Source organism: Balaenoptera acutorostrata, chromosome 1 (assembly GCF_949987535.1).
Source record: "Balaenoptera acutorostrata chromosome 1, mBalAcu1.1, whole genome shotgun sequence".
In the NCBI taxonomy this organism is placed as follows: Eukaryota; Metazoa; Chordata; class Mammalia; order Artiodactyla; family Balaenopteridae; genus Balaenoptera; species Balaenoptera acutorostrata.
In genome coordinates, this window is record NC_080064.1 from 76,607,257 (window position 1) to 76,679,345 (window position 72,089).

Here is a 72,089-nt window from a genome sequence, read left to right on the forward strand (position 1 = left end):
GGACTTACTTAGAGAGATACACATTCCATAGAATGCAGTCCATCTCAAAAAGGCAAGAATGACCTTGGGAGAAATAAATACACTCTACCAACAGAGTATGGGCCATCTCAGAAGGCGAGAGGCCCCGAAATATGAGGTGGTTAGTTTTTATGGGCTGGGTAATTTCATAGGCTAATGAGTGGAGGATTATTCCAACTATTTTGGAGAAGGGATGGAGATTTCTAGGAACTGGGCCACCGCCCACTTTTTGGCCTTTTATGGTTGGCCTCAGAACTGTCATGGCACTGATGGGTGTGTCATTTAACTAATGTATTACAATGAGCGTATAAATTTAATGCGATCCGGTCAAATCCAGGAGCTTTTTTCTGGTAGAATTTCCAAGCTGATCCTAAATTTTATATTTAAATGCAAAGGACCAAAAATAGCCAAAATAATCTTGAAGAAAAACAAATCTGGAGTGCTTACATTACCAGATATCAAGACTTACAAACCAGCAGTAACTAAGACAATATGGTACTGAGGTAAGCCTGGTCATAGAGACCAATAGAACAGAATAGAGTCCAGAAATAGGCCTGCACACTTGCAGTCACCCCATTCACAACAAAAGCACAACTGCAATTCAGTGGGGGGAAATGATGGTCCTTTCAATAAATGATCTGCATGTATTGCTTTCCAGAGAGGAAAACAAAACAAAAATCTTGAATTTTACCTCACAATATACACACAAAAATAATTTGAGATAGATCACAAACCTAATTGTGAAAGATAAGACAATAAAACTCTAGAATAGAATATTGTACAACATCTTCACGAACTTGGGAAAGCTGTCTTAAATATGACCCCAAAAACATTACCCATAAAATAAAAAATTAAATTGAATTCCATTAAAATTAAGAACCTCTGTTCATCCAAGAGACCCATTAAGGCAAGCCACCTACTGGGAAAAGATATTTGCAATACATACATCCAATAAAGAACTCAATACCCAGAACATATAAAGAATTCCTTTAGATCAACAAGGAAAATACTAACCTGATTAAAAATTGGACAAAAAGACTTGGACAGGCACTTCATAACAGAGGATATCCAAATGACCAGTAATTATATGAAAAGATGTATAACAAAATTGGTCATCAGGGAAAATGCAGATTAAAATCACAGTACTATATGATTATACCCCACCCAGAGTGGATAAAATTATAAAGAGCAGCAGTACCCTGTACTGGTAGAAATGTGGGTCAATACAACAATTTTGAAAAGTATTTGGCCGATCGACTATGGCTAGACATACATATACCCTGTGACCCAGCAATTCCACTCTTGGTATGTACCCAACTGAAGTCAATGCTTACGTCTATGGCAGTGTTATTTAAAATAGCCCCAAACAGGAAATAATCCAAATGTTCATCAAAAGCAGTAAGTAAATTGTGGTATATTTTTACAAAGAAATACAATGGAAAAAGAACATATTACTGCTACACACAACAACATGGCTGAATTTCATGCAGAAAATGTTATGTGAAAGTAGCCAAACACAAGAGGGCATACTTATATTTCTGTTTATATAAAGTACACAAACAGGTAAAATTAATCAGCGTGGCGATGGAGGTCAGTATCGCAATTACCATTTGGAGGTTTTTGACTAGAAGGGAACACAACAAAGACTTCTGGGATGTTGGAAATACAAACTTTGGTGAAAGTTTGTCTCTCAGGGTGTTAACTCCCTGCACCTCTGGTTTGTGTCATTTGGCCCATCTGCACTGCCTCTGACAAAGTCAGATCCCAGGTGCCGTGGGGTGATGCTTTATGTGAGCCAAAGCCTCTGTGAATCTGTTTAGGCTGAACTTGGGCACCAGAGAGAGTGGGGATGCCACCACACCCTGTCCAGTGGAGGCCGTGCTAAACTCCGCCCTCTCCCCGGGGAAGCAAAGCGCCAGTGGTGTTAGGAGATGAGGCAACCGAGGCAGCAGCAAGGACTCTCCATTGAGGGAGCAGCCAAGGCCCAGCCAGCAGGGAAGACCATGCAAAATATGAGGAGGCACCTCAACTGGATCTGTCCTACCGGTGACCCCTGTCATAGGCACCTGCACCAGCCACAGCCCGGCAAGGGCAAGGCAACTAAAGGCTCAGACCCCTCAGTAAGGAAAGGTTGGGTTATACCAACAGGCAAAAAAAAAAACAAAAAACAAAAAAAACAACACAGATCAGTCAAAATGCTGGCTAAAAATGAGGGAAATTGGTGATGAAGGAAGGAGATAATACATATCTATAATGGCCTTGAGACCAGCTATAGCAGCATTGTGATTTATTTCAATAACTCTGTCGCTTTGGGTATTTTAGGAGATTGCAATTGGCCAGCACTTCAAAGGAGATTCTGTGAATGATTCTATGAGAGGGCTTGTACCCTCTCTCAGGGAAAAAGTAAGACAGCTTGTGCCCCTGCCCCCAATTCCAGCCTTAACTTATAATATTGGAGCTAGATAGGATGAAAGGAGGTGAGTGGATCTGAGCAGTTCAAGAAGTAAATTGTACCGGACTCATCTTATTGAAGCTCCTTAGGGTTGTTTGGCCCCACCTGTCCACCTGACCCAATGGGCACTTGCTCCTCCTCAGTCACTACCTACTCCTTGTAGGCCCAAGTGGTTATACTGCCAGAGGTCAACAGGCACCACCTGGCATCTTTGGCTCTTTATACACCACAGGGCATAGGATTTTCTTTCCAAGCAGCTGCTGAATGGGCTGGGTGACACAGCCAGAAAGGTGATCACCTGCAGGAGATCACCTGTAGGAGATGAGAAGGAGCCAAACACTTTTCCTTCCTCCTATAGCCCATTAGGAGACATCCCAGAAAGCAGGGCAGGTGCACCTGCAGGGTGGCCTGCTGGGTCTGTTTACTATTCCAGAGCCAGTTTAGTAAGCGCCTTTCATTGCTTCCCAGGCTTCCCTGAATCATTTCCCCTTTTTCTCACTCTCACTGTTCTGGGATTAAGCTTGCAAATCATTTTCACATAAGCTTGTCTTAGGCTCTCTTTTCCAGGGAACCCAGGAGAGACACATATAGTGGTGGGGGGGGTATGAGATATTTTAAAATGTAAAATTTTTTATGACATATGTATAATAAATGCATACATTTATTCAATAAGAATTGACTAAATTATTTTTATATAAAAGTATATTTAGATTATCTGGACAACTACTTTATCATTGAGTACTTCCACTCTATTCCAACGCTTCACTTTTGATTGATTAAAGACTACATACTTAAGCAATAAGTACTAATTATTAGCAACAAGTACCAATTTAATTTTTATGAGTGAGTGTCAAAGACAGAGAAGATGAAATTGATGCTTACCACTGTGTGAAGATCAAATGAAGTTATGGGATGAAGGGATATTTCAAGTAATTTGAATATAGGACCAGTTTGAATTGGTAGACCAATTTGAGTTTTCATGTGAGATTTGGCAAACTTAAAAGAATCTATGCAGTAGCTGGCAGTCCACAATTCGTATTCTGAGAGACATTTAATTTCAGTAAAATAATTGAATGCTAATTTGAATTTAACTGGGCAGTAGAAGCTATGGAATAGTGAAATAGAGGTTTGATGAGGAAACTTGAGGGAGTTTCCCTTGCACAGTGAGATATAAATTTTATCTTTTCATTATAGAATATTCAATAATATCTAATGTGGCTTGCTAATGTTTTGGTGCAAGTAGATTGTCTAAGGGAGTAACGAGAGGTGCTGAGGTTACATAAAGATCGAAGACAATAAAAATAAATACCACCATGAGGGATAACTGGATACACAGTTTATACTTAATGAATGCGTACGGAATACTCAGAACAGTCAGGCCTCCACTGGGCAGGCAGGGGTTAGAGGGTGGGGTTGGGTGGGTCGGTGTCCCTGGCTGGACAAACATTTGTAAGAAGTAAACATCTTTCAATGGCAAAGCTGCTTATCAGCTGTGAGTCCTTCCTGGGAACCAGATGTGACTCCCCGCCCTTGTTCCCAGGAAATGGCAAAGGTGAAGGCAAGGCTAATATTCCTTCCAAAACAAAATATTTAAAAGTACACAAAATTTGAGATGAAATTGTAGTTATCATAATGATAGCTATAGCTATCATTCGTCATAGTGGTGGCAAATCCAATAGTGAAACAATTTGGGGTCAAGGGGTTAAAATCCTGTGATAAACCACCTCTGATAACTTGGAAAAATGTGCGTTTATGTATCCATATATATAGGGGTAAGGAAAGATGCCTCCATAACTAACATTTTCCAAAGAGAGAACTCAAAGGGAGATGTACAGCAATGGGGTCATTTAAGAATTCGGTTTTCATCTTGGTCCTTCACCTTCTGGAAGGGGCCCTGAGTGATTCACTCATTCAGCTGAACAATAATGGCTATGAAGGCATTGTCATTGCAGTTGACCCTAATGTGCCAGAAGATGAAACACTCATTCAACAAATAAAGGTAAGTCCTAAATGGTAATTATCCATGCTTTTTGGAAAAATTAAGCATAATATTGTGATAGAGGAAACGTGAGTTCTCTAATTCCAGCTGCGTGACACTGGCAAGTTTTTTTTTATACCTGTGTCTTCATTTCTTCAGCTATAAGATGGAAATAATAACACAACCATTATGATTCTTCTGAGAGATGAGATAATAAATGCAATGCACATAATTCAGAGCTTGATATATTGTTGGCACTTAATAAATGATTTCATTGAAAATTATTTAGTTCTGCAACCAAGGCAGAGCCAACTACACTTGGCAGATATTGTGAGATGCGCAGAGGGTAATTCCTTTGCCTGATTTTACCACTGGCTCATATCAGAGTCTCCTTTCATCCTCCTAATTGTAACCTGCTTCTCTGCAATTATAATATAGGAGTCCAAGATGCAAATCTCTGACTTAAGAACAAGCCTGACCCTTACAGTGTGAGGAAACCCTGCATTTTCCCAGCCCCGGTGCAAAGTGTCCTCTCGGGGCTGCTGAGCAGCCTCATTTCACTTGTTGCTTTCTCTGTAGGGGAAGGAAAAACTAGGGAAGAGGACTCTTCCCATCCAGGCAGAGGCATCTAACTGTTGTAAGATAGAGGGATTAGAGAGGTTTTGTACAACAGCAAACAGCAAAGAATAAGAGGGAAATGTCTTATAAAAGACCACCCTGGAAAGCGGCTGTAGCACACCCAGAGGTGGTACTGCATAATGAACAGAAGTACTGGTTTATAAAATGGGGATAATAATAAGTATCTTCCTCACAGGGCTTTGTGAGGATTAACAATGCATGCATAAAAGGGAAGCTAGGTGAAAGGTATATGGGAACTCTGTACATTTTTTGCATGTTATCTGTTAAGTCTAAAATTACCTCAAAAACTTAGATAGAAAGGGCTCATCATTCCTTACCAAGCCAAAGGGACTGAGACTTGTTTCTGGGCAAAGTTCCTGAGTGTGAGCTCAGAAGTTAATAGTGCAAGGGCCCCCAAGGGTCTCCTCGAAAGGTTCCTTGCTCTAAACAGAAGTAAACCCAGAAAGATGGAGTTTGGGGAGAGAACCGTCTCTACCACCAAGAGGAGTTTGGGGCTGGAGAAGTACAGCAGTTGAGGGAGAGAGGAAGTTCACCTGCTTAAACCAGAAGACCATCAGATATTACTGCAATCAGTGAAAGGGAAATTCATGCCTTCTGAAATTTCTTAACAATCAGAAAACTTGAGTGAGTCTTTGATTGCTTCTAAACTTAGGAATGGCATCAGAAAAAATAGCCACTTGGAGCAAGAGAGAGACCAGGAAAGTGTTGGAGGAAAATGTGACCAGTATGTTTCTGTCTCCAGCTGGACAGTCAGTGGTGCTCAGGGACATGTGGGAAGGACCACATTAGCGTCTCTAAGGACAATGGCAATTTGTATTTCTATGGTGCTTTAGAGCAAAAGCAAAAGGACTTTCACCTCACTCTCTTTGGGGGGGTTCCTCCTGAGAAATATACTTCTCCCTACAATTATTAAATCGGTTTTTTGGTATGAGCCCTAAGTGAGTTGGGTATGAGAGAGGTTGGTTTCCACGTTTCCTTGTCACAGGAGCACTTTTAAGGGCAATAGTGTGCTCAGAGTCCCTAACTGAGTAGCTAATAAAAGCGAGTCCCTATTTGATGTTCCAGACCTGCAGTCGAGGGACTTCACTGTGGGTTTTGCCACTTTCCTGGTCATCCCTCAGTCTCTGCTTTCTGGGGAGACTCTCCCCCGGGTGTCCTTGTGTGAGCAGAAGCCTCTAAGTCAGCTCTTAAATACTGTACTTGCTTCAGCAGGGCAGTCCGAGCGTCTCTCCACCTACAATACCGGCGGGTGGCGCTGCGGCAGTTCCATCCATGGAGACTACACTCTCATCAATATTGCATGAGCAGTGGGAGCACAGGTCATAAGATGAGGGAGTGAGAATCAGGGAGAAGCGCTCTCTCGCTCTCTCTCACACACACACCACACAAGAAAGATAAACAACAGGAGTCGTTTGGGGCCTCCTCAATGTATGGGAACCCAGGCATCTTCGGTCTTAGCGCTCCTGGACAGTTTGCCCCTCATTATAACCTCTTCATTCATTCATTTGTTCCTCAATCCAAGAAATATTTACAGAGCATTTACATTATGTCAGGTACCAGGAATCCAGTGGTGAACAATATACTATCCCTATCCTTAAGGAATTACCAGCCCATTCTATAAACTTCATCCTCAACATTCTTCAAACCTCAAAAGCTTAAGTGTCTTTTTGGATATGAGGTCACTTTCTCAAAATATGGAACAGATGCCAAAGCAAAGATTCATTATTAATGTTTCTGTTAAGACACAGAAGACATTTCATGCTGCTTAGTCGTCTTCCTAGGAGACACCGAAAATTTACATTTCACAAGTCAAATTGTAATATAATACTCTAACATAGGAAGTTTTATACCTACTTTTCAACTTTCTGGTGATATTGGCTCAGTATTTTTATTTTAAAAAATTATACAATGTTAAATTCTCCTAGCAATTGTTTAAAATCTGGCTTTTTTTGGGAAGGAGATGCAAATCATTTGGAGAGCTTTTATAAAACTAGCAAGGCAACCATTATTATCACCATGTGAAAGGTTGGAAACTGAAGCTCAGAGAGACAAAATAAACTCCGCAAGTTTAACCCATTAGCAAGCAACAGAGCAGGATTCACCCCTGCATCAGTACCCAAGTACTATTTCCCCATACAGTGATGAACTGTTTCTGCTCCTGAGGCCAACCTCCTAGACATCGGAGCCTAGTCACTCTGGTCTATTCCAGCAAGGACTTTCCTCCAGCAATGATCCCTTTTTTCTCTTGTATTATCAGGTTTTTTTTTTTTTTCCATTACCATATACATATAATAGTTCCCATTAAAAAAACAAACTCCCTTGCCCTGTAGTCTTCCTTCATCTACTGCTTCATTTCTCAATTCCCTTTTAATTTGTAGAAAAACTTCTTGACCCGCTGTCTGTTTTCACTGCCTCTGCTTCCTCACCTCCCGCCCTCTTGAATTCACTCATATGGAGCTGTTGTCTCCATTCCACAAAATGGTTTACTCAGGTTGCCAAATTCATTGCTCAGTTCTGAGTCCTCATCTTCCTTGATTGCTCAGCAGCATTCAACTCGGATGATCACTCTCTCCTTCCTGAAACACTCGCACCCTCTGCCTTCGGATTTCCTTCCCGTGCACCAGCTGCTCCTTCTGAGTCTCCTTTGCTGGCTCTTCCTCTTCCCACTTCTGAATACTGGGGCTCCTGGAGCTCAGTCTTCAGTCCTCTTCTTCCCTCTGTCTACACTCACTTTTGTGTTTCTCAATGATTTTCAGCCCTAATAGACCCAATTTCCCTTTCTATAATAAATATCTTGTAATACCCTTTCTATCAATACTATCTTGTCATGATGCATCTCAGGGAATCTGCAGAGGCATTTATAATTTAACACTACAGCTCTTTTGTTTTAGAGAAATAAATTTAGGCATAATTTGAAAAGAGATTATATACTTATGCCACTTCCTTATATCTAACACTTAGTGCTATACTAAAAACAAATACTATCATAATATTTAGTTAGCCCCCAAATTATTATAGGAGTCAGCAGGTGTTGAAGTTGTATTCATTTTAATTTGAGTTTCTCTCCACTACTACTTGGTGTGAGATATTGAGACTAATACTCTCTAGTTCTGTTTCTCCCTTAAAGGCTCACTGATCCTCAAAGGATCATATAAAATGAAACTAAGAGCTAATATTTGATAAGCACTTGTGCCAAGTAAACATGGTTCCAAATGCTTTCTTGACTTCATTTGATCCTCACAACAACCTTAGGAGCTGGTCACTGTAATATTTTCCATTTTATAAATGGGGAAACTGAGGCTCAGGAGGGCTCAAGGAAATTTCTTTTCTTTCTTTTTTTTTGGCCACGCCACGAGGCTTGTGGAATTCTAGTTCCCCAACCAGGGATTGAACCCAGGCCCCAGCAGTGAAAGCACCGAATCCTAACCACTGGACTGCCAGGGAACTCCCTCAAGGAAATTTCTGATGTTCCACCATAAGTGGTGCAGCTGGGATTAGTGTCTGCTTCTGGAGTCTTCACTGTCAACCATTACACTGTGACACAGAGCATGTGGTAAAAAATCTCAAAAAAGGCTAGCTATTATTATTAACAAAATAATCTCCTCTTCCAAGCTTGATAAATAGCTAGTTTTTGGAATTGTGAGATACAGATGTAAATTTGAATAATTGGTAATTTCATCTTTTTTTCTGTCATTAAATGCTCTTGTTTATGTTCCCCCTCTCCTGACCAGGATATGGTGACCGAGGCATCTCCATATCTGTTTGAAGCTACAGAAAAAAGATTCTATTTCAAAAATGTTGCCATTTTGATTCCTCAAAATTGGAACACAAAACCTGAATATGTGAAACCCAAACTTGAGACCTACAAAAATGTGAGAATATCAAGTTCTTTTTTCAAATTTGGTTTTCTTTTGTGACTCAGATTTTTTTCATCAAAATATTCTAGAATCAAATAAAATTGTTTCAAAATATGCTGGTGTGAAGTAAGGTCAGTTCATTTGCTGAAATTTTGTAATGATGAAAACTTTTTCTTAAATTTCAGGCTGATGTTCTGGTTGCTGAACCTAATCCCACAGGTAACGATGGACCCTATACTGAGCATATGGGAGGCTGTGGAGAAAAGGGTAGTAAAATTTATCTGACTCCTGGGTTCCTAGCAGGAAAAAAGTTGCTTCAATATGGATCACAAGGTATGGGTAGAGATGAAATATTCTGCTATATTTCTCATAATTTAATAATTTTATGTTGCAAATGGATAAACAATAGCATTATCTTTCTGAGTAAGAACATAAAATAGACTATTATAGTATGTTTCTTTCATGTAAAACAGATTCCAAATAGTGCATTTCTCAGTTAGAAATTTATTTTCTTCATATTCTGCATATATATGTGTGTAAATATAATATTTTAAATTTTCAGATTAGTATCAGATAATAACTCTAAAATAGTTTAATATGTAATGTTGGGTTTCTATTGCTCTGTGGGGAGACACCTGAACAAATTAAACCTCCTGCCTGCAATTCAGGTAGTGGCCACCAGATGGGAGAGATGCATAACGTTTTCAGACTTCAGTGTGCGTTCATACTATAAACGGATTGTTAAAATGATTCTGATTCAGTAGGTGTGGGGTAGGACTCAAGAATCTGCATTTTAACAAGCTCCCAGGTGATGCTGATACTGCCTGATCTTGGACCTCACTTTGAGTATCAGACAGAATATCCTTGCTGTTCAGCTCTCAAAAATATGTGACTAAAGAAAAAATCAAATTTTCCTTCACAAAATATCATTTAGCATTCCCATATGAACCAAATAGAGCAATCTTTGTAGAAAAGATTAAAAGAAACCATCAATGGAGTATATATAATATGTACTTTCCAAGTATAATCAAGTGTGATTAGTATTAACTAATTAGGTTAACTAATAACTTGTACTAGGTTTCTTTACCACTTTGAAAAGATTAGAACAAATTTGATTTTCTTCATTTAAATAGGCAAGGCAGAGAAAACAAACAAGCAAACAAAATAGCGCTGGTGCCTGCATGCCCCACCCCCAAATACCCTAGAGCACTTTTACAGACCTTATCAGAAAGAAGTGTCCAACAAACACACCTCTTTGTTGTTCTTCTACAACACCTCCATAACACGAACAGAAAATTGCCAATGTATAGCTCAATATATATGTGTTGAACTGATTTACTTAGTTGCTCCAACCCACTCCTGGGCCCACTCCAGCCATCAAGGTCACCATATACAATGTCATTCCTTTATACTCTCTCCTTTCTGTACTATGACTCCACGCCTGCTACTTCACAATCTTCCCTTACCTTTAAGAGGCCATCAGTTGTTCCCTAGCAGTGAGAACAATCTAAAATCCTTAATGTGAGATACTAGGGTTACTTAACATGCACCTCCTCACTTAACCTTCCAAATTCAGCCTACCTGGGAATTTACATTCCAGAAAAACTGAGCTGTACATAAGTCACTAACATTCATCCAAATTTAACAAATACTCACTAAGTATCTATTAAGTTCTAGACAGTATGTGCCAAGACATGACAGTGAAGAAGTCATGGTACCTGTTCTCATGGAGACAGGAGTCTGTAGTGAGAGACTGGCAAGTAAGAAGCAATGACAGGGGCTTCCCTGGTGGTGCAGTGGTTGAGAATCTGCCTGCCAATGCAGGGGACACGGGTTCGAGCCCTGGTCTGGGAAGATCCCACATGCCGCGGAGCAACTGGGTCCGTGAGCCACAATTACTGAGCCTGCACGTCTGGAGCCTGTGCTCTGCAACAAGAGAGGCCACTATAATGAGAGGCCCGCGCACCGTGATGAAGAGTGGCCCCCGCTTGCTGCAACTGGAGAAAGCCCTTGAACAGAAATGAAGACCCAACACAGCCATAAATAAATAAATAAATAAATAAAATTTAAAAAAAAAGAAGCAATGACAATATAACACGATAAACGCCATAATGGAATATAATGAAAGTGATAAGGAGGGGTACATGGACTAGTTTGAGGATGTCAGAGAAGGCTTCTAGGTGGATATAAGCCTAATTTTGAAAGACGAGTAGGAGTTATTCAGTCAGAGATAGGGAGAGAGTATTCCAAGCCGAGGAAAAATACGTAAAAATGACCAGAGATGAGCAAGAGCATGATGCGGCTCTAGAAAGTAAAAGGAGTTCAAGAATCCATTGTCATTATGGAGTTTTGGAAGAGGGTGGAGAGGAGCAAGAAATATGGCTGCAGAGAGGAATAGGGCCTGAATCATCAGGGACCTTGTACGCATGTTGAAAAGTTGGACTTAACCCTTGAGCACCATAGCAGAGTCATTGAAGACTGAAGACATGGAGGCCAGTTGAGTGAGTGTTGCAGTAGTTCAGAAGTAACTGGCAGTGAGACTGGAAAGATGAGAATAGGTCAAAGAAAAAAAAAGGCAGATGTGGAGGAGGCAGGGCTTGAGGTTTGTCCACATATGAGTCATTAGGGAGAAGGACCTATTGGGGATGCCGCCCTGGCTGCCCTATAGGTCAGCCTGTGTTGACCTCCATCATTACACTTGCACCCCTAAGGATTATAGTTATCTAAAATGATGTGTGTCATCTGCTAGACCATGAGCTACGTGAGGACAGGGCAACTGTTTTATCACTATATGAATAGCTGCCTTGCACTTACTAGGTGCCTAATTGACACTTGATAATCCAAAAAGTCATATTTTACAGAAATGTGCAATTGTCGTATCAGATTGTTCCTTCTAAAGAAATCGAAACTTTAATTAAAAAAAAAACATAGCAAAGCATAATAACATTCAGAAGAATTACTTACTCTTAATTTAAGAGGGTAATTTTACCATTCTTATTGTAATCAGGTGTTTAAAATACTTTTTCACAGGAAGGGTATTTGTCCATGAATGGGCTCATCTACGATGGGGAGTATTTAATGAGTATGATAATGACCAGAAATTCTACTTATCCAATAGAAGAAAAAAACCAGTAATGTATGTATATTTTGATTAACTTTTCACAAACTATTTTAAATTGCAAACAATTTTGTCTTGAATTGATTACTTTAAAAATGTCAGTCTTTTGTCTTATTTTCCCTCTCTCACTCTTAGTGCCGTCTTTTTCAGATTCCCATAAAACTACTACTTTTGTTCACTTTACAAGTGTCTTAATTAGTTGAATTCTCTACTCTGCAGCTACAAATCATTTGCCTCTTTGTGTGTGTGTGTACAACTAGAAGAAATCCACAGGTGCTACGTTCAGTATCTCCATCTTCCTGTATCATAATCAGTGACATAAACAAAGCTTCAGTGCCTTGAGGGTAGAATACTATCTGTGTGAACTATGTCAGTTTGAATGGGCCTGGGAGAGACTGTGGAATTTAGCTGGAAGACAGTCCAAATATTAAAACAAAACAGAAAACTTCTCCCGATTTGAATACAACCTTGTATGGTGTCAATAGGAAGCAAAATGAACACTTAGAAAGTACCTCTGCTGCTGTGATTTTATGGGTGAGTTCTTGCAATCAAGAGTTTCAGGGAACAAACTGCTTTAGTACAAACGTAAAAGGGAACTTCCCAATTTATTTTGGAGAGCTAGCATAATTCAGATACTAAAACCTGACAGATGGCATGAAAAAGAATTCTGTAGATACAGCTTTCTAAAAAGGTTTTAAATAAAAGGATAGTAAGTTACACCTGGCATAATTAAGGGAATAACAAACACACTAAGGCCAAGAAGGATGTCTTCCAGAAGTCTGAAAATGCTATGATATTAGGTAAGTAATTAATATAGTATATCAAGTAAAAAAAGAAAATTAAATGATTATTCCAACAGATTCTGAAAAGGAATTTGATAAGCTTGCACATTTACGCCTCAGTTAAAAACAACCACCTCTTTTTAAAGACTAGAGCTGGCACAACACGCCTCTTCACTTTTGCTTCCAGTTCTACTCCCCTGGTGGCTGTTTAAGGAGACACACTCAGCTTTGGTTTGGTTACTGTCTTTATTCAGCACAGTTTCCAAGGGAAGCTGCACTGGGCTCAGAGCTCAGCCTTGGCTTCCCCTTTCTCCCACAGGAGCATTACCGCTCTCCATTTTCCCCTTTCTTTATTACATTCAAACTCTGTCAGCTTGGTCCACTACCATGACATTTTCCCTCACTCTTATGTCACTTTAGGTATAAAAAGACACTAAGTGCTTCCCAGAGCCGTACACAGTCTACCTGATTGGCTTGTTCCCTCCGCACCGCAGACACCACTCCCCAGGGCCACTCCCCTGATGCAATCATATGTTGGATGGACTTCTCAAATCTCAGCCCACGGATGCCATTCAGCCCTGACATCTGCCTTTGCCACTTCTCCTGGTTAAGCTTCCAGACAGACACTGTATATCCCCTTGAGAGAAAAGCTGGTTAGTACCTATTCCTTCCTAGGGATATTCCAGAAATATCTACATATACAGCATGTTCATCCTTCCACAGATAACATTTGCAAAACCACGTCCTTACCATGTCCTCTTAACAATAAATCGTATTATAACATACAAATAGCATTTATTGCTTATCTACCAAATTTTTTAATTACTTTTAAGGCCTAGAAACAATTACAAAAATGACAGTACTGCCCACAATAGAAGGCTTCCTTAATATGATGCAGAAAACATCAATTGAAAGCCAACTGCCTACCTCATATTTAATAGGGAATCACTAGACATTCCCAGGAATAAGATAAGAGTGGGCACTGTTAGCAGTTATCCAATCTTGTTTAGAAAGTTGTAGCCAATGCAATAATATGTTGGGGAGGTTAAAAGAGGGGGGGCTACTAGAAAGGGAGAGAGAAAATTGCTTCTAGGCAGATGATATGTGGTCCACTTAGAAAGCCTGAGGGAAAAAATAGAAATTAAAATTGATAAGGGAAGTCAATAAGGCAACCAGAGATATTTGAAGAAAACTCTAAGAAATGTGAAAGTTATATTTGAAGAAAACCATAGCATAAAATCCTTCTAAAGGATTTAAAAGAAAATCAAGATTAAACGAGAGATTTTCAATTCATGGAATATGTAAATCCAACCCCGATTAATATATAGGTTTTATAAAACTCTAATCAAAAGTACTTCTATTTTTACCTCATTTTAAAGTCCCAGAGTTTATTCAGTAGATAGTACCTGAGAACATTTTCAAAAAAGAATAGGTATAAAGGAAATTTTTCTCATTGAATTTTAAATATACAATAAAGCTATGTTAATTAAAACAATGTGAACTGACAGACACTTACACAATAATTTACTATTTAATACAGCTAGAATTATAAATCTACAAGGAAAGACAATATTTCTTAAGATGTCAGGACAATTTTTAACTATGTGGGGGGAAAAATTAACAGACTCTCTTTCAATTGGATAGACTCATTAAATATAAAAAATAAAACCATAATGAAAACTAGAAGAACATTAATACATATCAAACTCCTATATGGTGAAGGTCTTTCTATACATTCAAGAATTGGAAAAAGACATAACTAAAAGAATAATAAATTTGGCTACATATAAACTAAAAATTTTGTTGCATATAAGTCAAACATAAACTAAATTAAAAAATAAGAAACAGAAAAAGATATTTGCAAAAATTAAAAAAAACAGGCTTCTAAAAACTTAGTATTATAACACATAAAGAACTTTTGAAAACCAGTGGGAAAACAATAACACCCTAATAGAAAAATAGCCACAGGAGAAGAATAATTTACAAAGGAAGAAATAAAAATGGCCAGTAAAAATGTAAAACTGTTCAGACATACTAGTAATCAAAGAGGTGCAAATTTGACAAAGATGAGAATCGTTTTTTACCTAGTAAGTGACTGTCAGTGGGATGAGTGCTCCCATAGATGGTTATTAGAGGAATAAACCAGCATAACTTTTCTGGAAAGCAATTTGGTGACACATATCAAATCTCTAAAAATGTTTTCTATTTCTTGCTCCAGTAATTTCATGTTTAACAATCCATTTTTTAAAGAATTTATTTATTTATGGCCTTATTGGGTCTTCGTTTCTGTGCGAGGGCTTTCTCTAGTTGCGGCAAGCGGGGGCCACTCTTCATCGCAGTGCGTGGGCCTCTCACTATCGTGGCCTCTCTTGTTGCGGAGCACAGGCTCCAGACGCGCAGGCTCAGCAATTGTGGCTCACGGGCCTAGTCGCTCCGCGGCATGTGGGATCTTCCCAGACCAGGGCTCGAACCCGTGTCCCCCTGCATTGGCAGGCAGATTCTCAACCACTGCGCCACCAGGGAAGCCCTAACAATCCATTTTAAAGGAAATGATAGAATGAGCTCTATCAACAGGCTTTAAAATTTTCAAACTTCTGGGTCTGATCATTTATTCTGGGAGTCAGTCATGTAGCAAACTTGGAAACAGAGTCAAAATTTTATGTGACATTTTATTTATTCATGGAAGTTTTATTTTTAGCACTGAAAAATTTTGGGGGGAACAAAATGAAGAAAATTAGGCTAAATTCTTGTTGCAGTATCAAAATATGAAATTATTAAAATCACATTTTGAAAGAATATTATGAATTATAACAATACATTACAATTTAAATGTACTAAAATACTAAGTTTTTTAAGATCAAGAAGCAAAGTTATACGTAGAATGTTATGCTGATACATAGAGAAGGAAATGCTTCAATATGCTAACAGTAGTTTATCTCTGACAGTGGGACATGATTCTTTTTTTCTTCTCTTCTTATACTTTTTTGCTATTTTCCAAATTTCCTATAGTGTTCATATATTATTTATATACTCATAAAATAAGATGTGGGTGAAAAGTACTCCATTTATAATAGTGACAAAAGTCATAAGCGTGTAAAGAAAAATCTAATATACCTATGAACACACAAGAACTATGCAAAAACTGTATGACGTAAACTAGTTAGATCAAAACAAACAAACAAAAAATGTCAGCAAAATTTTTGAGGTAAACAAAAGAGGGCTCCTGATTTTCCAGGGACAAGGGGACTAGATTAGGAAGTGCCTTAGGACTTTGGTCCTTATTAATTCTTAACAGTAGCTGTAAGCCAGCCTTAGCTCTTCTGCTGCATAGAAACACATTCTGATATCATTTTGGGAACCCCACAGATACTTTCTGGCAAACAGAAATTACTCTAATGAGAATTTAATAATTTTGCTATTTAAGGGGCTGTATTTATTTCTTGAATTATGAAAGGAAATCGTAGACAAAGCCATCTGTAGAACCTGACCACAGAGTCCAACACTTCTAAATTATATCACCTAAACATCTAACCTTAATATATTTTCAGATGTTCGGCAACTATTTCTGGTAAAAACGTACTACAGAAGTGTCAAGGAGGAAGCTGTGTCACCCAAACATGCAAATCCGACAGAGTAACAGGACTGTACGAAAAAGGATGTGAGTTCATACCTGATGAAGTTCAGACTGAGAAGGCTTCCATAATGTATTCACAAAATATTCGTTCTGTAAGTGCCTTGTTCCTTTTGTTTTTCTTTTTTTCTTGACACTTATGAATTTAGTGAGGTTTTTATCCCAGATGCTGCAAGAAAAGGTCAAATGTTAGGAAGTCATCAGAGAACAGCTGATCTCTGTGGGACAAGCCGGGAGAACAAAATTAGGGATAAAGTCCTATCTTCCTCAGACCCCTTCCTTAGGTCCATTTTTTGCTTCTCCATCATCTCCCTCCCACTAGCTTTTAGTTTGAGGGCTTAGAACTACTTCAAATATCCTTAAACGCAGACAAGCACAAGAATTAGTTAAACAAGAAATTTATCCAGGGGGAGGAGGCACTTCTTTTTATTAGTAATAAGAACATGATCAGTAGCCTTTAATTTAACTTTCAGAGATCTCTTTTTGGCCTGCATATTTGCTTTTGGTTGTTAACTAAAATTTTCTATCTTTTTAACAGTGTTGATGCCTTTAGGGAGCTTGTACATAGTTTTTTTTTTTTTTTTTTTTTTTTTTTTTAATTTTTGGCTGTGTTGGGTCTTCGTTTCTGTGCGAGGGCTTTCTCTAGTTGCAGCAAGTGGGGGCTACTCTTCATTGCGGTGCACGGGCCTCTCACTATCGCGGCCTCTACTTGTTGCGGAGCACAGGCTCCAGACGCGCAGGCTCAGCAATTGCGGCTCACGGGCCTAGTCGCTCCGCGGCATGTGGGATCCTCCCAGACCAGGGCTCGAACCCATGTCCCCTGCATTGGCAGGCAGACTCCCAACCACTGCACCACCAGGGAAGCCCCTGTACATAGTTTTAATAGCTTTAAGTAGTTTTAAAATACAGATCTTCCTCCAGCCCATTGTAAGTTGAAAATATCTCAAGTTGAAAATGCATTTACTACACGTCACCTACGAAACATCATAGCTTAGCCTGGCCTGCCTTACACATGCTCAGAACACTTACATTAGTTTTTAGTTGGGCAAAATCATCTAACACAGAGTCTATTGTATAATAAAGTGTTGAATATGTCATGTAATTTATTAAATACTGTACAGAAGTGAAAAACAGAATGGTTGTGAGTATATTGGTTATTTACCCTCATGATCCTATGGTTGACTAGAAGCTATGTTCGGCTCCCTGCCAATAGCCAGCATCACCAGAGAGTATCATACCGCATACCACTAGCGCAGGAAAAGATCAAATTTCAAAATTCGAGGTATGGTTTCTATTGAATGTGTATTGCTTTTGCACCACAATAAAGTCAAAAAATCATAAGTTGAACCATTGTAAGTTGGAGACTGCATTTCTCAATGATTTTTTAAGTGACCAACTGGTCATAAAATAAACTTGACAAATTATCTTTATTAATGTCAAACATATACATCAGCAAATTTGCACAAACTAAGATAAATGCATCAGTTAACTTACTTTAGTGGGGAGCGCCTCTTATCTTCCAGTCTCTTTCATAAAATTATGTTTTCCTTTCGGTGTAAGAGTGAAGTAACTTGCAAGAGTCTGTCTATAACAATATAGCATAAGTTTTAAAAATATGATACACCTTGGTTCACTAGGTCCATCCTTCAGTCTGGCTTTGCAGTCTATTTCCAGGATAATTCAGAAACTTCCAAGAGGGGGACCAGATTTTTTTTTTTTTAACATCTTTATTGGAGTATAATTATTTACAGTGGTGTGTTAGTTTCTGCTTTATAACAAAGTGAAAAGTGAATCAGCTATACATATACATATATCCCCATATCTCTTCCCTCTTGCATTTCCCTCCCACCCTCCCTATCCTACCCATCAAGGTGGTCACAAAGCACCGAGCTGATCTCCCTGTGCCATGCGGCTGCTTCGCATAGCTATCTGTTTTAGATTTGGTAGTATATATATGTCCATGCCACTCTCTCACTTCGTCCCAGCTTACCCATCCCCCTCCCCGTGTCCTCAAGTCCATTCTCTACATCTGCGTCTTTATTCCTGTCCTGCCCCTAGGTTCTTCAGAACCTTTTTTTTTTTTTTAGATTCCATATATATGTGTTAGCATATGGTATTTGTTTTTCTCTTTCTGACTTACTTCACTCTGTATTACAGACTCTAGGTCCATCCACCTCACTACAAATAACTCAATTTCGTTTCTTTTTATGGCTGAGTAATATTCCATTGTATATATGTGCCACATCTTCTTTATCCATTCATCTGTCGATGGACACTTAGGTTGCTTCCATGTCCTGGCTATTGTAAATAGAGCTGCAATGAACATTTTGGTACATGACTCTTTTTGAATTATGGTTTTCTCAGGGTATATGCCCAGCAGTGTGATTGCTGGGTCGTATGGTAGTTCAATTTTTAGTTTTTTAAGGAACCTCCATACTGTTCTCCATAGCAGCTGTATCAATTTACATTCCCACCAACAATGCAAGAGGGTTCCCTTTTCTCCACACCCTCTCCAGCATTTATTATTTGTAGACTTTTTGATGATGGCCATTCTGACCAGTGTGAGGTGATACCTCATTGTAGTTTTGATTTGCATTTCTCTAATAATTAGTGATGTTGAGCATTCTTTCATGTGTCTGTTGGAAATCTTCTTTGGAGAAATGTCTATTTAGGTCTTCGCCCATTTTTGGATTGGGTTGTTTCATTTTTTATTTTGAGCTGCATGAGCTGCTTGTAAATTTTGGAGATTAGTCCCTTGTCAGTTGCTTCGTTTGCAAATATTTTCTCCCATTCTGAGGGTTGTCTTTTCGTCTTGTTTATGGTTTCCTTTGCTGTGCAAAAGCTTTGAAGTTTCATTAGGTCCCATTTGTTCATTTTTGTTTTTATTTCCATTTCTCTAGGAGGTGGGTCAAAAAGGATCTTGCTGTGATTTATGTCATAGAGTGCTCTGCCTATGTTTTCCTCTAAGGGTTTTATAGTGTCTGGCTGTACATTTAGGTCTTTAATCCATTTTGAGTTTATTTTTGTGTATGGTGTCAGGGAGTATTCTAATTTCATTCTTTTACATGTAGCTGTCCAGTTTTCCCAGCACCACTTATTGAAGAGGCTGTCTTTACTCCATTGTATCTTCTTGCCTCCTTTATCAAAAATAAGGTGACCATGTGTGTGTGGGTTTATCTCTGGGCTTTCTATCCTGTTCCATGGATCTATATTTCTGTTTTTGTGCCAGTACCATACTGTCTTGATTACTGTAGCTTTGTAGTATAGTCTGAAGCCCAGGAGCCTGATTCCTCCAGCTCCGTTTTTCCTTCTCAAGATTGCTTTGGCTATTCGGGGTCTTTTGTGTTTCCATACAAATTGTAAAATTTTTTGTTCTAATTCTGTGAAAATGCCATTGATAATTTGATAGGGATTGCACTGAATCTGTAGATTGCTTTGGGTAGTAGAGTCATTTTCACAATGTTGATTCTTCCAATCTAAGAACATGGTATATCTCTCCATCTGTTTGTATCATTTTAATTTCTTTCATCAGTGTCTTATAGTTTTCTGCATACAGGTCTTTTGTCTCCTTAGGAAGGTTTATTCCTAGGTATTTTATTCTTTTTGTTGCAATGGTAAATTGGAGTGTTTCTTTAATTTCTCTTTCAGATTTTTCATCACTAGTGTATAGAAATGCAAGAGATTTCTGTGCATTAGTTTTGTGTCCTGCTACTTTACCAAATTCATTGATTAGCACTAGTAGTTTTCTGGTGGCAGTTTTAGGATTCTCTATGTATAGTATCATGTCATCCGCAAACAGTGACAGTTTTACTTCTTCTTTTCTGATTTGGATTCCTTTTATTTCTTTTTCTTCTCTGATTGCTGAGGCTAAAACTTCCAAAACTATGTTGAACAATAGTGGTGAGTGTGGGCACCCTTGTCTTGTTCCTGATCTTAGAGGAAATGGTTTCAGTTTTTCACCATTGAGAACGATGTTGGCTGTGGGTTTGTCATATATGGCCTTTATTATGTTGAGGTAAGTTCCCTCTATGCCTACTTTCTGGAGGGTTTTTACCATAAATGGGTGTTGAATTTTGTCGAAAGCTTTTTCCACATCTATTGAGATGAACAGATGGTTTTTCTCCTTCAGTTTGTTAATATGGTTTATCACATTGATTAATTTGCATATATTGAAGAATCCTTGCATTCCTGGGATAAACCCCACTTGATCATGGTGTATGATCCTTTTAATGTGCTGTTGGATTCTGTTTGCTAGTATTTTGTTGAGGATTTTTGCACCTATGTTCATCAGTGATATTGGCCTGTAGTTTTCTTCTTTTGTGACATCATTGTCTGGTTTTGGTATCAGGGTGATGGTGGCCTCGTAGAATGAGTTTGGGAGTGTTCCTTCCTCTGCTATAGTTTAGAAGAGTTTGAGAAGGATAGGTGTTAGCTCTTCTCTAAATGTTTGATAGAATTCACCTGTGAAGCCATCTGGTCCTGGACTTTTGTTTGTTGGAAGATTTTAATCACAGTCTCAATTTCAGTGCTTGTGATTGGACTGTTTATATTTCTATGTCTTCCTGGTTCAGTCTCAGAAGGTTGTGCTTTTCTAAGAATTTGTCCATTTCTTACAGGTTGTCCATTTTATTGGCATATAGTTGCTTGTAGTAATCTCTCATGATCATTTGTATTTTTGCAGTGTCAGTTGTTACTTCTCCTTTTTCATTTCTAATTCTATTAATTTGAGTCTTCTCCCTTTTTTTTTCTCGATGAGTCTGGCTAATGTTTTATCAATTTTGTTTATCTTCTCAAAGAACCAGCTTATAGTTTTACTGATCTTTGTTATCATTTATTTCATTTCTTTTTCATTTATTTCTGACATGATCTTTATGATTTCTTTCCTTCTGCTAACTTTGGGGTTTTTTTGTTCTTCTTTCTCTAATTGCTTGAGGTGTAAGGTTAGGTTGTTTATTTGAGATGTTTCTTGTTTCTTGACGTAGGAGTGTATTGCTATAAACTTCCCTCTTAGAACTGCTTTTGCTGTGTCCCACAGGTTTTGGGTTGTCGTGTTTTCATTGTCACTTGTTTCTAGCTATTTTTTGATTTCCTGTTTGATTTACTCAGTGATCTCTTGGTTATTTAGTAGTGTATTGTTTAGCCTCCATGTGTCTGTATATTTTACAGAATTTTTCCTGCAATTGATATCTAGTCTCATAGCATTGTGGCTGGAAAAGATACTTGATACGATTTCAATATTAATAAATTTGCCAAGGCTTAATTTGTGACCGAAGGTATGATCTACCCTGGAGAATATTCCATGAGCACAACAGAAAAAAGTGTATTCTGTAGTTTTTGGATGGTATATCCTATAAATATCAATTAAGTCCACCTTGTTTAATGTATCATTTAAAGATTGTGTTTCCTTATTTATTTTTATTTTGGATGATCTGTCCATTGGTGAAAGTGGGGTGTTAAAGTCCCCTACTATGATTGTGTTACTGTCAATTTCCCTTTTTATGGCTGTTAGCATTTGCCTTATGTATTGAGGTGCTCCTATGTTGGGTGCATAAATATTTACAATTGTTATATCTTCTTGGATTGATCCCTTGATCATTATGTAGTGTCTTCCTTTGTCTCTTGTGATAGTCTTTATTTTAAGGTCTGTTTTGTCTGATATGAGAAGTGCTATTCCAGCTCTCTTTTGACTTCCATTTGCATGGAATATCTTTTTCCATCCTCTCACTTTCAGTCTGTATGTGTCCCTAGGTCTGAAGTGGGTCTCTTGTAGACAGCATATATACGGGATTTGTTTTTGTATCCATTCAGCCAGTTTATGTCTTTTAGTTAGAGCATTTAATCCATTTACATTTAAGGTTGTTATCGATATGTATGTTCCTATTACCATTTTCTTAATTTCTTTGGTTTGTTATTGTAGGTCTTTCCCTTCTCTTGTGTTTCCTGCCTAAAGAAGTTCCTTTATCATTTGCTGTAATGTTGGTTTGGTGGTGCTGAATTCTCTTAGCTTTTGCTTGTCTGTAAAGATTATAATTTCTCTGTCAAATCTGAATGAGATCCTTGCTGGGTAGAGTAATCTTGGTTGTAGGATTTTCCCTTTCATCACTTTAAATAGGTCCTGCCTCTCCCTTCTGGCTTGCAGAGTTTCTGCTAAAGATCAGCTGTTAACCTTATGGGGATTCCCTTGTATTTTATTTGTTGTTTTTCCCTTGCTACTTTTAATATTTTTTCTTTGTATTTAATTTTTGTAGTTTGATTAATATGTGTCTTGGTGTGTTTCTCCTTGGATTTACCCTGTATGGGACTTTCTGCATTTCCTGGACTTGATTGACTATTTCCTTTCCCATATTAGGGAAGTTTTCAACTATAATCTCTTCAAATATTTTCTCAGTCCCTTTCTTTTCCTCTTCTTCTGGGACCCCTATAATTCGAATGTTGGTGCATTTAATGTTGTCCCAGAGGTCTCTGAGACTGTCCTCAATTCTTTTCATTCCTTTTTCTTTTTTCTGCTCTGTTCTTTCTTTATTCTATTTTATCTTCCAGGTCACTTATCTGTTCCCCTGCCTCAGTTATTCTGCTACTGATTCCTTCTAGAGAATGTTTAATTTCATTTATTGTGTTGTTCATCATTGTTTGTTTGCTCTTTATTTCTTCTAGGTCCTTGTTAAATGTTTCTTGTATTTTCTCCATTCTATTTCCAAGATTTTGGATCATCTTTACTATCATTACTTTGAATTCTTTTTCAGGTAGACTGCCTATTTCCTCTTCATTTGTTTGGTCTGGTGAATTTTTACCTTGCTCCTTCATGTGCTGTGTGTTTCTCTGTCTTCTCATTTTGCTTAACTTACTGTGTTTGCGGTCTCCTTTTTTCAGGCTGCAGGTTCGTAGTTCCTGGTGTTTTTGGTGTTTGCCCCCAGTGGCTAAGGTTGGTTCAGTGGGTTGTGTAGGCTTCCTGGTGGAGGGGACTAGTGCCTGTGTTCTGGTGGATAAGGCTGGATCTTGTCTTTCTGGTGGGCAGGACCACATCCTGTGGTGTGTTTTGGGGTGTCTGTGACCTTATTATGGTATTAGGCAGCCTCTCTGCTAATGGGTGGGGTTGTGTTCCTGTCTTGCTAGTTGTTTGGCATAGGGTTTCCAGCACTGTAGCTTGCTGGTCGTTGAGTGGAGCTGGGTCTTAGCGTTGAGATGGAGATCTCTGTGTGAGCTTTTGCTGTTTGATGTTATGTGGAGCCAGGAGGTCTCTGGTGGACAAATGTTCTGAACTCGGCTCTCCCACCTCACAGACACATGCCTGACACCCAGCCAGAGCACCAAGCCCCTGTCAGCCACATGGCTCAGAAGAAAAGGGAGAAAAAAAGAAAGAAAGAAAGAGAAAAAAAAAAGAAATAAAATAAAGTTATTAAAATAAAAAATTTAAAGAAATTATGAAAAATAAAGAAATTAAAACTATAAAAAGAGAATGAAAGAAAGAAGAGAGCCACCAAACCAAAAAACAAATCCACCAATGACAACAAGTGCTAAAAACTACAAAAACAGGGGCTTCCCTGGTGGCGCAGTGGTTGAGAATCTGCCTGCTAATGCAGGGGACACGGGTTCGCGCCCTGGTCTGGGAAGATCCCACATGCCGCGGAGCAACTAGACCCGTGAGCCACAACTACTGAGCCTGCGCGTCTGGAGCCTGTGCTCCGCAACAAGAGAGACCACGATAGTGAGAGGCCCGCGCACCGCGATGAAGAGTGGCCCCCGCTTGCCGCAACTGGAGAGGGCCCTAGCACAGAAACGAAGACCCAACATAGCAGTCAAGCAATCAATCAATCAATAAATTAAAACTTTAAAAAAAAAAAAACTACAAAAACAAACAAACAAAAAACAGACAGAGAGAACTGTAGAACAAATGGTAAAAGCAAAGCTATACAGACAAAATCACACAAAGAAGCATACACATACACACTCAGAAAAAGAGAAAAAGAAAAAAAAATCTATATTTAAAAATAAAGGGAAGAGAGCAACCAAATCAATAAACAAATCTACCAATGATAATAAACTATGAATACTAAACTAAGATAAACATAAAACCAGAAACAAATTAGATGCAGAAGCAAACCCCAAGTGTACAGTTGCTCCCAAAGTCCACTGCCTCAATTTTGGAATGATTTGTTGTCTAATCAGGTATTCCAGAGATGCAGGGTACATCAAGTTGGTTGTGGAGATTTAATCCGCTGCTCCTGAGGCTGCTGGGAGAATTTTCCCTTTCTCTTCTTTGTTCACACAGCTCCTGGGGTTCAGCTTTGGTTTTGGCCCCGCCTCTGTGTGTAGGTTGCCAGAGGGCATCTGTTCTTCGCCCAGATAGGAGAGGGTTAAAGTAGTGGCTGATTAGGGGGCTCTGGCTCACTCAGGCCGGGGGGAGGGAGGGGTACGGAATGCGGCGTGAGCCTGCAGCGGCAGAGGCCAGCACGATGTTGCAACAGCCTGAGGCACGCCATGTGTTCTCCTGGGGAAGTTGTTCCTGGATCACGGGACCCTGGCGGTGGTAGGCTGTACAGCCTCCTGGGAGGGGAGGTGTGGATAGTGACCTGTACTTGCACACAGGCTTCTTGGTGTCTGTAGCAGCAGCCTTTACATTTTATGCCTGTCTCTGGGGTCCGCGCTGATAGCCGTGGCTTGCACCCGTCACTGCCTAAACTGCCTCGTTTAGGCAGTGCTCCGAATTCTCTCTCCTCGCACACCCTGAAACAATGGTCTCTTGCCTCTTAGTCAGGTCCAAAGTTTTTCCTGGACTCCCTCCTGGTTAGCTGAAGCTGGAGCCTCAGCTCCCAGCCCTCACCTGCCCCGGCAGGTGAGCAGACAAGCCTCTCAGGATGGTGAGTGGTGGTCGGCACTGATCCTCTGTGTGGGAATCTCTCCACTTTGCCCTCTGCACCCCTGTTGCTGTGCTCTCCTCTGTGGCTCTGAAGCTTCCCCCTAGCCACTGCCCCATATCCACCAGTGAAGGGGCTTCCTAATGTGTGGAAACTTTTCCTCCTTCACAGCTCCCTCCCAGAGGTGTAGGTCCTGTCCCTATTCTGTTATCTCGGGGTTTTTTTTTGTTTTTGTTTTTTGCCCTACCCAGGTACGTGAGGAGTTTCTTGCCTTTTGGGAAGTCTGAGGTCTTCTGCCAGCGTTCAGTAGGTGTTCTGTAGGAGTTGTTCCACATGTAGATGTATTTCTGATGTATTTGTGGGGAGGAAGGTGATCTCCACGTCTTACTCCTCCGCCATCTTTTTTTTTTCCTCCGCCATCTTGAAGGTCTCTCTGAGATTGTTTTAAATTAACCACAGTTAAATTTGATGCACAGTCAGGTTTGGGAGCCTCTGCTTGGGGTTTACAAAAAAGTTTTCCAGGTTCCTTTCCAAAAATTAGCTATAATGATAATACGGAAACACTACCAAAACAATCTGAAAATTGCAAATAAAGAGAAAAATAAGTGTTTTACAGCTAATGATTACTTTCTGAACTACTTGAACCCCAGATATTTAGGATTTTTAATTGAATGATAATACTGTAAAATCACTGAGAGGAGGAACTAGGTTATACCTTCTTTGTATACTGTGCCTCTTTTTTAAATCTCCCAAATGCTAGGGATATAAAGCTTAAGAAAGGGGAAGACACTATCATTTATTGGCTGTGTTAGTATTGTCCTTATTGCATACGTTCTCATATAATTCTTGCATAACAACTACTGCCATTCTGTAGATTTAAAGAAACACTGACATACAGGTCGGTAAAGGTTACTAAAAAAACAATAAACATATTGAGCTTTTTTTGTGTACCAGACATAGGGCTAAGTTTTGAGGAAGCAAATTTAATAAGACAGGGTTCTGTCATAGATGGATTTTCATCCCAATAAGTGCACTACAATGTTAAAGGAGCCTTATTGAAATTTCTTATAGGGTACTGTGAGGCCACAAGGTTGAGTGGAAATTCTTTAGGGGAAGGGTATGAAATGAGAAAACATTTTGAAAATAACCTTTTGGCTGAAACATGAAGGTAGAGTTCACAATGCAGAAGACAGCGGAAGAACTCCTTGACAAAGTGGGAATCATGAGCAAAGACACAGAGATATAAAACAGTCTGGCAAGTTTGAGCACTTATAGGCTACAGTGGGGGAAATTAGAGACTTGGAATGCACGGCCAGAGCAAAGATGGTGAGTAAAGTGAAAATTCAAATCATGGAGATTGCTATTAGCTATGTGAAGTAGTCTGGATTGTAGTGTGTGAGCAATGATGAGCCACAGAAGGATCTTAAGTACAGGAATAAGAAGGAATATGTACCTGGCAGCTGTGGAGTGGACCAATTAAAGAGGGAGCAAGATGGAAAAGGCAGATAGTCTGAGGGAGGGACCATGAGGGCTTGAATGATGGAGATTCCATTGGTAAAGGAGAAAAGATGATGAACTGGAGAGAGAGAGAGAGAAATGTATTGATCTTATTATTTCACAGAGGGAAGAAGGTAGGAAAACTCTCAGTTTCCTATTTAGGTGACTATAAATAGATAGTGGTGACACCAAGTTAGGAAATACTTGATGATGGGGAGGAGCAGAGTCAGAGGAAAGGTGATGAGTTCAATTATGAAAACCTGAAGTTTAAGGATCCTATGGGACATCCAAGTGGATTTTGGAGAGAGCTGGAATGTTGGGTGTTGAAAGTTGGAAAGCAAGGTGTTTGTAAGTCAGTGGGAAGTAAGGAAGTGAGCAGGAAGTAAAAGGATGGAGAGAGAAAATGGTACCAGGAGAGAAATGTTGAGATGTAGGTGGCTTAAAGATAGTGGCGATTGCTTGAAATGGCAAATTTGAGAAGTAGGAGGGAAGCCAAGAGCAGGTAAATAGATGATTGCTGAGGAGCACTAAAAGTCCACTGAGGTCAAAGACTTGTTTTGAGATAGAAACTCTGAATTATCTCTATGATTTTCCCCAGCAGTGCTCTGCAGTGATTGTGGGATTGAGCCAAGGTTATGGGGTAACAAGACAGTCTGGGGAGGAGGGCACATAAATGTAAATCTACATTTAAAATATTTTAATCCAATTATTAAAGATTTTAACAAGTAGTTTACTGTTATCTATATCATTTTATTGACAATTTCAGGTGGTTGAATTCTGTACAGAAAAAAACCACAATAAAGAAGCCCCAAACCAGCAAAACAGAAAATGCAATCTCCGAAGCACATGGGAAGTGATCCAAGATTCAGAGGACTTTAAGAAAACCACTCCTATGACAACACAGCCACCCAAGCCCACCTTCTCACTGTTGCAGATCGGACAAAGAATTGTGTGTTTAGTCCTTGATAAGTCTGGAAGCATGACGGTATGTTCAGTGAGTCTTGGTCTTCTGGATGGTAGTCTCACATTTGTATATGATATGATCTGGACCACAACTTGGAGCTGGCTGGGAATAAACACAACCCCAAGGGTCAGAACAGTTACAAGAATAACATTTCCATCAGAATTGCCCACCACCTCAACTTTATTCAACAAAAATTCAGCATCAAGTGTCTCATTTGCCAAATTAAATTAGCCTTCAATTTGTGAGCAAAGATCTGATGGATTATATAGAATTAACATTTTTTATGTTTCACTGACCATATGTAGGTTTATAGAAGTATTACTAGAGTATTGAACTAATGATTGAACTAAAGCCAAATCCAGCTTTATCTTTTAGGGCTATTTATACAAAATAATCCTATCCAAAGATACTACTAAATATAAAGGAGAAATTTTCCTCCATAGAAGGATCTGCCTTGAGTAAGCTTATTGTCATTTACTCTACATTGAGGCAGCCACTTCCAAATTCACTCTAGCCTGTTCTGTTTTTAGTCTGCCCATCTAAACCCAACCTGACTGCTTTTCTTCTGCTTCTCCATTCAGATTGGTGACCGCCTTAAACGACTGAATCAAGCAGGCAAACTTTTCCTTCTGCAGACGGTTGAGCAAGGGTCCTGGGTTGGGATGGTGACGTTTGACAGTGCTGCCTATGTAAAAAGTGAACTTGTACAGATAAACAGTGCCACTGAAAGAGACACACTTACCAGAAGCTTACCCACAGCGGCCTCAGGAGGAACGTCCATCTGCTCTGGGATTCAATCAGCATTTACTGTGAGACAAGTTGCCCTATCATAGTTTGCCAATGTTTACAATTTATGTCTCCTAAGAAATTCCCCTTTCCAGTGTTTCCATGCATGCCTAGTGTCTAGTTGAATTAGACAACCAATTGCAGAGCAATGGTTCAAATGATGCAACAACATAGGCCCCCAAAGCTATTGTTAACTAATTCATTCATGCTTTTGTGTTTTTCTGCATCTGTGCATTCATGCTTTTCTGCATGCCTTTGAAACATTCGTGGTGTTACTTCTACATGCCGGGCACTGTGATACACATTAAGAATACCACGAGGGCCAAACATACCACACCTGCTGTCGTGGAGCTTATAATCTTATTGGGGGGAGATTCATTAACTACATAGTCACATGAATAAGTGTATAATCATACACTAATGACTGCTATGAAGAAAGGTACACAGGGATCTAAGAGGTTATCTTCTATGAAGAAAAAAGTCAACTCTGAGTTATGGTTAAATATTGAGGTAGCTTAACATTCCAAACTTCTGGGTATATAGGACCTCCTTTTTGGGGAAAAAAAAAAAGTGTATTTATTGAAATAGGAGGACTTAGGAACTGTAACTCTAATTGTATTGGGGGTGTATCCAAAGATCCCATCTGATCATACAATCATGTCATCCCTCTACTTAGACATCAATCTCTCCCCATTTTCAACAAAACTAAGTAAAATTTCTCTAACTAATATTTAAGTTCTTTTATAATATAGCCCCTACCTACCTTTCCAGGCTCAAGTACTCAGGAGTCTCTCCCAGATATTCTATGTTTAAGCAAATTAGATCACCTGCCCTTGCCAGCCAGCTTCCACACCTTTGCTGGGCCAGCTCCCCATCTAGAGTAATTTCTCCTCGTCCTTTGTACCTCAAATCACACTCATTCTTCACACATCGTCATAGACACTACTACTTCTTGACATCTTTCCTGATCATTTCAACTGTACAGAGTTTCTCCTTCTGAATCCTATGAACTTTTTTCTATTTTTTTTTAAACATCTCTTACGACTTTTGACTCTTCTGTCTTATTTCCTGTCATGTCCTTTGCTCAAACAAAACTTCTTCAGAGATAGGAATTATCTTTTAACTTCCCAGGCTGCTGGCACAATATCTTTTCTATAGGAGGTTCTCAATAAAAAAAATTAAATTGAGTTATTTGATTACACCTGATGCTTAAATGCTCCAAATATAGAATAGAATCTTCTATATTTATTTAGAGGCTATTTAGGTCCATGAAATAAAGAATAAGAGGCTGAAGGAAGCTGGCTGGTCTAAGGTCTCAGAATCTAGGCAGTGTCTTGGGAAAGTCTGCCCTCTGTCTGCTTGGGGCGTAACACATCAATGGGGCTGTTCCTGATTTCCAAGGCAGCAGCAGGAACATTTAGTTTTCAGCTCACACTGTTTCATGTTGACAGCGGACTCAACCATTCCGTTATGCAGTCTGTCCCTCTGGCCCTTTTATTCCACTTTGAAGGTCAGTTCCCTAAAAGTGGTTTTTATTGTGTACGCAGTCAGCTGCAAAACCCTTCTCCAGATGCCTGTGCACTTGGGTTCTCTTGCTTCTGCCACTCACCCATGCTTTGATTAAAGAAGCAAGTAAGGGAGGGAAACTGACATGTCATACTAAACTCCTGCTATACAAAACCTGAGGGGAAATGACTAATGCCAGATGGCCTGGTGGTGAAGAGGGAACTTCTGGTTCTGTATTTTCCACTCCGATGGTGTGAGAGAGTATGTGAGGAACACAATTGGAATTTAGATGCTCCTCATGCCCAACAGAGCCCGGGTATGGCGTGGGAGGAGCTTGTGTGTGACTTCAGGGTGATGAGGTAAAGGGCCTTGGATCCTGCACTGTCTCAATTTCCCCACTAGTCCCTGGGGCAGGACCCTGGTCAGGTCTGGCAGTGGTATCGGTTGAGCTGTGGCCACTGGGCTTTGCTTGTTTTCTTAGCTTGATCAGGGCCCATTGGTCTTCCCCAGCTGACTCACCACACTCTGGCTCTCACTGTTTGAGCAGATCCCTGAGCACCCCCATGTCCTGCATCCAGCCCTTGGGAGGCTGTACACCCCTCAGCCTCTATGCCAAGATAAACTGTCTTCTTGCCTGCCAACTCTCAAGTCAGCTGCCATCCATTTCCCCTATGGATACATGGAGACTTCTGCATGTTTTCCATGACACATAGCAGTGATGGGGAGTGGGGCAAGGGAATCCAAACTGAGCCCTTTCTCTGGCCTCTCAGGCCCTGCAGCTTGGTCAGACTGAGGCTACAGCCACAGCTGACAGGCTCCTGGGCTCCAGAATTCTTCACATGGCAGCAATCACAGTTCTGCTCTCTTCCCTTGTGGGGCAGCCCCCTCTCAAAAGAAGTGGGGTGGAAGTCTCCTCTGATCTCAGCTTCCCTTTCAACCTACTTAAGAGAGCCTTCCCTTCCTGAGAGTCTGGTCCAGAGAGGGGAGTTACTTAGGTTTGATTACTTGTTTCCTCTACTTCTGGGTCTCCCTTCCACTCTTTTTAAGGGAAGAGTGAACTCTTGCCTTCCTCTTCATAAACATTATTATTTAATCTAATTTTCCTTCTATCATAATCTTATCCAACATTGGCATAAAGCATATGCTCTCTATACCATGTAAAAAGCTGTGTCTACCAGGAATAGTTGAGACATAGGTGTCATAGGACAACTAGGAACTGGGGATTAATAGGAACAAAATGTTTTGCTTTAATCATAGGGGATATTAAAATTTTTAATAACTCATGTGACCTGGGGACTGACTAATCAGAACCAAGGCCAGCCATAAACAGCTTAAGGTAAGACTGGTGAATATCATACAAGCTAAAATCTGCCCCGAGTCTAATATTATTATAGTAATATATTAGTCCTCAGTATTATCCCCATTAAATGAGGGTAGTTTCTGAAGGCATCTGGGAACCTCTGAAAGCCTGTCAAGGAGAGATCATGTGAAAGAAACCAGAAAAACCTTCTTTTCTGCTTAGTGCTTCCATCCCTGGAACTGACTGCATTCCACCTTATTGAGCCTTCTCTGCAACAGGCTAACCCAGAGAAAAGACCATTGTCAAGTTCCATGGTCTTGTATCATTGCAAGACAGAGAGATATTTGACCATTCCTAGACACTTTTGTTTATTCCCTCTGGAATTTCTCTTCTCATTCCCTTTAACTGCAGTTTTCCCAAACACTTTGGCTACCCTGAGTATGACAACTCATGCCTGAATTATGTCCTTAGGTGATTAGGAAGAAATACCCAACAGATGGATCTGAAATCGTGTTACTGACCGATGGGGAGGACAACACTATAAGCTCATGCTTTAATAAGGTGAAACAAAGCGGAGTCATCATCCATACAGTCGCCCTAGGGCCATCTGCAGCACAGGAACTAGAGGAGCTGTCTAAAATGACAGGTGAAGGATGACCTGCTGAGTCCTACTGTATTTTCTCTTCCACTGGACTGTGAGCTCCAGTGCACTGGGGAGTAGGGGAAGGGTGGGATAGGGACAGATGGGGTTACCTTATGGACTAACTAGCTGCCTTTACCCCCAAATGACTTTTAGAACTGACTCCACTCATTTATTTTAAAGCCTTGGTTCTAGGATTAGGGCAGTCTGGAGAAGATGGGACCAGCACAGCACTCTAGGGAGAACTTGGGACTCTCTTCCCAGACACTTTATAAGGACTGGAAAGAATCTAATCGGTTAGCCAGGAACCGCTCACTTCCAGTTGGCAGCTGGCCAAGAGACCCAGGGGACACAGACGACAAGCCACTCAGTATATAATACTATGATACAAATGCTCTATTAGTAATAGAGGGTACAATGAGCACAAAGAAGGGAGCCTAGACTTTATCTGGGGAAGAAGGAGTTTACAGGAAGGTGACATCTGAATTGGGGCTTGAACAAGAAATAGCAGGGGAAGGGCAAAGGGCCTGCTGAACTAAACAGAAGGTCACTCTGAAAATATAGAATATAATACAGTTTCTTTGTAAAACATTCATATATTGTGCTTCTACCTTCCATACACATATGGTTAAGATTATCCCATCTGAACCTGGCTTCTTCAGCAGAGTAGGTTTTTATTTTTTTAATTTTTTTTAACTTAGAGCCAGCATTATGGATATCAATTACTATGCTGAGTTGCCATCTAAGCCAGATAAAATGACAGAACTGTTTGCTCCTAATACTACCTGTCTTAGGCTGGGTTTCCTAGAAGCAGAGCCTGAGAAAAGGATTTAAGTGCATGTGATTTATAGAGGGAGAGCTCTCAGGGGAAAGGGAGAGTAGGGAGTAAGATCAGGCAGGGGAAGAAGCTAAGCACAGATGTGAAATTAGAGGCTAGCCAAAGCCTGGTGCCACAGGGGGCTCTGGATCTGGAATTGCATCACAGATTTGGTACAATATTGAAAGAGAAGGCTGACCTTTTGTACCACTGTGTCCATCAGTCAGTGGTTATAGACTGTCAGGGCAGGGCAGGGGTAAGGGGGCATGTTATGTCTTTAGCTAGGGTGGCCCCATTAGGTAAAGCAATTTTCTTGAATAGGAGGCAGCTATATGCCATTAATCTATCACTTAGAGCAGCTGGGGAGAGATGTGCTAGCCTAGATAAGGGGATCTGGGTGAAGTACCAGTAGGATGACCAAAATACTCTCCTTAGATTTTGGATGTCATTAACAGTTTAAAAGTGCTTTCACATCAACTATCTCAGTTACACCTATTCTAAATAGCTCAAGACTACATGGCCTGGTATATCATCTCCTGTTTACTACACATAATACTTTTCTATAACTGTCCCCTGTCAGTTGTTATTTCTTATTGTTGTAACATACATATTTCTCTTTCTGATTTAGAAGAAAACTTGAAAGTCAAGCTTGCTAAGATTATGTCTTAAATAAGAATAAATCAATACACTTGCAGTAAGGCTTAATGACTCATATGAAAGTGCATGACCTTTAAAACACGAGATTTATGTTACTAGTTTTGGTCTGTCGGAGATTCTTGACTGCTTTGCAGAGAGCTGAAGTGGCCAAATGACTATGTTGCTGAAGCTATTATTTAATAGGATTAAAAAGTTAGTATCAGATTCTGAGTTAATCTGGACACCTATTTAATGTTAATCTATTAGTACTTTAATAACACAATATAATATGTATTTTGTTATCTTAACAATATCTAAAATGTTGCAAATACTTGTTTTCTAGAAAATAACTTCTGATAATGTAATTGCATTTTAGGAGGTTTACAGACATATGCTTCAGATCAGGTTCAGAACAATGGCCTCATGGATGCTTTTGGGGCGCTTTCATCAGGAAATGGAGCTGTCTCCCAGCGTTCCATCCAGGTCAGAGTTCTTCCTCCTTGGTTTTTCATGTTTATAAATAACCATAGCCAAGATGGGGAGTTTAATGGTTAAAAGTTTTAAGTTCTACATTCTTCTAGTAATGAATTAAAATTAAAATAGACGTTTCAGCCTGATATTAGACATTATTCCTAAAATGCAACACTATTCATTTAAACAAGGCAATTAGTGTTTCTTGTTTGGAAACAATACTAAGTGACTTCCTCTTAGAAACCATCAACATAAAATATAGTGGGTCCAGGAATTCTTTTTTAACATCTGTTAATAAGCACCCATAGCAATATAATTGGCTCAGAATTTTCTTCAGAGTAGATCATCTCAGTATAAATTTTCTGGGACAACTGTTCAGGGATTACTTGGTCTATTTTTCCATTACCTCAAATCCCTGATATTTGCCAAGATTTTCATATAATGGATGGAAAGTGATTTGTACTGTGAAAAGCCCATGTTGTCAGTCTAGACACCTGGATCCTGTTCATGGGTCTGCCATTAACTGTGATCACAGGCAAAGAACTTTACTTCTCTGAGCTTCAGCTTCTCAGCCAGAGATGAACCAGAAAACTTCTACGGGCCCTTCTGCTTATAAAATTTCAAGAAAACCAAATTTTCTTTCAAAAGTCTTGGGACAATAAAAAAAGGACAAATATATTTTTAAATGCTCTTCTCTAATAGTTGTAAAAGTTATTCACATGAATCTTTAAACTAGAGAGAGTGAACAATCAGCATCACACTTGTGTGAGTTGTAACTTTTATTGTGAATAAAAGTAAAGGGATAATGTAGTGTCAAAGCCAAATAATGACCTAATATATAGCACAGGGAACTCTACTCAGTACTCTTTAATGGCCTATATGGGAAAAGAATCTAAAAAAGAGTGGATATATGTATATGTATAACTGATTCACTTTGCTGTACACCTGAAACTAACACAGCATTGTAAATCAACTATACTCCAATAAAAAAAATTTAAAAAGCCAAATAATGACAGATTTCAAAACAATAGCCTTTCTAGTCTATTGATATAGCATTTATTCAGTCAAAGAAGACAGCAATTATACTCATTTGGGTTATCTTAGTTCAGATTTAGAATATTAAACCCAAGAACCCGGTTTGGACGTGGGAGGAATGTGTCTTAGAAAAGTAATTAAAGTGATGAAAGGGCAAGTTTACAGCCAGGCAGTTTCTGCCCATTATTTTTATATTTAAGAAACCTAAAAGGGAGAAAGATAGAGACATGAGCAGGACTCATTTACCCACCTGCCATAAAAATCATATCTAAGGGCCCCTAGCTTTCTTCACATCCCAGATCATAATATACATACAAAACTAGAAAGTCTGGCTCCATGACTAGGCCACCTTATCTTCTAATGGATATCAATTTAAGGACCATAAATAATTATCTAGGAGATAATCCTCAAAAATCACATTTTGACAAAGTCTGGTTAGCCCTACCCTACCTCAACCCCTGCTCCACAGCTCCTTCATTCTACTTCAGACAACGAATCAGCCTTGGACATTGATTTATTTCATTTATCTTCACAAGGACTGCAGTAATAATTCACCCACGAATTAGTTATTTGCAATTCAAACAATCCATATGTGGGCGAAAATAAGTCCCAGTTAGTCTCCTTAAGGGCTTATAGTCTAGTAGTGAGATGAGCTGTGTACACCAGTAGGTATAAAGCAAAACACAATGTGAGGACATCAAAGGATTGATTGAAACAAGATTCTATGGGAGATCAAAGGAGGGAGAGATTATTCTCCACAGTAAGTGAGATGGACATCAGAGAAAGCTTCATGGAGAAAGTGACTTTTGAATTGAATTTTGAAGGGTAGGTAAGGCTTAGACAAATGGACATGAATGTACAGACTTCCAGGAAAAGCAGAGAGTACGATAGTCAGAGAGTCAGGGATTCATGAGTATCACATGGGGAAGTGGTCTGGTTTGGGTGTAGGAGTCAACATTATGGAAGCTAAGTCTGGAAAAGTAATTTAGAATTGGATCATAATAGGTCGTAAATATCAAACCAAGGACTCAGGCATCACTGAAGGCTTTTTAATGGGATAACTGAGAGTTGGAGACAGAATGGAAGAGACTATGTGATGGGAGCTGTATTCTCCAGAAAGTAAAGAGTTGTTTTTCTTAACAGCTTGAGAGCAGGGGATTAACCCTCCAGAACAGTCAGTGGTTGAATGGCACGGTGATTGTGGACAGTACTGTGGGGAAAGACACTTTGTTTCTCATCACCTGGACAACTGACACTCCCCAAATCCTTCTCTGGGATCCCAGTGGAAAGAAACAAGATGGCTTTTTAGTGGACACACACATCAAAATGGCCTACCTCCAAATCCCAGGCACTGCCAAGGTATGGACTCATCTTTTTTCCTTCTCACAATTTGATAAGAATATAAAATTTTTACAGAATAATTGTAGCTTTTTAAATGAGGGTGGTTGCTAAAAAAAGAGTCAGTATTGAATGAAAGAGAGAACAAGGAAAAATCTCCATCCAGTGGAAATCACTCAGTATGACAGCAAGTCAAGAAAAAGGAAGTTGGTGATATTTTCTCCAGGTACTAAAAGGAGAACCTTCAAATTACACAGAAGCTAGAGCTTTGGCATCATGAAAACTATTTCCTCTACCTCAGGAATCTATCGATTTGATCCTGCTCTTGAGAAACCAAGGCTATAAGGACACAACTTTCAGACCTCATTTTTCCCAACTAGGATTTTCTTGGCAATAGAACCATGTAGTTAGTCCAAACATACCAAAGTTTCCCTTGGCTGAGAGAGTATCAAAAATCTTCTTAGATATACTTGTAATGTACTTGTATTAGATGGGCTCTTCCTATAGGTGGCATTGAAGTCAGGTCTGTGTCACTTAAAGTTATTAAGTGGAAATGTCTCCATTTTTTTTTTTTTTTTTTTTGGCTAGGTCGGCATTTGGAAATACAGCCTACAAGCAAGGTCACAAACCCTGACTTTGACTGTCACCTCCCGTGCATCAAGTGGTACCTTGCCTCCAGTTACAGTGACCTCTAAAATGAACAAAGACACAGGCAAATTCCCTAGCCCTATGGTAGTTTATGCAAAGATTCACCAAGGAGCCTTGCCAATTCTCAGGGCCAAGGTCACAGCCCTGATAGAATCAGTGAATGGAAAAACAGTTACTTTGGAATTACTGGACAATGGAGCAGGTAACCACCCAAGAAATTGAAGAACATATCTTTCTTTTCCAAGAAGCAACCAGGGAACAGCAGGAGGGCAAGTTGTGGTGAGGACAGTTAGAAGCAGGAAGTCCAGCACTGGGATTCTGGTTGGGGGAGCTTTCTGCCACCCCACAATTCCTATATTTCAAATTGTTGGAAAACATGAGGAAGGGACTACCTTTAGCTTTTGTAAAGCCCCGAAGTCTCAGACTCTAGGGAGTTGTCAGTGGGTATTCCACACCCCCCAAAAGGTGAAGAAGGAAAATTAATAGATATTTTGTGTTAGGAGTTTGTGTGAAGATTAGACAGATGGATAGATAGATAGATAGATAGATAGATCGATCTTCATTTTTTATCTTCACCACACACTTTGGAGATATTATCCCTACATTACAGATGAAGAAATAGGCTTTCACATTTAAAAAGCAGCAGAGTAGGATTAAAGTATAGTTATATGTGACCCCCATATCTATGTAGATTCTATATTATCCTGCACCCAAAGGGAAAATTCTACCTATTATTTTTATATTTAAGAAGTCAAAACAGGGAGAGAAAAAGAAAATTCTACATTTATTTTTAGAAGGAACTTGACTACTGTGAAACAAGTAACCTTATTAAAACAAATTCTGTAAATGAATTTCCCTCCTAAATCTACCCTGGCGAAAAGCCATAAATTAAAAAAAAAATCATATAACTTTTTTTTTCTCACCAGTAACATATAGTAATTGAATTCAGTTCAACAGATACGTACTGAGTAGTTACCTTGTGCTATGCTGGATGTAACAGAGGCACATGATTGATCTCTGAGTTCAAAAAAAAGACAACAATTCAGGAAGACAAGATGTACACATATGAAATTACACACACACACACACACACGGAAAAGAAGTATACCTCATCCTTAACGTAGTCAAATCCTAAACTCTCTTGGAGATAACACTGGATTATCTTTGCTTTAAAAAAATTTAATCCACGTATGAGTTGGAAATATACAAGTGCCCAGTTACCTTTAGGATATTCATTAATTCCTTCATTTCCCTGTCAAGGTGCCGATGCTACTAAGGATGATGGTGTCTATTCAAGGTATTTTACAGCTTACGATACAAATGGTAGATACAGTGTAAAAGTGTGGGCTCTGGGAGGTGTCAATACAGACACTCAGAAGGGGATACCCCAGCAGATTGGAGCCATGTACATACCTGGCTGGATCGAGAATGGTAAGTCATCTATAATAACACCCTTGGCTTGAGTAAAAGGCTTGGAATCAAGTGAAAACCACTAAACCTGTGGAGAGAATGGTACAAAATTAAATCGGGGTTTCTCAACCTTGGTAACTATTGACATTTTGGCCACATAATTCTTTGTTGTGAAGGGCAGTCCTGTGCATTGTAGGATGTTTAGCAGCATTTCTGGCCTCTATTCACTAGATATCAGAAGCGGCCCCCACAGTCATGACAATTAAAAATGTCTCCAGACATCATTCACTGTCCTCTAGGTAATAACATAGCCCCCAGTCGAAAACCACTAAACTGAATGTAGATTTTGACCACCCTGGTTCAAATTCCAGGCTTCTACCAAATAAAGTATTTTAGGTAATCTCTTGTGCTTCATTTGCCTCACTTGTAAAATAGGTAATATTGGTAACTACCTCATGGGATGGTTATGAGGAATAAACAAGAAAATACATCTAATAAGCTATTGCTGGTAAATAAGAAGTATTCAATAAATGTTTGTTATTATTTTAAATAAATCTTAACACATTTCATAATAAAGCTCTTTCTACTGATATAGGCATTTCCACAGAATCAAAAAATAACAATTTGGGGCTTGTTATCTGCATCAGTATCACCATAAGCCCACTGTCTCCTTTTCCTCCTCTCTTCTCCTGCTCAGACTAGGGAGAATAGTAGACGAACCTAATTAACAGATAGCATACTGAGCCCACATGTAAGCAAGTGGAAAAATTACACTCCAAGGAACAGACAGACCCACACCAATCTTAGTTATGAACACTTGTCCTGGACTAGAGCTGGAATCAGGTCTGATAGGTTCCAGGACTTGTTTTCCATCAAGTTTCCTGTTCCAGGACAGGTCTGGTCCTAGTGCTGGTGTGTAGTAAGAAAAGCTCTTCTAAGAAGCTTCACACTGTCCTCTTTACTTGAGTGTGTGATCAGTAAAGGGAGGATTCTGAGACATGTGGTATGTCCTCATGCAAAAGTGATAATAGGAAAAAATGCTTTAAAAGACACCATTGCTTCCAAAGCTCTTTTACATATTTCAGCTTATTTTATTCTCATTTGCCCTTTTTGTTGAGTTAGGGAGAGAAGTCAGGAGAAGACTGGTATAGTTGCTATATCTAGCATTATGCTCAGTGTTACACTTAAATTAATATAGCTCATTCTCCTAATTATCCCATTTTACAGATGGAGAAACAGAAGCTAGAGAGGTTATTGGTCCACATTACTAACAGTGATAGCACCTGACTTGGCACTGGGAAGCTATGCTCTTCCCCCTATACCTTGATGAGCCTTGATACCAAGAGAGACAGTCTCTACTGGTGAATTGAATTAATCTTAAACCTGCTAAAGTATTCATTTCATCTTTGCCCAAGACCAGATTAATGGGTATAAAGATCAATCTGTCTTTATAGACAAAAGATTTTAAGGGCTGAAGAAGAAGAGTTTATGAGAAAGTAAAACCAGAGTAATGCCACGTTAAGGTATTCCAGAATATTTTTATTGAAAAGAGAGTCTGAGAACCCCACTGATTGAGAAGGCCAGGGTATTTTTAGAATTTCAGGATGACTTTTATACAACCTTTCAACAAGAATGTGAAGCAAATTGGGATTGCTACATGAACTAGATTTCCATGCATTCATTGAGAAAATCAAGTCTTTCAAAAGCACACAATTTTAGAACCCCTAACATAAAACATTTTGTGAGAAACTACAATCTAATAAGAAAGACAAAACACAAACATGGAGAAGAAAGAGAAAAATGCACAGAATTATTAAACAAGGCAATTCTTGAAGGCCCAGATAATTGATTAAGAAATAAATAGGAAAGACAATGAAACCCCCAGTATTACCTAGGTAGAAGAGATAGCTTGAGGAAGTCTGAGAAGGTTTAAGGCAGAGGTAGTATTTAAACTGACCCTGTGGCAGGTTAAGAGTAGGATAGCAAAAAGGTGGGAAAAGAAACAATTCCAGTACAAGTATATTTACAAAAAGTAAATTATGAAAGCTATTCCACTAAATATCCAGGAAATAAATATATGTGAGATAAAGAACTGTGATTCTCTCTTTGCTTTTTTTCCCCTGATTTGGGAGCTTTATAACAAATGGTTAAAGTAAGTTTTGTGTGCGGGAGGAAAGAAGGAAAGAGTAGAAAGAGGGTAATACAATAAAAAACAGAGGGAAGTATAGCCATTTCATGGTGTTGTTTACGTTGCACTGAGGAATTTTTTAATGCAGGTCAAGTAAAATGGAATCCACCAAGACCTGAAATTAATAAGGATGATCTTCAAGGCAAGCAAGTGTGTTTCAGCAGAACGTCCTCGGGAGGTTCATTTGTGGCCTCCAATGTTCCAAAGGCTCCCATACCTGATCTCTTTCCGCCTTGTAAAATCACTGACCTGAAGGCAAAAATCCAAGGGGACAGTCTCATCAATCTGACTTGGACGGCTCCTGGGGATGATTATGATCACGGAAGAGGTAAGCTGAATGTGGTGTGGGCCCTGTAAAAGAGTTTAGCAGCCAAGCAGAGGGGCAGAGGGCGTGAGGCAGGCAGGCGTGTTGTGATGCATGTGGAGGGATCTTGAACATCCTCTGAAATGAAAGCTTAAGATTTTTAAACATGAGAAGTTTAGATTCTGAAAAACTGGCCCAAAGGGGTGTAAGATGTTTCAACCAGGAACAGGCAATTCTCAGTTTTTTTCTGAAATCTTGCCAAGCCGTTTGCTTGGCAATCTTGCCAATCTTGCTTGCTGCTTTAATAAACCTCATTTTTAGTAATGACTCCTGGAGAGAATTGGGAAAAGATCATAGGTATCTATGGAGCAGAGCTGTCCTTTGGAAGAAATCTCAGGTTCTACCAGATTTTTCCTCTCAAAGTATGGTCTGTGGACTGCAGCATGGGCATCACATGAATGCTTGTTAGAAATGTGGAACCTTAGGCCCCACCCCAGACCTACTGAAACAGAATCTGCATTTTAAGATCCCTGGATGATGTGTATGTACGGTCAAGTTTGAGAAGCACAAATAATAAAATAATAAGCAGTAATTAACCTCCTCTCTCAGTCAGGTGCTATGGCCAGAAATACTGACCTAGGCTTTAAGTCAAGCCTGATCCAGTTTTATATTTATCACTCTGTCGGGATATAAAAATAAGAATGTAAAAGAAGATACTAATGCTTATAAATATGGACCGTCATTTACATTTATTTATTAGTATTTTATGGGATGGTGATATTGTTTCTAACAGATTTTTTAAAACTTCTTTAAGACTTGAGAATTACAAGTCACATCCTTTTTCTCTCTTTCTTTCTTTTTTAAGCTCACAAGTACATCATTGGAATAAGCACAAATATTCTTGATCTCAGAGACAAGTTCAATGATTCACTTCAAGTGAACACCACTGACCTCATCCCAAAGGAGGCCAACTCAGAGGAAGTCTTTGTGTTTAAACCAGAAGACATCACTTTTACAAATGGCACAGATCTCTTCATTGCTGTACAGGCTGTTGATAAGGTCAACCTGAAGTCAGAAATCTCTAACATTGCGCAAGTATCTTTGTTTATTCCCCCAGAGACTCCTCCAGAGACACCTAGTCCTTCTCTTCCTTGTCCTGATATTAATATCAACAGTACCATTCCTGGCATTCACATTTTAAAAATTATGTGGAAGTGGCTAGGGGAATTACAGCTATCAGTAGCCTTGGGCTGAGTTTTCCCCAAAATAAACAAATCATCCATCTTTTTTTTTGATTATAAAAACTTATAAAATGTATTTTGACTTCCTGTACGAGGCAATTTAATGAAATAAAATGCTAAACAACCAGATACATATGCATAAAAACTACTTATTCAAATCCAAAAGTTTAATTATTGTTCATTTATTAATGATTTTGAGTAGTAGAAAGTAGGGGTGCTTGCATCAATAAATGGAAGTATGTTTTAATTTGATTTAAGGAGCTTTGCCAGTTATAAAAGAACATGTAATTCTATGTGAAAGATGCCAGAAAGGCCCAACCAGGTCAAACTATTTAAATATGAAAGGCATGGTTTGTTATAGAGGAGATTTGGACCAACATCACCAGAATTATGTTTTCTTTTCACTAGATTTGGGCAAGGATGATGCATTTAAGAAAGAGAGTGCATTGTAGAAAGAAATAACAGCATGGTAAGGGCTCCATAGGCATAGAAATGTACATAATACGCATGCAATTACAAGAGTTGATGATGCCTAAAGCCACAGTGGTGGGACATGAAGTAGGAAAGTAGGTTCAGGCCAGGTGTAAAGGAAAGTGATTGAGAAATAAACATTTATTTTGTACTTTGTGCCAAGTGCTCTACTAATGCCTTATATGCATTACCTTATGTAATGCAATTCGGTTCATTCAGTAAGTGTTCATTAGATGACTACTACATTCCAGGCTTACGCTAGACCCTGAGTACAAAAAGATGAGCAAGATTTGGCCTTTTCCTTATAGGCAATATAGAACATTTGAGGATAAATCAGTGCTACGCTTGAGAAGCATCAGGAGGAGGGAGGTTTTGAGGACTACATGAAGGACTAAATAAAGGTGGAAGAGGCTATGGTCATGACAGATGAAAGGGGAAGGAGAAGAAAAAGGAAAAAGGACAAATAGACTTAGCAGTACGGCAGTTCCCATCAAGGACTAATCACACATTCCAGTGCCTCCAACGGCAAGTATTCTTGTGAAAGTTGTTTCAAGTTCTCAGTCCATTAGCACAATTAGTTTAAAGTGCGGGTGACTCTCTGATTGAATACAAAATATCTAGAAGACTGTTTCTACATAGACTCCAAATTTATTTCTTTATTTATCGATTTTCCTTAAAGGAAGATTCAAAGATTTCAAAATAGGATTTGAGGCATCTTAGAGATACATACAATAAACATGTTTAAAAACTAAGAAAATAAAGAAATGGAGTGAAGTAAATATATAATAAAAACTAGAGGAAGCTTCAGCATATCCAAGGCCAAATATAATGTCCTGTTCAATTGCTATCGGCAGGTCACACATCAAAGATTTACAGAGTCTAAAGTGAAAAACAAACCATAGGGTCAGGAGGAGCATGGCTTTTTCTAGTTGAGACCCATGTGAAGTTTCATCTACAGATCCTCAATATATTAGGGTACTGTGGTGTTAAGGACAGTAGCCTCAGGAACACCCATATAACAATTACAACAAGTTTAATATAGCACTGATCACATCTTTCACTGTAATCACACTTCACTGTGGTGTTACAATACACTCTGGCATTGTTCAGGAAAGACTATTATACAGGGGCCCAAACAATATAAAACTAGCAAATAGCTCCTGAGTTTGCTCCAAAGACAAAATTTGAAATGAATGGATTGTATGTCCTTTAGTCTAAGAAAGACTAGTTTTTCTTATGTATGTTTGTTATAATAGAACAGCAGAGAGTTCTGAGGCAAGGAAGACAGTGATGTCCTAAAATTCAGTATTGTTTATTGAGGACACATCCAGGTGCTTTGTCAACCAAATGGACAGAGGATCAGCTTGTAGTCTTTCTCTTAAAGTTACAAAACGAAACTAGGACATATGCTTGACTAGAGGGCCATTCACCTGCCCCATGTGGAAAAATGAGTCTGAGGCCCCCAATTCAGCCCCATAGAATATGGTTGCCATCAGTTTAGCTTGGAAAATTTCTAAGAAGTCACTCACTGAGACTGTAATTTCCCATTTGGGTGAAATTAATGGGATGCACCTTGGGATACAGTGGGGAACTGCATAGGAATGTATGATGATACTTCAAGGAAAAGAGGTAAATGTCAGCATGTAGGTAAGACAAAATAGAGAACAGTGAGGAAAACATTCTTATGTGTTCTGGATTATAAAGCAGCTTGTTGCAAAATGGACCTGGATTGTCATATGTGATAAAAATAAACCAAAATCTTGCTTTATGCCATCATTATCCTACAATGACCTTAGTTTTTTTTTTTTTTAGTTTCTGATTGGTGAATTAAGTAGGTGGGTAAATGTGATGAATATATTCTAGGCATTGGTCTCTTAGGATTTTCAAATAAAGGCCTGTGTCCTTCCTAGACTTTCTCATCTGGAACCACAGCTTTATCCTGCTTCCTCTGTGAATGTCTTCTCTGCCTCCTTTACTTAACTGAGCCTGAACTCTTATTGGAGGACTCCCTTTTCTCTACAAGAGGTTGCTCCTTCTCCCAATACCCAAGTACCAGGGGTTGATTGAGAGAAGTATTCTCCAAGCTCCCCTTTGCAACTTCCAAAGTAGGCCATTACTCCTATTGTATCATTTTTAAAGCCTCCATCCTTCGTCATTGATCTATGCCATCCTTCATCCTTTGTCTTCACTGTAATCTACCAATCTCACCCAAGACAGGCCCTTGAGTTACAACACTCTTTCCCCCTTACCTCCTAAAATCACTCTGCCTGCTATCAGAATCTATATGAATGAGTCAATCAATATATTAGCTTCAAAATTCCTTGATCTTCACCCCATCTCCATTAAATGTTGGCAAACTACTGGACTAGATCATAAATAAAAAATGGGAGAATATTGGCAATTCCATATGGTTTGACCTAATACTTCCAAGGACACAATCTAGACATAGTAATGACCTAGAACAGCTCTACCTATGAAATCTTAAGATCTCATATCTTATTCTAGTCACACATCCTCTGAGTTGTTTACTTACTCCCCCATGGAACTGGCTTTATAATTTTATGATGACCTCTCATCATTTGATTGCCTCTTTTTACCTAGTCCATTATCTCCTTCTCTATTCAGCCCCTAGATGTCTTGGTGTGTCACTTCAAGTCCTCCCTTGACAATCCCTTCAACTCCCTCATTGAATTATCTTCTCATCACACCTTCTCTGAAAATCCCTAGTTTTGCACTAAGCATATTGTCTGTGTGCTTGAGACTGTCATTTATCCATTCAACATATATTTTAAAGTACCTACATTGTATCCTAAGCACTCCGTTAGATGACAAGTATAAAATGGGTAAGCAAGCCAGGTACGGTTTTTGCTCTCAAGAATTTTATAGCTGGTCAGCATGTAAACAAGCAAGTAGATAATTAACATACACAGTATGTAGGCACTATTTTAGGAGAAGCATCTATTTTAAGAATCCATGGTTTTGTAGCTAATCCACATGTAGTGTCTGCCAGAGGAAGTGATGCTTCCACTTTCATGATGTCTGGCAGTAAGTACAAAATAAAGAGGGAAAACCAAGCAAAAGAAAAGAAATAAAATGACCTTAATCAAATCTCTGTTTCTCCAAATACTACTACATATTACAGGTTGGGCAAAATCTACTGCCAGATGCACTCTGGGGTGATTCTAGGGATCTAATTATTTTCATTCACTCATTGATAGTCTGTTGATATCAATACCAGCAAAAGAATGAGAGAGAGAGAGAGAGAGAGAATATAAGCACTATGTTTTTAAAAATTATGCCTAAAAATAACTACCTGACATATGACCTCAATGGATCCACCTGCCCCCCAAAAATTCTACATTTTAGACTTTTGAAGAAATGCCAAAATATTTCCAAATAACATGCTTTCCAAAGCGTGTTTGTTAGAATGATTCATTAAAACAAAGAAAGAGAAGATTAATCAACAAAACAGTGTTCAAGGAGGCTTATAATAAAATGTCACAGAAACAAAGATGACAATCCAGGTAAGAACTAAATAATGAGGACAGGAAATTCATTGAATTAGAAAGCCTAAGCAATGCATAGTTATAGTAATTGAGAAAAGTCTATTTTACCTGGTTCCTGGCACCCAGTGCAAAAAGGGAAATGTTAAGTGGTTCTTAGCCTATTTTAACTATCACAGAGATAAATAGTTTCCTAAATTTCAAATTCATTAGGAAAAAAGACAAAAAGCATATGAGGAGCTGCAGAATGGACAGTGCAATTCAAACTGCAGAGGGCATACCAAGCTCATGCATGATTCAGGTAGGCACTGGGCCTCAGCTAATCCTACTCACAGGGCATGGCTGTGGGACCTGAGGCAGCACTTTAAGGGTCTAGGCAATCAGTCTATTTTGAGCAAGGCCTTAGTATCTAGGGGTTGGAAAGCAGAATACTACCACTACCACTATCACCCCACCTACTGGGTGGTGAAGAAGAGGTGTAAGGGTAGGCACAGGTGAGTAGGGCCTTTCCAAGAAGAGAATGGTGCTACATTATTAACATCATTATTTGCTATATTATCTGATAATGATAATAGCCACCATTTACTGGGTTTTTCCTAAATGTCAGGCACTAAGTGCTTTACATATTTACATCCATACCCCCCCCCCAATATTTGAGAAGCCTAAGGCAAAAGTATAAATGGAGATCCACATACCAAGTCTCTAAATATGCCAATATAAATCAGGCTAACAATCTATTAAATGTGTTTATCTCCTATCTTGACAAATACACTTTCATTATGACTTGAAAGGCCAGATTCAAATTTAAAATTCTTAGACCCCTCTCAATGTCATGCTGGAACATGGCAGCTCAGGAACAGATGGGCCATGGAGCACCCTTTTTTCTTCCTACCCTCCCCAACTCCAGTCCTCACCCTGAGGGACCTCAGGTACATGGGTATGGCCCTCTCAACCCACGCAGCACATCAACATCTGCCCTTTGTTCTTCTCTCAAGCCTGAAAATGCACACACCTTTGATGCAATCTGCCCTGGGGAAAACTGACGCTGGCACCCAAGTTAGTTCTGGCCCATGCAGACCATGGAAGAAGGATCAGTTATTTATCAGGGAATTTCAGATTCCAGGCATGTGTAGTGTGTTCTAGAAGGGGAGGGGGAAGGGAGTTACTCATTGGATGGGCACAATCTCTTGGCCCTTTGGACTCCTTACTCCACAGAAAGGATGAGCTACATAATTTGGAGGACCAAGTGCAAAATGAAAATGCAGAACCCCTTGTTTAAGTAGCAGTAAAAAATAATATTATTAAAGCTACTAAAATATAGAGTTTTTCCTTTCTCCCATAACCTTTCTTGGCTTGTCATGGTAATTTTATTCATTATTTAAAGTTGTTCTAAATTCTAAAAATTACAATTGTAAAGTATTCATGTGACTTTTACCATTCATCTTTATATTGTGCAATGCTGGTTCTAAATGCACATATAAGAGCATTTAACATGTATGTGGAATACACAATTTGTATTTTATAACTCATACATACATATGTATTTCATTCTTGCCAAAATAGTGAAAACACTGCACAAAACTAACTCAAGTGTTTTTATTCCACATCTTGCTTGCCATACACTCTCTACCTTTGGCTCACTGGTGAGTAAGGAAGGACTTAAAGGAAAAGGAACTACGGGTTGCTCTATTTTCCCCTTTCATTCTATGTCATCATTTATCAATATGAGTAGTTGGTTAACAAAGGGAAATAACATGAATAAGAAAGGATATGATACAGTTTCTTGGTTGTTTGTGTTTCTTGAAATGTCATTGCCTTCTTTCTGCATTAAAAGTTCTGGATTAAACTGAAAGCACAGCTTCTTCAGGCTGTCAGGGCACCATCTACTTAGTCATAGACATAACGTGTTTACCTTATACTCACTTTGAGTCTTGCTGAAATCCAACGCTTTGTGAGCTCACCTGAATTTTTGCTCATGGACATCATGAATGCTATATACAAATGGAGTGGCAAGAAATGGTGGACACACATATTGCATGTATCTCTTTTGCTTAGATGGATGATCCACTGTTCCATCAGACGCTACTTACAAAACATAAGTTCAAAGACAAAAAAGACAACTACAGCAGAGCATTAAATCAAGCATAGAACTTTTCTGAGTGCAGGGCCATATATGACTACACAGGTCTCATGCCCATGAAGCTAGCCCTAGGAAAGGCACAGCCAGCAAAGGGCAAGAGCAGGGCCCTCTAAAGGGAAAGGATGTCATATCGAAAGGCAGTACAGATGGGCAACTAAGGCTCAGAGTTAAGTAATTTGCCTGCAACCTTAGTTGGTAAGTGGCTTAAGTAGTATTTAAACCAGAGTTAGTCAAAATCTGGAGATCAATCTGGAGAACAGAAGCCCAGCTACATGAACTGGGCCAGTAGAGTACAAGCCTCAGATTTTCAGGTATTCTTTTTCCCATAGCCAAGAAGCATTTCCAAGTTGATTCTTTGGCAGGCTGGCTCTAGAAACATAGCTGCAATTATACTAATGCTATTCCAAAAACAGCCTGATTAAGAGAGAAGTTGCAAGCAACTTTTCATTGCAGTAATAATTAGAATACATATAATAATAATAACAATAATATTTATTATTATCTAATACTAATAATAAGAATAGCTAACATTTACTTAGCTCTTACTAAGTGTCAGATAGTGCTCTGAGAATTTCTGCTTTATTATTTTTATTTCACAGAGCCCCTTGGAGGTTGGTAATATTATTATTTACATTTTACAAATGAGAAAGCTGAGGCAAAGAGGGGCCAACAAATTTAGTAAGGTCACACAGCTGGTTAGTGATAGAGTCAGAATTTTGAACTCAGGAAGGTTTTTGTTGTTGTTGTTGTTTCTTTTCTGTGTTTTTTTGTCCACAAAATAGGGAAAATCTAAAGTTTATTCATATTCACATTTACTACATTAATACTGTGTGACCTTTTTTATTGAAGTATAGTTAATTTACAATGTTGTGTTAGTTTGAGGGTGTACAGCAAAGTGATTCAGAAATATATATAACTGAATACATATATATTTATATATATATAAAAATATGTATCTATTCTTTTTCAGATTCTTTTCCACTATAGATTATTACAAGATAGTGAATATAGCTCCCTGTGCTATATAGTTGGTCCTTGTTGTTTATTTTTTATATATTAGTGTGTATATGTTAATCTGAAACTCCTAATTTATCTTCCCCCCATCCCCACTATCCCTTTTGGTAACCATAAATCTGTTTTCTATGTCTGTGAGTCTATTTCTGTTTTGTAAATAAGTTCATTTATATCATTTTTTTAGATTCCACATATAAGTGATATCATATGATATTTGCCTTTCTCTGTCTGACTTACTTCACTTAATGTGATAATCTCTAGGTCCATCCAAATGGCATTATTTTACTCTTTTTTATGGCTGAGTAATATTCCATTGCATATATATACCACAACTTCTTTATCCATTCATCTCTCTATGGACATTTAGGGGGCTTCCATGTCTTGACTATTGTAAATAGTGCTGCTATGAACATTGGGGGTGCATATATCTTTTTGAATTATGTTTTCCTCCAGATATATGCCCAGGAGTGGGATTGCAGGATCACATGGTAACTCTATTTTCAGTTTTTTAAGGAACCTCCATACTGTTCTGCAATGGTAAATGGGATTGTTTCCTTAACTTCTCTTTTTGATCTTTCATTGTTAGTGTATACAAATGCAAGAGATTTCTGTATATTAATTTTGTATCCAGAAACTTTACCAAATTCATTGACGAGCTTTAGTAGTTTTCTGGTAATGTCTTTAGGATTTTCTACATATAGCATCATGTCATCTGCAAACAGTGACAGTTTTACTTTTCTTTTCCAATTTGGATTCCTTTTATTTCTTTTTCTTCTCTGATTGCTGTGGCTGCAACTTCCAAAACTATGTTGAATAAAAGTGGCAAGAGTGGGCATCCTTGTCTTGTTCCTGGTCTTAGAGGAAATGCTTTCAACTTTTCACCATTGAGTATGATGTTAGCTGTGGTGAACCCAGGAAGTTTTGTTACTTTGAACCATCTCTCTCTCTCTCTCTCTATAGATCCATCGCTATATTAGTGAGGCCTACTTGCAGGCAGGTGGAACTAAGCCAAGTGATCCAGACAAGGCAATCAATAAATATTTTTAGAATAATAGTATGGGGAACTTTAATAGCATTTTCATTTATCAGACATAACTAAAATCCCACATTAACCAGTTTTTCTTACATTTTACTTTTCAGAAAAGAATTTTTAAAGGTTCCCATTTTAGACCTATTTTTTTTCATCATGTAGCCAAGGTTCCATATGCAGGAAACATTTTATATTTAATTCAATGTCCTATATACCTTCCTTATCTACACATACAGTAAGGCCAGGAACCAGGAAATAAGGGGAAAACCCTGCTGACTCACAAAACTGTCAGAAGGGACTGTTCTGAACATGGCTATTAACTCTGGAATTGAGTGTCAATCAAATTTGCTACCAAAGTACAGAGTTTATTGCCTAGCTTGCTTGTTTGTTTTGTTTTAATGCTGGTTAGTATGTGGATCAAATTTGCTAGTATAGCATGACCTAGTTGTCTAGTTAGTTTTGTTGCTCTGTTTTACTACTGGATAGAATTGGATCTATGTGGAAACAGGTATCAAATATGCATACCTGGTAGTGAATCAGTGGTCCTGAATAATAAACAGTGACAAAGGTAATGAAGAGTAACAAACAGAAGATCGTAAGCACTAGGGTTCACTCAATTTCCTCATCTGAGAATGAGGGTAGAGAAGTGCTGTGAGCAACCCCGTCGACTGGCAACAACAATAAAATCCTTGTTACTAAATAAAAAAATATATATATATAGTGTTTGTATGTATATTATTTGTAAAGTGTAATGAGGTATATGCTCTCATATACCATTTCATGAACCCTCATATACCATTTCATAAATGGGCAGTGACATTCTAGAAAGCAATTGGCAATGTCAAGAGCCATAAAAATTTTCTCCGCTTAACACATCATTTTACAAACAGTATGTATCATAAGGAAATAAATAAAATTGCCGACCAAGTTATTCACAGCAGCATCCTCTGAAAGATATCCAAATGGGAAATAATATCAATGTCTAACAATAATAGTAAATTATGTTGTATTCATGTGATGAAACTTTACTCAATCATTTGGGCTTCTGAAATATTTATTGATATAAGAAAATGCTTAAAAAATACATATTCTCTCACTAGTTATGGAACATTGGCCAAGTTACTCTCTGTACTACAGCTACTTTACCTGTAGTATAAAATGAAGGCATCATAGGATTGATGTGAAGATTAACTGAATGAATATAAGAAGAGTGGTTAGAAGAGGGCCTGGAACAAAAGAACCACTAAGTCAATATTATTTATCTCATCATCTCCATCTTCATTCTCATTCCAAAACAGTTTTTAAAAAATTATATATATATTTTAAAATTTTATTTATTTATTTATTTTTGGCTGTGTTGTGTCTTCGTTGTGGTGCGCGGGCTTCTCATTGCGGTGGCTTCTTCTGTTGCAGAGCATGGGCTCTAGGCACGCAGGCTTCAGTAGTTGTGGCTCATGGGCTCTAGAGCGCAGGCTCAGTAATTGTGGCACACGGGCTTAGTTGCTCTGCAGCATGTGGGATCTTCCTGGACCAGGGCTCGAACCCATGTCCCCTGCATTGGCAGGCAGATTCTTAACCACTGCGACACCAGGTAAGCCCCCAAAACAGTTTTGTGGTAGAATGCTTATAATACCTACAATTTTTAAATGTTTACAAAATTGAAAAATTGAATACACAGCATGGTTATACACACACACACACACACACACACACATACATATAGTAATAGGTAATTAAAATTTCCTTCTTTAAACCTTTAATGTTTTCCTATTTCTTTTTACAATAAACACTTAGTTATAATCAGAAAAAAAGATTTTTACATATTAGAAAAAAATCTACATAATACAAATGCCAAAACATGTTGAGAAACAAAAAAAGAAAGGTGATGCCAGAAACTCAAAATGGCAACAAAGGGACTTCCCTGGTGGTCCAGTGGTTAAGACTTCACACTTCCACTGCAGGGGACATGGGTTCAATCCCTGGTCGGGGAACTAAGATCCCGCATGGCGCACAGGGCAGCCAAAAGAAAAAAAATGGCAACAAAGAATGGCTCCTGGGAAGGCAGAAAAGACCTAGAAATGAGGAAAATGGAGAATATACATTTCTGCAGCATATGGACAACATCTCAGCAGTGCCTTCGGGGTCCAATACACACACCTCTACAGAGATTAGCAAATTTCCAAGTACCTTGTATTGGTCTCCAGAGAAGAGCTCAAAGTTGATTTACAGAATGATGATCCCAAGTGTACAATTAAACTAATTCTAATATGAAATAGAAGATGTCACAGAGAAGCAAGCCCAAAAAACACTCAGGGAGGACAACAAGCATATGAGCTTTCTTCTCTCCCTTTCCCTATAACTCATTACCGTATTAATTTATCTGGAATTGATTACTAAAAAAAATTTAAATCTGGCACTTCCCTTCTGTGAAAATATTTGTGTGCCTTAATAAAAATTTGTCCCTTTGGATAAAGATTGTAGTATATGATGCTGGTGCCCACTGGCGGGCATTCATAGACTCTTGCCACCTGCATTCACTCATGCCCCATTACATTACCCAAGTTATCCTCAATACATTCTAGTTAATATATTCTCTTTTAGAAAGATAGGCATGAAGAGTTAAAATTAAGTTTTCAAACTAAATGAGTTAGGCTTCAGTTATCTGGAAAGTTCCATGACAGTATTTATTCCTGATTGATGCCAGACAATCAAGGCTATCATACACCCATACAAATAATAACAAGGAATATCAGATTGGCTGAGACTGGTTCTCCCAAAACAGCCTATATAGCAGCCTAATGCATCTGCCAAACAGGGTGTTTTCACCTTGGGACCATCTCAGACTTTAGGAAATCATCCCCCAGATATTTTCAGAATCTGATCTAGGTATACAAAGTTGTCAGCAAAACTGATTCTGTATTGGTTCCTGGATAATCGGCAGTAGAGTTGGTTCTGAGTGCTCTTAGGGCTACCTCACCTTTGCAGTGCTATGTGAGATATGCCCAATATCCTTCAAACAAACAAACAAATAAATAAATATTTAACTAACGTATGTGAGTTGGTTTTCTGTCACATGCAACCAAAGAGTGCTGTTTAAAATATTCATACAATATAATTAATACTTCAGAAAATAATTATCTTTTTTGAGCTGAAAAAAAAACCATTCATTGTAACCTTTATACAAGAACCTAATTCCTAAATTTTTGTTTCTTACCTATTGGTCTGAGTCTAACACTGTCTAGCTAGCCCTTGGAACATAATATTTGTTGACTCGGATTCATTTATTCATTGAGCACAACTTGTAGTGTATGACAGGCATCTTGCTGGAGTCTGGAACTACATGGTCCCTGCTCTTCCAGGGGTTTACAATTTAGTCAGGGAGACAAAGTAATTTAATGTGATGTGATATGGTATCATGCAATTATAGGAGCATAAAGAATAAAATGAAAACATTTCTGTATATTCAAAGCCAGAAGAGGAGAGGGCAAGAAATTGAGGATTAGGAAGGTAATGAGGAAGTAGTTAAGCCTCAGAGGAAGGTTTTGAATAAAATGCCAAAGATCTTGGACTTTAGCCTGCAGGCAATGGGGAAATGATAGTAAAAAAGCTGCAGCAGGACAAGATCACATTTTATTGAGAAAAGTCATGTGCAGAATATATTGGGAGGAGTTAGGTTCTGTTAGGACAAAGATTGCAATCTCTCAGCTAGTGAGCTATCGTGGAAAGTTATAATGATGTAAGATAAAATCATTCAGGATCAACTGATTTTGTCTTTTTCATTACCTGTTACAAATATCCTACCTTTCTTACGTTTTCTTTTACACATAGATAATTTTGGAATGGTTATAACATTATCATTTTAAGTGTATCTCTATGAATAGCATATTATTACATCTTTTCAAAATCTAAGCTGAGAGTCCCTGTCTTACCAAAAGTGAGTTTAATGAATTCACATAGGTTTATTTGTTAGAAATTATTTCTACCATCTTCCTTCATATTTTCTATTTTACATATTGTTTTTGTTTCTTCTCTTCCCCTCTTTTACTAACTTCCATTAGATAAACTGAATTTTACTCTGCTGGTTTGAAAATCACACATTATGGTTTTAGTCTTCTGGTGGTTATCTCAACTAATTAAGACCCATTTTTATATTTATTATTTATGTATTTATTTCCTACAGTAATAGGAAAGCAATATTTATAGTCCTCTCTCCCCTTTACTTCCAACAGAAATGCCTTAGCAGGCTCTTGTGTCTCTCTGGACTCCAATACCAACCTACCTCATGTTGGTATTTCCTAGCATTTAAATTATGAATTGATAGATTTTTGTTGTTGTTGGTCATTGCTTGTTTAGACAAGAAATTTTACTAAATTATTTACTCACGTTTAGTTCTTACTGACTTTATTTATTTTGCTTCTTGCTGGAGAATTTCCTTCAAGAGTATTTTTACAGTGTGTATCAGGTGATCTGAGACCTAGTAGTCCTGACATTATTTTTTTCACCTTATATTTAAGCGATAATTTTAAATACTAGGTTTAATTTTTTTCTCTTAATACTTTGAAAATAGTTTTCCATTGTTTCTTGTACCTATGGTTGTTGTTGAAAAGTCTGGGCTACATGTGAAGTTGGTCATCATCAGCACATAGAGAATAACTGAAGCCATGTGTGTGAGTGAGATCACCAGCTGAACACACAGAGGGAGAAGAGAAGGAGCCAAAAACTAGCTCTTGAGAAAAACCAAAATGTAAGTGAGGGATAAAGAAAGAGGTATCGTGAACCAGATTGAGAAGGAATAGCAAAATATTTGCAAATATAAACAGGAGTATGTCATGTAAACCAAGAAAGGAGGTAATTTCAAAAAAGAGCGAATTAATAGCAACATCAAATATTACAAGACGTCAAGTAAGAGTAAGTACACCAAATTGTTCGCTGCATGGAACAATATACTCAAGTTACTGTGTTTTCTTTTTAAGGATGAGAAAGATTTGTGTCACTTTCAAATGCTGATGAGAGGGAGTAGAGAGGAGTAGGAAGACAGTAGAGAGGAAGAAACAGAAAAGAGACAGGACAATTAATGCATCATTAAGGTACTGGGGGAGACTGGAGGATAGCACAAACGCATGGAGATCAGCCTTCAGAAAAGTAATTATCAGTGTTCTCTGAGGCTTGAGGAAAGCGACAGTCCAGATAAAGATATATTTATAGGTATAAAGAGTGTTTGAGGGCTTCCCTGGTGGCGCAGTGGTCGAGAATCTGCCTGCCAATGCAGGGGACACGGGTTCGAGCCCTGGTCTGGGAAGATCCCACTTGCCGCGGAGCAACTAGGCCCGTGAGCCACAACTACTGAGCCTGCGCGTCTGGAGCCTGTGCTCCACAACAAGAGAGGCCGCGATAGTGAAAGGCCCGCGCACTGCGATGAAGAGTGGCCCCCGCTTGCCGCAACTGGTGAAAGCCCTCGCACAGAAACGAAGACCCAACACAGCCAAAAATAAATAAATAAAATAAAGAATTTAAAAAAAAAAAAAAAAGCCAGGTCTTTCTATAGAGTACCTCTAAAATTAACGTTCATAACAACTGTATGAAGTGGGTATTATTATTAAAAAAAAAAAAAAGTGTTTGAGGGTGTTCACATCTAGTAGCTTCTACTTTCTTTGTGAAGTAGAAATCAAGCATGTTTGCTGATAGATAAGGAGTTAGGTGAGTTAATAGAGGACCAGTATTATTGGTATCCCTTTAGATTAGGTCAAAGAACAAAAACATCTTCCTAGAGCAAATAATAGGTTCTTAAACATGCAGTTGAAACATTATATGCCTTTTCAGAACTCTTTGTTTTAATTGGAGTATAGTTGCTTTACAATGCTGTGTCAGTTTCTGCTGTACAGCAAAGTGAATCAGCCATACATATACATATATCCCCTCTTTTTTTGGATTTCCTTCCCATTTAGGTCACCACAGAGCACCAAGTAGAGTTCCCTGTGCTATACAGCAAGTTCTCATTAGTTATCTATTTTATACATAATAGTGTATATATGTCAATCCCAATCTCCCAATTCATGCCAACCCCCTCTTTCCCCCTTGGTAGCCATATGTTTGTTCTCTAGGTCTGAATCTCTATTTCTGTTCTGCAAAAAGATCATCAATACCATTGTTCTAGATTCTACAAATATGCATTTAATATACAATATTTGTTTTTCTCTTTCTGACTTACTTCACTCTGTATGATAGTTCTAGGTCCATCAAAGTCTCTGCAAATGACACAATTTCATTCCTTTTTATGGCTGAGTAATATTCCGTTGTATGTATGTGCCACATCTTCTTTGTCCATTCATCTGTCGATGGAGATTTAGGTTGCTTCCATGTCCTGGCTATTGTAAATAGAGCTGCAATGAACATTGGGGTACATGACTCTTTTTTGAATTATGGTTTTCTCAGGGTATATGCCCAGTAGTGGAATTGCTGGGTCATATGGTAGTTCTATTTTTAGTTTTTTTTTTTTTTATTCAAACAGAAAGTCACAAAAATTATAATCATCCTCATCAGTTCACTCAGTCCCATGTAATTAATTTTTTTTCATCTTGATCTTTTGTTAGCACTTTTATGAATTCATCAGTTTTCCATTAGAGTTCTGAAAATGCTTGTTCATTCAGTTCAGCAGTATAGTCAGTTACCAGAAACCTGTACTTGTCAGAGTCTTCTCCACGAAGTCCTTGAAGATGAAACCCTTTTATAGGAACATTTTTGCAAAAGCATCAGAGTATACCCAGAACTGTCTGTAAATGACAAAGCACTTAAAAATGACCACGGTTAAAGATTTGATGAAAGTTCATAATAATGCAATTGACAAGGAAATTTAGTTATTTCTGAGATATACATTTTAAAATAATAACTAGAATTATGACTTATAACATTATACCAGAATATATAAGATTTTTAGGAATTTCATGTATTGTCTGAAACATTTATATTAACATATTTCCATACAAATAACCCAAAGAAAGTTTAGTATTAGTTTTTTTTTTAATTTTTATATTTTATTTATTTTCTCATACAGCAGGTTCTTATTAGTCATCAATTTTATACACATCAGTGTATACATGTCAATCCCAATCGCCCAATTCAGCACACCACCATCCCCACCCCCCCACGGCTTTCCCCCCTTGGTGTCCATACGTTTGTTCTCTACATCTGTGTCTCAACTTCTGCCCTGCAAACCGGTTCATCTGTATCATTTTTCTAGGTTCCACATACATGTGTTAATATACGATATTTGTTTTTCTCTTTCTGACTTACTTCACTCTGTATGACAGTCTCTAGATCCATCCACGTGTCAACAAATGACTCAATTTCTTTCCGTTTTATGGCTGAGTAATATTCCATCGTATACATGTACCACATCTTCTTTATCCATTCATCTGTCGATGGGCATTTAGGTTGCTTCCATGACCTGGCTATTGTAAATAGTGCTGCAATGAACATTGGGGTGCATGTGTCTTTTTGAATTATGGTTTTCTTGGTGTATATGTCCAGTAGTGGGATTGCTGGGTCATATGGTAATTCTATTTTTAGTTTTTTAAGGAAGCTCCATACTGTTCTCCATAGTGGCTGTATCAATTTACATTCCCACCAACAGTGCAAGAGGGTTCTCTTTTCTCCACACCCTCTCCAGCATTTGTTGTTTGTAGATTTTCTGATGATGCCCATTCTAACTGGTGTGAGGTGATACCTCATTGTAGTTTTGATTTGCATTTCTCTAATAATTAGTGATGTTGAGCAGCTTTTCATGTGCTTCTTGGCCATCTGTATGTGTTCTTTGGAAAAATGTCTATTTAGGTCTTCTGCCCATTTTTGGATTGGGTTGTTTGTTTCTTTAATATTGAGCTGCATGAGCTGTTTATATATTTTGGAGATTAATCCTTTGTGCGTTGATTTGTTTGCAAATATTTTCTCCCATTCTGAGGGTTGTCTTTTCGTCTTGTTTATGGTTTCCTTTGCTGTGCAAAAGCTTTGAAGTTTCATTAGGTCCCATTTGTTTATTTTTGCTTTTATTTCCATTACTCTAGGAGGTGGATCAAAAAAGATCTTGCTGTGATTTATGTCAAAGAGTGTTCTTCCTATGTTTTCCTCTAAGAGTTTTATAGTGTCTGGCCTTACATTTAGGCCTTTAATCCACTTTGAGTTTATTTTTGTGTATGGTGTTAGGGAGTGTTCTAATTTCATTCTTTTACATGTAGCTGTCCAGTTTTCCCAGGACAACTTAATGAAGAGTCTGTCTTTTCTCCATTGTATATTCTTGCCTCCCTTGTCATAGATTAGGTGACCATAGGTGCATGGGTTTATCTCTGGGCTTTCTATCCTGTACCATTGATCTATATTTCTGTTTTTGTGCCAGTACCATACTGTCTTGATTACTGTAGCTTTGCAGTGTAGTTTGAAGTCAGGGAGCCTGATTCCTCCACCTCTGTTTTTCTTTCTCAAGATTGTTTTGGCTATTCAGGGTCTTTTGTGTTTCCATACAAATTGTAAAATTTTTTGTTCTAGTTCTGTGAAAAATGCCATTGGTAATTTGATAAGGATTGCATTGAACTGTAGATTGCTTTGGGTAGTATAGTCATTTTCACAATGTTGATTCTTCCAATCCAAGAAAATGGTATATTTTTCCATCTGTTTATGTCATCTTTGATTTCTTTCATCAGTGTTTTATAGTTTTCTGAGTACAGGTCTTTTGCCTCCTTAGGTAGGTTTATTCCTAGGCATTTTATTCTTTTTGTTGTGATGGTAAATGGGATTGTTTCCTTGATTTCTCTTTCTGATCTTTCATTGTTAGTGTATAGGAATGCAAAAGATTTCCGTGCATTAATTTTGTATCCTGCAACTTTACCAAATTCATTGATTAGCTCTAGTAGTTTTCTGGTGGCATCTTTAGGATTTTCTATGTACAGTGTCATGTCATATGCAAACAGTGACAGTTTTACTTCTTCTATTCCAATTTGTATTCCTTTTATTTCTTTTTCTTTTCTGATTGCTGGGGCTAGGACTTCCAAAACTATGTTGAATAATGGTGGCGAGAGTGAACACCTTTGTCTTGTTCCCAATCTTAGAGGGAATGTTTTCAGTTTTTCACCATTGAGAATGATGTTTGCTGTGGGTTTGTCATATATGTCCTTTATTACATTGAGGTACGTTCCCTCTATGCCCACTTTCTGGAGAGTTTTTATCATAAATGGATGTTGAATTTTGTCAACAAGAGCTAACAAGAGCTAAGTGTTAGCTTTTCTCTAAATGTTTGATAGAATTTTCCTGTGAAGCCATCTGGTTCTGGACTTTTGTTTTTTGGAAGACTTTTAATCACAGTTTCAATTTCATTACTTGTGAGCGGCCTGTTCATATTTTCTAGTTCTTCTGGTTCAGTTTTCGAAGGTTGTACTTTTCTAAGAACTTGTCCATTTCTTCCAGTTGTCCATTTTATTGGCATATAGTTGCTTGTAGTAGTCTCTTATGATCCTTTGTATTTCTGCAGTGTCAGTTGTAACTTCTTTTTCATTTCTAATTTTATTGATTTGATTACCTCTCCCTTTTTTTCTTGATGAGTCTGGCTAAAGAGTTGTCGATTTTGTTTATCTTCTCAAAGAACCAGCTTTTAGTTTCATTGATCTTTGCTATTGTTTTCTTTGTTTCTATTTCATTTACTTCTGCTCTGATCTTTATTTCTTTCCTTCTGCTAACTTTGGGTTTTGTTTGTTCTTCTTTCTCTAGTTACTTTAGGTGTAAGGTTAGGTTGTTTATTTGAGATTTTGCTTGTTTCTTGAGGTGAGATTGAATTGCTATAAACTTCCCTCTTAGAAATGCTTTTGCTGCATCCCATAGGTTTTGGGTCATCGTGTTTTCACTGTCATTTGTTTCTAGGTATTTTTTAAAACTTCCTCTTTGATTTCTTCAGTGATCTCCTGGTTAATTAGTAGCATATTGTTCAGCCTCCTTGTGTTTGTGTTTTCTACAGCTTTTTTCCTGTAATTGATTTCTAATCTCATAGTGTTGTGGTCGGAAAAGATGCTTGATATGATTTCAATTTTCTCAAATTTTCTGAGGCTTGATTTGTGACCCAAGATGTGATCTATCTTGGAGAATGTTCCATGTGCACTTGAGAAGAAAGTGTACTCTGCTATTTTCAGATGGATTGTCCTATAAATATCAATTAAGTCTATCTGGTCTAATATGTCATTTAAGGCTTGTGTTTCCTTATTAATTTTCTGTCTGGATAATCTATCCATTGGCGTAAGTGGAATGTTAAAGTTCCCCACTATTATTGTGTTACTGTCGATTTCCCCTTTAATGGCAGTTAGCATTTGCCTTATATATTGAGGTGCTCCTATGTTGGGTGCATAAATATTTACAATTGTTATATCTTCTTCTTGGAATGATCCCTTGATCATTACGTAGTGTCCTTCCTTGCCTCTTGTAACAGTCTTTATTTTAAAGTCTGTTATAAGTATTGTTTGATATAAGTATTGCTCCTCTAGCTTTCTTTTGATTTCCATTTGCATGGACTATATTTTTCCATCTCCTCACTTTCTGTCTGTATGTGTCCCTAGTTCCAAAGTGGGTCTCTTGTAGACAGCAAATATACGGGTCTTGTTTTTGTATCCATTCAGCTATTCTCTGTCTTTTGGTTGGAGCATATATATCTAAGGTAATTATTGATATGTATGTTCCTATTACCATTTTCTTAATTGTTTTGGGTTTGCTTTTGTAGGTCTTTTTCTTGTCTTGTGTTTCCCACCTGGAGAAGTTCCTTTTGCCTTTGTTGTAAAGCTGTTTGGTGGTGCTGAATTCTCTTAGTTTTTGCTTGTCAGTAAAGCTTTTGATTTCTCTCTCGAGAAAAAGGAATGCGATCCCTGCTGGGTAGAGTAATTTTGGTTGTAGGTTTTCCCTTTCATCACTCTAAATGTAACCTGCCACTCCCTTCTGGCCTGCAAAGTTTCTGCTGAAAAATCAGCTGATAACCTTATGGGAATTCCCTTGTATGTTATTAGTTGCTGTTTTTTCCCTTGCTGCTTTTAACATTTTTCTTGGTATTTAATTTTTGTTAGTGTGATTAATATGTGTCTCAGCATGTTTCTCCTTGGGTTTACCCTGTATGGGACTCTCTGCACTTCCTGGCCTTGCATGACTATTTCCTTTCCCATGTTAGGGAAGTTTGGGGCTATAATCTCTTCAAATATTTTCTCAGATCCCTTCTCTCTCTTCTTCTTCTGGGACCCCTATAATTCGAATGTTTGTGTGTTCAATATTGTCTCAGAGGTCTCTGAGACTGTCTTCAATTCTTTTCATTCTTTTTTTCTTTATTCTGCTCTGTGGCAGTTATTTCCACATTCTATCTTCCAGCTCACGTATCTGTTCTTCTGCCTCAGTTATTCTGCTATTGATTCCTTCTAGTATATTTTTCATTTCAGTTATTGTGAATATGAACAATCAATGTTAATGTGAACAATCAATGATTGTTCTTTAGTTTTTCTAGGTCTCTGTTAAACATCTCTTGTATCTTCTCGATCCATGCCTCCATTCTTTTTCTGAGATCTTGGATCATCTTTACTATATTACTCTGAGTTCTTTTTCAAAGTCTTTTCCCTCTGAAGGGTAGGGCCACGTCAGGTGGTTTGCTTTGGGGTGGCTGTGAGCTTATTATGACTTTAGGCAGCCTGTCTGCTGATGGGTGGGGCTGTGTTCCTTTCTTGCTGGTTGTTTGGTGTGAGGTGTCCAGCACTGGAGCCTGTAGGCAGTTGGGTAGAGCCGGGTTTTGGTGTCAAGATGGATACCTTCAGTTTTCCTCTAGGGTTGGTCCCTTTTTTAATTCCTCTTTTCTTTTTTCTTTCTTTCATCCTACCTAGTTGGGTGGGGATTTTTCCTGTCCTTTTCGGTGTCTCAAGTCTTCCACTAATATTCAGCAAGTGCTATGTGAGAACTGTTTCATTTGTAGATGTATTCTTGATATACTTGTGAGGAGAGACAATTCCACATCCTCTTTTTCCAGCATCTTGACTCTTCTGTGTCTTTTCACAACTCTTGAAGGGAGTTTAAGCAACATTTCTTCTCTTAAGTCTGTCTTGGTTTGTGTGTCTGATGAGAGAAGCCTTAAAGTATAAAACTTGGTTCCTGTTCTTGGCCCTGTTTTTTGCCATATGGACAAGATCATCCTCCATAGGAGAGAATGAAAGTGTCTCTGAGAGAAGTAGAAACAAAGGAAGGAGACAGAATGTTCAAGTCCCTGGTTTTGGCTCTTCCTGAAAACTAGCTGCATCTTGACCTTCCCATAATTTCTTGTCTAGTCCTTTTTTGGATTCCCTGAGTCAAAAAATTCCACTTAATTCCTTAAGTCAATCTGAGGTAAATTTCTCTTTAATGGAACCGAGACTTCACATGAGTGAATGATTAATACAAATGAATACGACAAATAGAAGCAGTGTAGGAGTTCAGAGGAGAGATATTTCTTTGGACTAGAAGGTCAAGGAAGGTTTTTTGGCCTCACTTGAGGTGGGACAAAGATCAGATCAAGTTTGGAGAGCTAGGTAGGCAACAATGTAGGAGTGTAGGAGTTCAGAGGAGAGATATTTCTTTGGACTAGAAGGTCAAGGAAGGTTTTTTGGCCTCACTTGAGGTGGGACAAAGATCAGATCAAGTTTGGAGAGCTAGGTAGGCAACAATCATGACAAATTGCAGAGGCATTTAAACACTAAAAGTGAATAAACTGAATTTGAATTTAAACTCTACAAATAAAAATGAATGTGGAAGACAGAATAATTGCCTCCTAAACATGTCCATGTCCTAGTGCTCACAACTGTGAATGTGTTACCTTCCATGGCAAAAGGGACTTTGCAGTTGTGATTTACTTAAGGACCTTGAGATGGAGAGATTATCCTGGTTTTCAGGTGTGTCCAGTGTAATAAAAATGGTCCTGGTAAGGGAAACAGGAAGGCAGGAGAGTCAGAGAAGATGTGATGATGGAAACAGAAGTCAGAAACAGAGAGACAGAGAGAAAGACTTGAAGATACTATATTTATGGCTTTGAAGATAGAGGAAGAGGTTAAGAGCCAAGGAATGCAGGTGGCCTCTAGAAACCAGAAAAGGCAAGGAAACAGCTTCTCCCCTAGAGCCTCCAGAAGAAACCAACCCTGTCGACACCTTAGCCCAACTGACCCACCTCAGACTTCTGACTTCCAGAATCATAAGATAATGAATTTGTGTGGTTTTAAATCACTAAGCTTGAAGCAATTTCTTACAACAGAAAGAGGAAACTAACACAGTGGGACAAGAGTGATTTGATTTTAAAAGATATGTATGCTATGCTATAAGCTGATTACTCCCAGATCTCTGATTCTAAGAGCTCTCCCCAAGTACCAAGGTATGCACACGCGCACGTACACACACACACACATTTATCTGTGGGGTGTGTGTGTGTGTAGTTCTTTACAGGTCTTTTCTATCTAGATGTTCTTTGACACCTCAAACTCAATTTGTCCAAAACTGAATTACTAAATTTTTTTCTGCTTCCCATTCCCCAACCCACTTTTTTTCTTTTTCTTATTTTCTTCCTTGAATGAGTGGGAATAGGGGGTCTCAACTCTCCACCAAGATAGCCAAGTCAGAAAACTGGGAGTCATCTGATTTTCTCTCTCTCTTTTCACCCTCAGTCACCAAGTTCTAGAGACTGTATCCTGTATTCCCTCTTAAATTCATATCCTTCCTCTTTATTCCTACCAATACCACCTTAGTTTTGGCGGTATACTCTCGTCTGGATTAGAACAGAACTTCATCACTAGTTGTCTTCCAAGCAACACCAGCAGCAGGAGCCCTCCAGCCCCTTCCCAGTTTATCCTCTATATGCTGCCAGAGTTCTGTCCATCTATACAGTCTAACTAGGTCATGTCTTTTCTTAAAAGCTTTTCAAGGTTCTTCAGCAACTCCACAGTTGACTCCATAAAGCCTAATCCTTGTTGTATGGCATTTCAGGTCTTTCACATAAGCTCCTGAACACTAGAACTGTGTCGTCGTTGCTATGCAATCCTGACACATGTCATAGTACCAGGTATATAGTAATAACTAAATAAATTTCAAAAATAAACTTCTGTATTTTTCCAGCATCCTCTCAGGCCATTCCTCACCTTATCCTTCACAATCTGATGACACCAGACTTATCATTGTTCCCCAGACAGTCAGTGCTAGTTCACCTGCATGGCTACAATACTGTTTCCCCTGTCAGAAATGCCTGCCCCGCTCCCCACCGCCCCATTGTTATCAGGAAAACAGAGTCATCTGACAAAGCCCTATTGAGGCATTGCTTCCTCTTGAAGTTTTCTCTAATCACCTACCCCATCGGTCTCAAACTCTCTTCTCTGTACTATTTCTGAGCCTCACTTTCCTCATTTGTAAAATAAAAAAAAAACATTTCTTAAGCACTTACGATGTGTCAGATAATTTCCTGGCACTGGAGATTTAGCAGTGAATAAAAAGACAAAATATCTACCTTATATTCCACTACTACTACTGCTCTTTACATGATGCTAATGCTGGATAAATATAAAAAGAATTCACCATGTTCCAGGCACTATTCTAGGCGCTTTATAATATGAACTCATTTAATATTCACAACAACTATGAGCCAAGAATCATTATTATTCCTATTCTACAGATGAGGAAACAGAGACACAAACAGATTTAGCAACCTGTTTAAGATCATACTACTGGTAAAAGCGATCAACCCAGAATTCAAACTCAGGAAGTCTGCTTCTAGAACCTACTCTCTCAACCACAATGTCATATGTATTTCTGTTAGGTATTGTATTGAACTAAATTGCAATCATCGATCTCCATGTCTGTCTCCCATGCTAATCTGTGCCTTCACTAAAGCCAAGGACTATATTTAATTTGTTTTTATATCCCTAAGGCCTACCACAGTGAGGGTTTATAGTCAGTAGGGACTGAACAAATGTTTGTTGAACTACAGGCAACCCCAGTTCCAATCAAGCTACCTAATAAAGGAAAGAGTACTGTGCTAAGTGCTAAAGTTATTAATTTAAACATGTAAAATAATAGAAAGATGTTAAACTTTCATCCTCTTAAGTTCCTGATTTTTTTATTGTGGTAAAATATACATAACATAAAATTTACAATTTTAACCACTTTAGGTGTATGGTTCTGCTGTATTAAGTACATGCACATTGTTGTGCAACTATCACCACTATCTATATCCAGCACTTTTTCATCTTCCCAAACTGAAACTCCATACCCATTAAACAATGATTTCCCCTCCAATCTCCCCCCAGGCCTTGGCAATCACCAATCTATGAATTTGATTATTCTAGATACCTCACATAAGTGGACTCAGTCAGTATTTGTCCTTTTGTGACTGGTTTATTTCACTTAGCGTAATGTTTTCAAGGTTCATCCTTGTTGTGGCACATGTCAAAATTGCTTTCCTTTTTAAAGCTGGATAATATTATTCTGTTGTATGGATATACCACATTTTGCTTAGCCATTCATCCATTGATGGACACTTGAGTTGCTTCCACTTTTGGCTATTGTGAGTCATGCTGCTATGAACATGGGTTTACAAATATCTGTTCCAGTGCCTGCTCTCAGTTCTCTTTGGTATATACCTAGAAGTAGAATTGCAGGATCTCATGACAATCTTATGCTTAATTTTTTTGAGGAGCCATCATACTGTTTTCCATAGCAACTGTACCTTTTTTCATTCCCACCAGCAATGCACAAGGGTTCCAATTCTTCCACATCTTCACCAACAGTTATTTTCTGTTTTTTTTTGATGATAGCTATCCCAATGGGTGTGAAGTGATATCTCATTGTGAAGTTCCTCGAGTTTCTTTTTTTTTTTTTTTTTTTTGGAGATAATAACATTTAATTCAAAAGAGGGTAAATGAATTGAAAGTATTCCAAGATCCATGTATTGCTCAAGAGGAGGGTAAGGATTTGATCAAATTCAGATTTGTGGGGTTAATTGTACATGCTTTAATTTCTAGGGAAACTACAAATAGGATAGGAACAGTATTAACAAGTTCAAAGGTGAAAAAGTAATTATAACCATATTTGGCTAATCTAACAAGACAAGAAAGGAGAGGAAGAGAAACAAGGAATAGATGGGACAAATAGCACAAACTAAGATGATAGAAATAAATCTCAGTAAGTCAGTAACTAAAATGATTAAAAGTGAAGAAAATTACGCCAGTGAAAAAATAAAGATTGTCAGACTAGATAAAAATAAAATCTAACATATACTGTCCATAAGGGAAACATCTAAAACATAAGTATACAGAAAGCATTAATATCTAAACATTAGCTAAAACAAGTTACATAAATATCAGATAAAATAAAATCTAAAGCAAAAAAAATTATTGTAGGTAAAGCAAGTCAATTATATAATAAAGGTTATTCTACCTGGAAGTCACACTAATCTTAAATATATATTGACCATATAATGTAGTCTAAATATAAATAATATGGAATTTGACAGAACTACAAGAAGAAATAGACAAACTGACAACTACAGTGGAAGATCTGAACACACATTTCTCAGTAATTGACAGACAATATTTGAATAAAATGATTAACAGAAGTGGACAAATATGGAAAGTGGACAAATATAGAACAGTTCACATAACACATGCTGAATGCATTTTCTCTTTAAAATCACAAAAACATTAACAAAAATAAGCAGATGGACCACAAACTAAGACTCAACAACAAATGTAAATGGATTGGACTCATGGAAAGTATGCTCTCTGACCATGAGAAAGCTAAGTTATAAATCAATATTTTAAAATATATGTTAAATTCCTAATGTAAATCCAGAAATACCTTTTTAAGTAAACTATGAATCAAAGGAGAAATTCTAATGGATATTAGAAAATAGTTTGAAGTCAGTAATAAAATACTACATATCAACACTTGTGCAATGCAGCTAAAGCAGTATTTAGAAAAAATTTATAGCCTTATGTACATAAGATAGACAAGAAGAAAGCCTGAAAAGTTAATGGGCTAAGCATCCATTTTAAGAAGTTACAAAAAGAAAAGCAATTTATACCCCAGGAAGGTGGAAGGCAAAAGTAAAAAAAAATAATGAAGTAAAAAAGTAACATAAAATAGAATGGAACAGTAAAGCCAATAGTTTCAACCTTGATAAAACTAACAAAATTGACAAAAGTGTGACATGGTTCATTAAGAAACAAACAAAGACACATAAAACCAATATGAAAAATGATAAAACAGGCATTATATCTGGGGCAGATAGTTAAAGATAACTATTGAAATCTATTTGAGTAGGCCACAGGGTGCTCAGACATTTGGCCAAACATTATTCGAGTGTGTTTGTGACTGTATTTTTGGATAAGATTAACATATAAATTGAGGGACTAAGTAAAGAAGATTGCTCTCCCCAATGTGAGTGGGCCTCATCTAATCAGTTGAAGACATGAATAGGTCACAAAGACTAACCCTCCAGAGAATCACTTCTTCTGATTGACTACTGAGCTGGGACATCAGTCTTTTCCTGCCTCTGGATTTGAACTGGAACTTTGGCTCTTCTTGGGTCTGAAAGCCTTCTGGCTTTTGGATTGGAACTTACACCATCAGCTCTCCTGGTTCCCAGGCCTTCAGATTTGACTGGAACTACATCATTGACTCTTTTGGGGCTCCAGCTTGTTGACTTCAGGTCTTGAGATTTCTTTTTTTTTTTTTTCCACACACACACACTGTATTTTATTTTTACAAGAGATAAATAGACTGACACCAAGCATTGTACATGGATGACCACAACAAAAGCAACAATGATTGCAATTACCAAACATGAAACACACTCATACTATGTCATAATATTGATATTCAGTCCAGTAATCCTCCACTGTAACAGCTCCTTTACTTTGCAGTGAAAATTGATTTGTATATTCTTTGCCTCTGAGTCCTTGTGGGATTTTTTTTTTTTTAATTCAGACAGAAAGTCACAAAAATTATACTCATCCTCATCAGTTCACTCAGTCCCATGTAATTAATTTTTTTTTTCATCTTGATCTTTTGTTAGCACTTTTATGAGTTCATCAGTTTTTCATTAGAGTTCTGAAAATGCTTATTCATTCAGTTCAGCAGTACAGTCAGTTACCAGAAACCTGTACTTGTCAGAGTCTTTTCCATGAATTTCTTGAAGATGAAACCCTTTTATAGGAACATATTTGCAAAATCATCAGAGTACACCCAGAACTGTCTGTAAATGACAAAAGACTTAAAAATGACCATGGTTAAAGATTTGATGAAAGTTCATAATAATGCAGTTGACAAGAAAATTAGTTATTTCTGAGATATACATTTTAAAGTAATAACTAGGATTATTACTTATAACATTATACCAGAACATATAAGATTTTTAGAAGTTTCCTGTAATGTCTGAAACATTTATATTAACATATTTCCATACAAATACAAATATAAGATTTTTAGAAATTTCATGTAATGTCTGAAACATTTATATTAACATATTTCCATACAAATAACCCAATGAAAGTTTAGTATTAGTTGTTTTGTTTGTTTTTTTATACTGCAGGTTCTTATTAGGCATCAGTTTTATACACATCAGTGTATACATGTCGATCCCAATCGCCCAATTCAGCACACAACCATCCCCACCTCACCGCAGTTTTCCCCCCTTCGTGTCCATATGTCCATTCTCTACATCTGTGTCTCAACTTCTGCCCTGCAAAGCGGCTCATCTGTACCATTTTTCTAGGTTCCACATACATGCATTAATATACGATATTTGTTTTTCTCTTTCTGACTTACTTTACTCTGTATGACAGTCTCTAGATCCATCCACGTCTCAACAAATGACTCAATTTCGTTCCTTTTTAAGGCTGAGTAATATTCCATTGTATATATGTACCACAACTTCTTTATCCATTCATCTGTTGATGGGCATTTAGGTTGCTTCCATGACCTGGCTATTGTAAATAGTGCTGCAATGAACATTCGGCTGCATGTGTCTTTTTGAATTACGGTTTTCTCTGGGTATATGCCCAGTAGTGGGATTGCTGGGTCATATGGTAATTCTATTTTTAGTTTTTTAAGGAACCTCCATACTGTTCTCCATAGTGGCTGTATCAATTTACATTCCCACCAACAGTGCAAGAGGGTTCCCTTTTCTCCACACCCTCTCCAGCACTTGTTGTTTGTAGATTTTCTGATGATGCCCATTCTAACAGGAGTGAGGTGATACCTCATTGTAGTTTTGATTTGCATTTCTCTAATAATTAGTGATGTTGAGCATCTTTTCATGTGCTTCGTGGCCGTCTGTATGTCTTCTTTGGAGAAATGTCTATTTAGGTCTTCTGCCCATTTTTGGATTGGGGTGTTTGTTTCTTTGATATTGAGCTGAATGAGCTGTTTATATATTTTGGAGATTAATCCTTTGTCCGTTGATTCATTTGCAAATATTTTCTCCCATTCTGAGGGTTGTCTTTTCGTCTTGTTTATGGTTTCCTTTGCTGTGCAAAAGCTTTGAAGTTTCATTAGGTCCCACTTGTTTATTTTTGTTTTTATTTCCATTACTCTAGGAGGTGGATCAAAAAAGATCTTGCTGTGATTTATGTCAAAGAGTGTTCTTCCTATGTTTTCCTCTAAGAGTTTTATAGTGTCCAGTCTTATATTTAGGTCTCTAATCCATTTTGAGTTTATTTTTGTGTATGGTGTTAGGGAGTATTCTAATTTCATTCTTTTACATGTAGCTGTCCAGTTTTCCCAGCACCACTTATTGAAGAGACTGTCTTTTCTCCATTGTATATCTTTGCCTCCTTTGTCATAGATTAGTTGACCATAGGTGCGTGGGTTAATCTCTGGGCTTTCTATCTTGTTCCATTGATCTATGTTTCTGTTTTTGTGCCAGTACCATATTGTCTTGATTACTGTAGCTTTGTAGTATAGTCTGAAGTCAGGGAGTCTGATTCCTCCAGCTCCATTTTTTTGCCTCAAGACTGCTTTGGCTATTCGGGGTCTTTTGTGTCTCCATACAAATTTTAAGCTGATTTGTTCTAGCTCTGTAAAAAATGCCATTGGTAATTTGATAGGGATTGCATTGAATCTGTAGATTGCTTTGGGTAGTATACTCATTTTCACAATGTTGATTCTTCCAATCCAAGAACATGGTATATCTCTCCATCTGTTGGTATCATCTTTAATTTCTTTCATCAGTGTCTTATAGTTTTCTGCATACAGGTCTTTTGTATCCCTAGGTAGGTTTATTCCTAGGTATTTTATTCTTTTTGTTGCAATGGTAAATGGGAGTGTTTCCATAATTTCTCTTTCAGATTCTTCATCATTAGTGTATAGGAATGCAAGAGATTTCTGTGCATTAATTTTGTAACCTGCAACTTTACCATATTCATTAATTAGCTCTAGCAGTTTTCTGGTGGCAGTTTTAGGATTCTCTATGTATAGTATCATGTCATCCGCAAACAGTGACAGTTTTACTTCTTCTTTTCCAATTTGTATTCCTTTTATTTCTTTGTCTTCTCTGATTGCCGTGGCTAGGACTTCCAGAACTATGTTGAATAATAGTGGTGAGAGTGGACATCCTTGTCTCGTTCCTGATCTTAGAGGAAATGCTTTCAGTTTTTCACCATTGAGAATGATGTTTGCTGTGGGTTTGTCATATATGGCCTTTATTATGTTGAGGTAGGTTCCCTCTATGCCCACTTTCTGGAGAGTTTTTATCAGAAATGGGTGTTGAATTTTGTCAAAAGCTTTTTCTGCATCTATTGAGATGATCATATGGTTTTTCTTCTTCAATTTGTTAATATGGTGTATCACATTGATTGATTTGCGTATATTGAAGAATCCTTGCATCCCTGGGATAAATCCCACTTGATCGTGGTGTATGATCCTTTTAATGTGTTGTTGGATTCTGTTTGCTAGTATTTTGTTGAGGATTTTTGCATCTATATTCATCAGTGATATTGGTCTGTAATTTTCTTTTTTTGTAGTGTCTTTGTCTGGTTTTGGTATCAGGGTGATGGTGGCCTCATAGAATGAGTTTGGGAGAGTTCCTTCCTCTGCAATTTTTTGGAAGAGTTTGAGAAGGATGGGTGTTAGCTCTTCTCTAAATGTTTGATAGAATTCACCTGTGAAGCCATCTGGTCCTGGACTTTTGTTTGTGGGAAGATTTTTAATCACAGTTTCAATTTCATTACTTGTGATTGGTCTGTTGATATTTTCTGTTTCTTCCTGATTCAGTCTTGGAAGGTTATACCTTTCTAAGAATTTGTCCATTTCTTCCAGGTTGTCCATTTTATTGGCATAAAGTTGCTTGTAGTAGTCTCTTAGGATGTTTTGTATTTCTGCGGTGCCTGTTGTAACTTCTCCTTTTTCATTTCTGATTTTATTGATTTGAGTCCTCTCCCTCTTTTTCTTGATGAGTCTGGCTAATGGCTTATCAATTTTGTTTATCTTCTCAAAGAACCAACTTTTAGTTTTATTGATCTTTGCTATTGTTTTCTTTGTTTCTATTTCATTTATTTCTGCTCTGATCTTTATGATTTCTTTCCTTCTGCTAACTTTGGGTTTTGTTTGTTCTTCTTCCTCTAGTTTCTTTAGGTGTAAGGTTAGATTGTTTACTTGAGATTTTTCTTGTTTCTTTAGGTAGGCTTGTATAGCTATAAACTTCCCTCTTAGAACTGCTTTTGCTGCATCCCATAGGTTTTGGGTCGTCGTGTTTTCATTGTCATTTGTCTCTAGGTATTTTTTGATTTCCTGTTTGATTTCTTCAGTGATC

At 38.1% G+C, this 72,089-nt stretch overlaps 1 protein-coding gene across 1 annotated transcript; it reads left to right on the forward strand.

Annotated features, from left to right (window-relative positions):
- Positions 1-4,307: 4,307 nt before the first annotated feature.
- CLCA1 (chloride channel accessory 1) lies at positions 4,308-42,124 on the forward strand. The gene is made up of 14 exons (XM_007173053.3): positions 4,308-4,469; positions 8,819-8,959; positions 9,130-9,277; positions 11,975-12,080; positions 16,393-16,570; positions 27,594-27,812; positions 28,373-28,600; positions 31,855-32,029; positions 33,853-33,959; positions 36,126-36,341; positions 36,909-37,170; positions 38,229-38,399; positions 40,655-40,894; positions 41,736-42,124. Exons 1-14 carry the CDS (start codon positions 4,308-4,310, stop codon positions 42,122-42,124), a joined length of 2,742 nt encoding a protein of 913 aa, XP_007173115.2.
- Positions 42,125-72,089: the final 29,965 nt, after the last annotated feature.

Excerpts from the sequence above, each read along its gene's own strand:
- CLCA1 (XM_007173053.3), top strand. The coding sequence starts at position 4,308 with ATGGGGTCATTTAAGAATTCGGTTTTCATCTTGGTCCTTCACCTTCTG. Across the intron at positions 8,960-9,129 it reads AACTTGAGACCTACAAAAAT|GCTGATGTTCTGGTTGCTGA; the intron begins GTGAGAATATCA and ends CTTAAATTTCAG. Across the intron at positions 33,960-36,125 it reads TCTCCCAGCGTTCCATCCAG|CTTGAGAGCAGGGGATTAAC; the intron begins GTCAGAGTTCTT and ends TTTTCTTAACAG.